Source organism: Eubalaena glacialis, chromosome 3 (assembly GCF_028564815.1).
Source record: "Eubalaena glacialis isolate mEubGla1 chromosome 3, mEubGla1.1.hap2.+ XY, whole genome shotgun sequence".
Classification (NCBI taxonomy): Eukaryota; Metazoa; Chordata; class Mammalia; order Artiodactyla; family Balaenidae; genus Eubalaena; species Eubalaena glacialis.
Genome location: NC_083718.1, coordinates 149,074,045 through 149,129,454, shown reverse-complemented (window position 1 = coordinate 149,129,454; position 55,410 = coordinate 149,074,045). Strand labels below are relative to the sequence as shown.

Below are 55,410 nucleotides of genomic sequence, written 5' to 3'. Positions count from 1 at the left end.
AAGCTAGAGACTTTCGGGGCCTGGCAGGGGCCCGGGCTGCAGTGCAGGATGGAGAGGGTGACTGGACCTGTGGGAGATCGAGGAAGGAGAATTTTCAGAATCTGGTGGTTGACAGGAGGGAGAGCGAGCCGTCAGGATGGTGCCCAGGTTTCTGGGCCAATGGTGTCCCCCACTGAGTGTCCCTCAGGACCAGGAGCAGGTTTGGGGAGGGGTGAGTTCAGTCTGGACGTGGTGAACTTGAGGGGCTTGTCTGCCATGCTAGTGGAGACCGCCCCCAGGTGCTGGCTGCACGCGGGAGGGATCTGAGATGGAAACAGATTTGGGATTCATCTGTGCTCAGCAGAGGGATCTGAGGTGGAAACAGATTTGGGATTCATCTGTGCTCAGGTGTGAGCTGAGATTCCCTGGGTGAGTGTGCAGAGCAGGAAGAGACGTAAGCCTGAGGGGCACCTACATTTAAGCTCCTGCTGGGGATGAGGAACCCATGAAGTCGACCACACAATCATCTTCCAATAAATGTCGGCCAAGGCTATCAGGATTCTGGGCCTGAGAGAGTAGGAAATGGGGTGGTCATTTTGCATAACCTTGTCCATTGCCAAGAATGTTCACGAGCATTGCCTCGTTTGAATCTCACAGTAGCCATATGGAATTAAGGGGAAGGCAGGCTGGCTTCATTGCCCACGTTCTCCAGATGAGGACAGGGCTCAAAGACGGTGGGTGTTGTCCAATGTCACGCCAGGAAGCAATAGAAGTGTGGGTCCCAAAGGCCTCCCAACTCCCATGCTTGAGCCCTTTCCACCTAGAGACACTGCCGTTTTCATTGGCCAGCACCCTGGTCTCAGTGGCCTTGATAAATAACAGCCACCTATTCTGGGTCTGGGTGGTCTTGAAGCACAACAGAGTCTGATAGGCTCAGTTATTGGCCAAGGCCCCCAAGTAGTCTCGAGTTGGAAGGGTCAAAGAGCACTTCCCTTCTCTGAACCTTCCCTACCATCACCTGTAAAATGAGTTCTTAGAGGATTTATAGAAATCAAATTTTAAAAAGGAAGCAAAAAGACTTTGTAGGCTCTGTAGTCAAGAAGGGAAAATAAATGAAGAGAATAAAAGGGAATCCTTAGGGAGCGGGCTAGAGGAGGAAGTGTGGAAAAGGAGGTTTGGATTTAGAGGAAAGGGAGCATTTGGACCAGGTGTCCTGCTGGGTGTGGGTGAGGTAGAAAGGAAAAGACACAGTCCCGGCCCTGGAAGGCTCCACGTGTCATCCTTAGCCCTGTTGTCTGTCTCATCCTCATGTCAAATAATGAGCAAGCCTGCCAGCTCTGCTTCTGGGCTTCAGATCTCTTTTCTCCCCTGGGCTCTCACCAGCATTCTCCTTGTCAATCTCTTAATCCAGACTCCCCCATCAATCCTTCACCTGGCAACCCAGGCCTTCCTAAGACAAATTTGCCCGTAGGTCTGTCAGTGGCTCACTGTCCTCTGCAGGATAAAGGGCTACAGGGCAGTCAGGCCCTCTGGCCCCCACCCACCTTGCTGGCCTTCCTCTTAACTCTTGCGGTAGCCAGCATGCAGGCTGTTGCCCACCCACATGTCTCCGCACATGGGCTCCCACTGCCTAAAATGCCCAACTTCCCTTCAGCCCCCATCCATCTGCAGAGATAGTCCTCATCTCTGCTCCCAGGTCTGTGTCACCTCCTCTGTGCAACCTCCCTGAACCCCCCAGGATACACCCACTCCTCTGTGCCTCCACTGCGCAGGCTTGTGACCAGCCGGGGTTTAGATTGGTCTGCCACCTGCCTGTCTTTCCTTCTAGACTAGGCTGTGAGCTGCCAAGACTGTAGCACCCGATGCAGGGCCCAGCAGCCATTTGCTGGGTAACCCAGGGGTTGCAGGAAGGCTTACCTGGCCCGGAGGCCTTGTTCCCATCTCAGCTGTGGGGACTGAGGGTAGAGGTGGTTAACCTCAGAAACAGAGTCTGAGCACATCACTCCTTTCCTCAGAACTCTCCAGAAGGTCCCACTGCACGCTGAGGAAAACCCAAACGCTCAGACTCACAGCCCATTATCCCTCCCACTTACCTTCTACTCACACTCCTTGCTGCACCCCCGGGCCCGGCCCTCTCTGTTCCCTCCATGGGGAATGCTCTTGAGCAGACAACCCCTGGCCTCTTCCTTTGCTTGAATGCCTGCCCACCCTGTTTAAAATTTTTCTTCCATAGTCCTTGCTACCACCTGACAAACTCTCACATCTTATTTGTTTATTGTCTGTCTCTCTCCTCTACCTTATCAACTCCTAGAGGGCAGGGATTTTACCTGCTTTGCCTAGCGCTGTATACCCAGCGACTAGAACAGGCCTGGAACACGGAAGGAGCTTAGGAAGTATGTGTTGACTGAATGGTTGAATAAATGAATGAATGAAGTGATAGTGGGGTATCGTGGGGCCCTGGGCTTATCCACGACCCCAAAAGTACTCCGGAGAGCGCGGCGGGGCCGGGCCTTCCCAGGGGAGGAGTGGAGTCGGGTCGGCCACGCCCCCAGAAAGGCGGAACCGGAGGCACAAGGGCCGGCGCAGCCCGGAAGATTGAGGGAAGGGCACCTACGCCGCCGGAAGTTGTCGAGCGATTCTCGGTGCCTGGACCGTGGCAGGAGAGCCAGGGAGCTGACATGGAGCGGCCGGAGCCGGATGCGGCCTCTGACGACGCCATGGACTCGTTCCTGGAAAAGTTCCAGACCCAACCTTACCGCGGCGGGTTCCAAGAGGACCAGTGGGAGGAGGTGGGCGGCCCCGGGGTCTCCGCAAGTGTGTGTGTGTGTGTGTGGCGGGGGGGGGGGGGGGGCGTCGTCCGAACTCCTGGGGCCTCCATGGCGCCGAGGCGCCTCCCTCACCTCCGAGCCCTGCCGCTGTCAGCGGAAAGGTGGTTTCTACTTGAGTGTTAAAAATCGGCCCCGAAGTTTTGAGGGTCTTCTTAAGCTGCCAGTACGTTTAGGTGCCCAGGTTTTGGAGTCAGAAACCTGTGACTCCACCACTTACTGGCTGTAATACTGGGTCAGTTATTTCACCTATCTGAGCCCGTCCCCTCATTTGTAAAATTCCTCTAACACCAATCTCGTGGGATTGTGGCGAAGCTGAAGTGAGAGGGTGGGTAAAGTGCCAGGAACATACGAGCGCTCAACTGTTGGTGATTACTACCACTCTTATAAGAATGTGAGAACTGAAGGATCTTTAGGGATTATTCTACACTCTGTTTTACAGATGGGAAACTGGGGCCTGGATAGGGAGAGAGAAAGGCAATCATGACGATTTGCAAATTATGATGAGTAAGAAAACTTTGATGTAGAGACATGGAATTGAATGTACCCAGTAGAAAATCCTATTCATGTAGTTCATTCTTCTCTTAACAACCTCCAGGAATTTGAAAAGATCCCCCTATTTATGAAGAAAGCGCCATCAGAAATTGATCCCCAGGAGAATCCTGACTTGGCTTGCCTGCAGTCAATTATTTTTGATGAAGAGCGATCTCCAGAAGGTATCTTCAGTGACTCTTAACATTTGTTTTGCTCCTCCATTGAATTGAGATGAAGTGTGAGTCAGAAAGCTTCTGATGGATAACAAGAAGTAGTTAGCCCCAGCTAACTTGTCAATATTTATTCCAAATATACTTCTTTGGATACCTACTAAATGCTAAGCATTGGGGATACAGGAATGAATGAGACTGCCCTCAAAGGTTACATTCCAGTGGATAGCCAAACTGGCCTAAAGAATCAGGACAAACCTGTGTGATAAGTGCCAACGTGTAACTATAGGTGCTGTTGGAATACTAAAGGTGGGGGAGGTAGGAGTGGGCTTTCACTGGGTGGGAAATTTGAACTGAATTGTAACAATTTTGTAGGCTTTTGCTAAGTTGAGGAGGGTAATTTGCATTTCAGGGACTCAAACAACATGTGCAAAAACAGAAGTGTAATTTCCCCCCATTTTTTCTGTACTTAAAAAAAAAGTCCTCTCAGACTTCCCTGGTGGCATAGTGGTTAAGAATCCGCCTGCCAATGCAGGGGACATGGGTTCAAGCCCTGGTCCGGGAAGATCCCACATGCCACAGAGCAACTAAGCCCGTGTGCCACAACTACTGAGCCTGCGCTCTAGAGCCCGTGAGCCACAACTACTTAGCCCATGTGCTACAAGTACTGAAGCCTGTGCATCTAGAGCCCGTGCTCCGCAACAAGAGAAGCCACCGCAATGAGAGGCCCGCGCACCGCAATGAAGAGTAGCCCCTGCTCACTGCAACTAGAGAAAGCCCGCGTGCAGCAACGAAGACCCAACGCAGCCATAAATAAATAAATAAATAAATAAGCAAAATAATATTTGAAAAAAAGAGTTCTCTCTTCAAGAGCTAGGATAAGTATACTTTTTTCCTTTATGCTTTTTTTTTTTTTTTGTAAGCACTTAATAATCTACCTTGTAAGATATTTGGAATTGATTGTAGTTAAGTATGTGTGACTTTATTTCTCCATGGTGATACCCAGTTTTATAGCGTTCATTTTTGAGTTTTCTTTCCCTATTGGTTTCTTGTTTTTGTTTGTCATATATTACATTATTGCATGATTTAGAATTACTTTTAATGAGCCCTTTAAAAAATAGGAAATAGTGATCATTTTTTCTCTTTTTTGCAGAACAGGCCAGGACCTTTAAAGACGAGGGCAATGATTACTTTAAAGAAAAAGACTATAAGAAAGCTGTGATTTCGTACACTGAAGGATTAAAGAAGAAATGTGCAGACCCTGATTTGAATGCTATTCTTTATTCCAACCGGGCAGCAGCACAGTACTATCTGGGTAATTTATTCCATTATTTAGTACTTTCTAAAAAATTAACTTATGATAAAAACAACTATATGATGGCTAGTGGAGGGTTTGAGAGTGTTGGAGGAAGAGGAGCTGCTTATCCCAGAAGCCTAGGATAGCTTACTCTAACTGAACTCTGCTTTTCTAGATAGACTTGGTGAAAAGGGAAACCAGGTAGGTTGTATAATTCTTACTGTCTGAACCAAATGAGCAACATCAAATACCTTAATACATGAGTTGGTATGATCTGGAATTTTTGAGCCCAAATGCTTCTACTCTCTCTCTCAAAAAAAAAAGTTTTTTTCTGGCCTCTTCTCAAGGATGCTAGAAGAGTTAAGGCAATAGAGTTCTTTGTGTGAGAGAAACTGTATTAATACAAGGGAGAATTTCTCAAAGAGTATTCTGTGGGACCTTTGAAGTAAAACATTCTTGGGGCAAGTAAATTTGGACAGTGCTGCTTCATGGGAGATTTGCAGTGCACATTAGTAGGTTAATGCTGAGAAAACCTACAGCAAAGAACCTTACCCTGTGATTCTCAGATTTTATAAGCCCCCTTTTCAAGTAACACTTATTAACATGCAGGACTGTTCTGCAGACATGACTTTGGGAAACACTGATTAATTTTTGGGTGGCATTATTGTTGGTGACTATAGTCTTGGTCTTATTAGACCCATGTTTCTTATCACAGAGTTTTAGAGAGGACCTGGGAATGACCTCAGCCTTTTCTGAGGGGCTGGTAGACAATAAGCCTTGCAGTCTAGCTGGGATAAGTCTGTTGGGACTCGTCACCATTGGAGCAGAGTTTCTTTCTAATCATAGGCCACTCCAGCTGTTTTCTCCTTTAGAACTTTAGAGATTATTTGAGCCAACCAGCCCCCTCATTTTACATAGGCCCAGAGAGGGGCCCCTTTGGTTAGTGCCAGAACCTTGACTAGAAACCCACTCTTCTAACTTGTGGAGGAATACGTTTTCTTCATTCAGCAAACTGAGTTCTTGTTCTGTGCTAGGCACTGGCATCATAGAAGTGAGTAAGACCTGACCTTTCCCTAAAGGAGTTTAATTCATTTACCTATTCAGTCAGTAAATAGAAAGCATTTACTGTGTGCTAGGCACTGCACTGTGAATAAGAGCTACATAGTTCCTTTCCTTGGGGAACTAAAGAATGTCATGTATAGGGCTAATAAGACCAAAAACACCTTGAAAGAAAAAAACCACATGTAATGTGATACCAGAGGAGCAAATGCGTAATACTCAGAGACGTTCCTTAAATGATGTCACTGGTATGGCTTACAGAGCGCTTTCACATTTTTTTATCCCTCTTGATCTCATAGCAGCTATGTAAGATAAATGAGGTTAACAGCTTTATCCCTAGTTAGCAGAGTAAGAAACTGTAGTAAAATGTAGTAATAAATGTAGTAAAATGAATGGTCTAAGGGTACACAGTGCTAGCGTTAGGATGTGGAATCAAGTTTGATTCAGAATACACTAAATGGAAGACCCCTTTACCCACGCTTCCGGAGGTACCTGGTGCTGTTGATTCTTTAGTCCTGAGTACTTTGTAGGTCCTACAGTATAGCTTGGTAGCTTTGAGTTTTCCCTCTGCTGCCTTAGAAGTCAGTTTTCTCAAGCCTAATTAGGCATTTAACCTGTGTCTCTTTGTTCTCCAGCTTTAAAATGTGTTCTCCGTTGTTCTCATTCTTGTTGTCTCTGGATTTATGGCTTTTTTGTGGCAGAGGGGAAGTGGTAGGGGTTGAACTGCATGTGTTCAGTCTACTGCCTTTAACCAGAGGTTTTTGGATTTCTCTTATATGTATTTTTTTCCATAGTTAGGATCATGCTGTTCTTCCAATTTTGTATTCAGTTCTTTTCACTTAATTTTATAACATAAAGAATTTCACCTGTTGTTAAATTATTTGTGAATACTATTTTAATAGCTACATGAAGTTGCATCATATCGACATACCAGTGTTTACACTATTTGCTTTACTATTCTGCTGTTGTTGAGTATATAGCTGCTTTTAGGTTTTTTTAAGTAATGCAAAAATGAATAAAGTTAGTGATAAAGTTTTTCCAATAATTCTGATTATTCTTTAGTATTTGGCAAACTATGACTCACAGGCCACATCTGGATCCCTGACCTCCTGTGAGCTAAAAATGTTTTTTACATTTTTAAAGGATTGTAAAACAAAGAAGAATGTATAACAGACCATATGTAGCCTGTAAAGTCTGAAATATTTACAATATGGCCCTTTAGAGAAAAATTTTGCTGACCCCCGGGCTAGAGTTTTAGAAGTGAAATTAATAGGTAAATACCAAGCTGTTAAGTAATACTTACAGTATTAACTAGAAAGTGAAAGTCTATCTCATGCCTCCTAGTTTGGATAACCAGTGTGTATGATTGCACACCTTTTTAAAATGCATTTACAAATATATATGTGTGTGTACCTGTGTCTGTATATTTAGATTGGTTTGTTTTATAAAGATGGGCTTCTATACACATTGACCCACCACTTAAAATAATATAGCACAGACATCGTATCATGCTTTTACATGCAGAACTGTCTTACTCTTTTTAATAGCTGTATAGTATTTAGTAGTATGGATTTACCATAGTTTATTTCATCATTACTAAATTGAGGATATTTAGGTTATCTCCAGCTTTTCATAATTAAAAGTAATGCAGCAGTTAACATGCTTTTACATTTATCCTTGTACATTTTTGCAAGCATTTTTTTTGTTTTTTTTTTGCAAGCATTTTTTTTTTTAACATCTTTATTGTTTTGCAAGCATTTTTAAGGATCAGTTCTTAGAAGAGTATTGTTGGGTCAAAGTGTATGTACAAAGTGCATGCCAATTTGCTCTCTAATTTACTCTTAGAGTGTCCTTTTTCCATATCTTCACCAATATTGGATATTATCTGTTTTTAGTTTTTACCAATTTCATGTTAATTTTAATTTCTCTAATCGTTAGTGTTGTTGAGTATCTCTCCATATGCTTACTAGCCATTTATAGTTGTTCGGTGGGTTGCCTGATGCTGTAAACATTTCTAAGGTGCTTGATGAGCACAACTATTTTTTTTTCCTATTGGGTTGGCCAAAAAGTTCGTTCGGGTTTTTCTGTAAGATGTTATGGAAAAACCCGAACGAACCTTTTGGCCAACCCAATATAAACAGTTGCTCTGATTTTTATTTCTCCAAGATTGTCCAAGAGTGTTTTTGTTTCTACACACAAAATTTTGGAAGTAATCTGATCTCAAAACATGTTTTCTCTTTTACTAAATGGTGTTTTGTTAGGCAATTTTCGTTCTGCTCTCAATGATGTGACAGCTGCCAGAAAGCTAAAACCCTGCCACCTGAAAGCAATAGTAAGAGGTAAGTCTTGTAGAGCTGCAATATGATTGTCATCACGGAAAAGCTGGCATGCACTGCACCAGAAGTATTTTAAGCTTTGATATGAAGGTGCTAAGATACTAATGAAGTCACCTTATTTTTGCCATCTTGATATTAAGTCCTTGTCAAGAGCAACATGCCATTTTTAAAAGAATTCCCCAGAGAATAATCCAACCCTCTGTGTTTTAAGAATTTGTAGAGAAATTGAAACTCCTCATTTTAAATTAATAAAGAATAAAATTAATTAAAATAAAGCAGTTCTAAAAGCCACATTCTAATTTTTTTTCCAAATTAGCTGATTGAAAGGCAAGATCTTCAAATGCCATGTTAATGTTAGTTAAAAGATAAGTTATGGGACTTTTGCTGCTAACTCTAATGCTGAGATGTTCCCAGATTATTTTTTCTCTTGTAGTCTGACCTTTATGTGTAATAATAGTGCTTTTATTACTTTTATACTTCACCTTTTCTTTGAGAAGCTCAAAGGTGATTTGTAAACTTTAATTTATTCATTACATATTAATCTCTGTATCCTCATTGACCAACTTAAAATGCTTTATCAAAGTTATTGCTTAAGTAATCATGGTTGGGGGTTTAAGTAGATCTAGGTCCTTCAGCTGTAGGGAAAGGAGGTACTAAACAAAGATGGGCAAGTAAATTGAGTATAGTCCTGTGGAATTTGCCACAGGCTGGAAGTCTGTACTTTGATTGAATTGTCACTTTTACCTTACCATGTGACCTTGGCGAGACACCCACTCTGAGTATCAGTATGCCCATCTCTGGAGGATGAGGTTGGATTCTATTAACATTTAAGCCCTTACAGTTCTGATATTTTTAAATTCTGTGGAAAGCCCAAAGGCTAACTGGAGAAGAAACGTTAAAGGAGAGGCAGCTTAAACTGGTAGCCATCAAGAACAATTTTAGGAGAGACCTAATGTCTTTGGTCTTGCCATTGCTTTTGTGAATGACTGAGACAAATTCTGCTTTCTCTCTCCATTTAAAGAAAGTCATCTGAGATGAGCTTTATTCTTCTCATTTATAGATGAGGAACCTGAAGCTCAGGGATGCTCAGTCCTTTGTCTGATGTTTAGTTGGTAAATGACAGCCAGATTTCCAGTCCAGATCTGTCTGATTCCAAAGACTGTGTTCTTTGCCACTAAGCTGTAGCCTTCCCTACTTTAAGAGTCCTTGATACCAGAAAGGCTTACAGGAGTTTTGAGCTGAATGGGCCCTAGAAATCTTTCTGATCTAAGATACAAGAAATAGTCTTCCTTGTCTGGGGAATGTACTACAAGGGTCTTTATCATCCATTTTCCCTTCAGGGTGCTGGCTGGTGGCTGGTTAAGGTTGGGGGTCCCGTTCAAGGATGGCTTTTCCCATGCCTGTTGTCCACAGATACTAAGGGTGCTGGGTTCTACAGGTGCCTTATGCCATCTGGAACTGAAAAACTATGTCGAGGCTGTGAACTGGTGCGATGAGGGGCTGCAGATAGATGCCACAGAGAAGAAGCTTCTGGAAATGAGGGCTAAAGCAGACAAGTTGAAGGTTGGTGGCAAAATCAGCCAATTGGCATTTGTTAATTAGCATTAATTAATTAATTAGCATTTCCCAGATTGTATCTTGGGTCATTGTAAACTTTTTCTTCTTTAAAACAAAACCCAGGGAATTCCCTGGCGGTCCAGTGGTTAGGACTCGGCGCCGAGGGCCCAGGTACAATCCCTGGTCAGGAACTAAGATCCTGCAAGCCATGTGTGGGATCAGCCAAAACAACAACAACAACAACAAACAAAACCCAAAATCAGTCACTACCCTTGGCACCCTGGAGGATACAGATAAGTAAACAAGCAAGTAAATAAATAATTATAACGTGATAGAGGCAAGGAAGAATAAAATTTATGACTATTATGATTTGAATAAATAGATTAGTGCCATAGTCTAGTCTGCACACTGACTATAGCTATTGAAAGAGAGGAGGGGAAAGGACAGTTAAACATTTAAGCAAAATCTTAAGCTTCTGTAATACTGTGTAACTACCAGCATTAAGACACCTATAACTTGCTCATGAAATGCTACATTTCTGGCACATAACAGCAACAGAGATGATAAAATTAACAGTAGTAACAGACTGCCAACACTACCAAAAAAAAATCCAACATTTAGATAGCACTGTATGTATGTATGTTCCAAGTGCTATTTAAAAATTTTTACTTATATGAATCCATCTTAACCACACACAGTCCTATAAGAGAGGCACTATTCTAATTCACCTTCCACTAGTGAGGTAGCTAAAGCAGAGAGATCAGGAAGTTGCCCAAGTCACACAACTGGTGAAGCTGGGCTTCAAAGTCAGGCTGTTTGGCTCCAGAGTCCACATTCTTAGGCCTGTGCATTATTGCCTCACAAGTCTGTTCAGTACAAATCCAGACTTGAGTTCTCTTGATTCCTGGTCTAGGTTCACTGCTTATACTATGGAATGGGAATTTTCAGTGCCAAGGGAGCCTAGAGCTGGCCTTGAATAGGGATAAGTTTTAGTCAGAGGTCATTTTGGTCATATCTACAAAAGTAGATATGTGTGGACCCACATGGCTCAATAACAGAATTCTGAGCCTAGGCAACTAGGTGTGGGCCAGAATTTCTAAAAGTGGTATACACAAGAGAGAAGATCTAGAGGGCTACTGTGGAAGGCCATCGCTGAGCTTATCTGCAGAAAAACCTTTGTTCGACCTAAATGAAAGCTTTTAGGTCCTGCAGCATAATTAAAGGGCGATTTCAGGGCCCAAAAGCCTGACATTAGGTATAGGTGACATTGCTTGCAGAGTATCAGGATTATACCCTTTTATCTGAGTATAAATTGATTCTGGATTCCCATGTGCTTGGTATATGTGAGCAATAGACCCATATGGTTATGTTAAGATCAAACAAAATAGACTTCAAGGCAATGATTGTTACCAGAGATAAAGCAAGGCATTTTTTTTTTAATGATGAAAGGGTCAGTTTATCAAGCATATTTAACAATTCTAAATGTGTATGTACCTAATAATAGAACTTCAAAATGTATGAAGCAAAAATTGACAACTCAAAGAAGGAAGAGACAAATGTATAAATAGGTAGAAATGTCAACATCCCTCTCTCAGAGTAACTGATAGACTTAAGTAGATAAATCAGAAAAGAGAAGTGATGTCAGCAAAAATAGCCAACTAAAGACCTGGAAAAATTTTCTCCATAAAGTCAGTGGAAAATGGACAAAAATGGTCAATCAACTTTTTCATAACTCTGAAATGAACGGAAGCCTTGCAGCAATCTGGGTAGTGTTTGTTCAGGAAAAATGGCTGAACCTCCATAAGAACAGCAAGCTTTGTGGCATTTTAATCCCATCTGCTCCCTCCCTAGTTCCATAGTAGCCTTAAAAGCCAACAGCCCACAATCATGGTGAAAATGAGCAGCCTGGCAGCCACCAGAGGAGGCAGAACAGGATTAGAGCTCCTTCAAAGCCCCATTCCCAGAGGATTGTCATTATTTGACCATCTAGAAGATCCGACTTACAAGTTGTTTTTATTTGACACATCTTGAAGCTATCCCAGTAGGAAAAGCTTTTTCACAGAGTGTTGATGTAGGAGGCATTTGTTAAAAACAATTTGAGGCAGTTATTTAAGATTGCATCTGCCTGAGGCAGTGGAAAACCCCTGAGGCAAATAATAGGCTTACCAGAAAACTTAAAAGGAAAAGCTGGGGAATGAGATTCTGTAGGGGCTTTGAAAAGCTCCAACATATTCCTGGGAATCTAGAAGGTCACGTATGTGCTCTTGCTATGCATGTGCTCAGGAAAGATCTAAGAATGTCCTAAGCTCTCACCTCTGGCTGATTTGGAAGCTTTGTGCCAGCAGGAACTGAAGGCTAAGGCTGAATTGTTAACTGCTGGGGTAATTGTTGAAGCCTTGTCCAGACATGCCTGCAGAGCCCCTTGGCAAAGACTGGGAGACTTTTTGGCTTCAGGCGTTTAGGGAAATCTGTCCAGCCATTATCTCACCACTAAGCTAACTGGAGACTTTAGTAGTTACATATAACAGAGAATACAGGCTTTACAGAATTAGTTCAGAAGAGTCACTAAACAAACAATAGCGACAGCAACAACAAACACTGGGGAGGGGAGAGAGAGAATATGATTTCCAGAGTTGCCACATTATATTATGTTAAATGTCCAGTTTTCAACAAAAAATTACAAGACATGCAAAGGATCAAAGTGTGGTCCATATCCAGGAAAAGAAATCAACAGAAACTGTCCCTAAGGAAGCCCAGACATGAGACTTAAAAGATAGAAAACTTTCAACCAGCTATTTAAAATATGTTCTAAGAACTGTTGCCTGAAAAAAAATGCACAACCTAGAAGTTGAGAATAAAGTTTTATTCAGCAGACTTACTGAGGACTTAAGCCTGGGATACAACCTCTCAGAGAGCTCTGAAGGACTGTTCTGAACAGGTAGGGGAGAAGCAAAGATATAGGAGTTTTTGGGAAAAAAAAAACCCCATGTGATCGAACATCAAAAGACTACTGCTAATTAAAGAAACAGACATTTCAAGTTAATGAATTTAGTGCTTTTCTATATGGGAAGATGGGCTTATTGAAATTATTCCTTTGATATACACGTTAACTATAGGACCAGTATTCTGTTTTTTTCCATGCTGAGCATCCCTTAGGATGCACTGTCAGGGTGGCTGCAGTGGCTGATGGCTTGATGGCCACAAAATTCTTTGTTTACTGAAATGGCAGGTTACATTCTTTGTCCACAGTGCCTCCTCTTGATCATAAATTCGACCAATGTTTGGGAGGCATTTCATGACCAATTTTTTCCCACTGTGCTAGGAAGGCTCATTCCTAGATCAGGCAAAGAGTCTGTTGGTAGGCTACTCAATGTGCTAATTTTGGATCAGGTCCTGTTGATAATCTTAAATTCTCTGGATCGCCTGTCTTACTAGTCTGTTACCCAGGAAATGTTTTCCCTTGTTGCTTCTTCCCATATCTAGAGTTGCACTATTACAATTATTCTGTGTAGAGTTGTATATATGATCAACTGCCTCAAGATGTTTAACCATCATTAATTTTGTTGGAGGCCTGGTTATACATTGGGTAATGCAAGAGACAACAATCTTATAAAACAGGATATAAGTAATATAGCTAGTAAATTAATAAAGTTGTAGTGCAGCAAAGAGAGGCACAGGGTATAAATAATTTGAAAACAACAAGAGAGAACAAGTTAAAATAAAGGTTAGTATAGCTAGTTGCAATATTGTCATAGTAAGCCATCAGGTCCACAGGGGAGCCAGCTGGAGAAGCCAAATGCAGGAGGGATCAGGTAGAGAGAAAAAAATGTTTCATCTTTGTTTACAAAGGTATACTTTCTCAACTTGTTGTAGGTCATGGTTGCCATAAGAGGAAAGCTCTTCTGGAAAGCCAAGATTAAAAGCCAGTATATTTCAGAAAAAGTCATAAAATTATAAATCATATTTATCAGTTCATTCAGTCCCATGTAATTAAGTCCTGTTGATCTAGATGGAGGCATTGGGTTTTCCATTAGAATTTTGTAATTTTTTTTTTTTAAAATAAATGTATTTATTTTATTTTATTTATTTTTGGCTGCATTGGGTCTTCGTTGCTGCGCACAGGCTTTCTCTAGCTGCAGTGAGCGGGGGCTACTCTTTGCTGTGGTGCACGGGCTACTCTTCGCTGTGGTGCGCGGGCTTCTCATTGTGGTGGCTTCTCTTGTTGTGGAGCATGGGCTTTAGGTGCGCAGGCTTCAGTAGTTGTGGCTCGCGGGCTCTAGAGCGCAGGCTCAGTAGCTGTGGGCTTAGTGGCTCCACAGCATGTGAGATCTTCCCAGACCAGGGCTCGAACCCGTGTCCCCTGCGTTGGCAGGCAGATTCTTAACCACTGTGCCACTAGGGAAGCCCCTTTTGTAATTTCTTACCCATTTCAGTGGTGTGATCTAAAAGTTATCAGAAATTAATATTTTTCAAAGTCCTTCTTGTGAATCTTCTTGAAGGTTTTCATTTTATAAAAGCATCAAAGTAGAATAATGATTATCTGTAAATGACAAAAGACTTAAAATGGCATGGTTAAAGATCTGATTACAATGTAATTGACAAGAAACTTGGTTATTTCTGTGACATACAACATTTTAAGATAATAATTAGAATTATGACTGATAACATACCAGGACATAATCAGATTTTTAGGAATTCCATATAAAATTTGGAATATCTATATTAACATTTACCCACACAGCATAATCTAAGAAGGTTTATCTCCAATCACTTGACAATGTTTTTCAAGTAATTTAACATACCAAATAAACCAATTTGTTTAATATTCCTCTGAGATGCCTCAGGGTTCCTTTGAAGCTTCCCAGATTAGCTGGAGGTCAAAAGAACTTCAGTTAGGATTTGATATTTGGGAAGTGTGTCAAGAATATCAAAAAGGTTTCAAAAGGTTTGACTTGGTCAAATAGGATCATAGGTCATTGTGAAACAATACTTATTCACTTAACCAAAGTGACAAAAAGATTTCAAAAACAGGGACTTCCCTGGTGGTGCAGTGGTTAAGAATCTGCCTGCCAATGTACGGGACACGGGTTCGATCCCTGGTCCAGGAAGATCCCACATACCGCGGAGCAACTAAGCCCATGTGCCACAACTACTGAGCTTGCAAGCCACAACTACTGAGGCTGAGCGCCACAACTACTGAAGCCTGCGTGCCCTAGAGCCCACATGCCGCAACTACTGAAGCCCGCGTGCTCTAGGACCCATGTGCCGCAACTGCTGAGCCCATGTGCTGCAACTAATGAAGCCCGTGCACCTAGAGCCTGTGCTCCACAACAAGAGAAGCCACCACAGTGAGAAGTCCGCACACCGCAACCAAGAGTAGCCCTGCTCGCTGCAACTAGAGAAAGCCTGCGTGCAGCAACGAAGACCCAATGCAGACAAAAATTTAAAAATAAGTAAATAAATAAAAGATTTCAAAAGCAAATACACATCACCTAAAGGCAAAGAAACCCATATTATCTGTTATCAAAAACAGTATTCCAAGAAAAATTTTTTCTCTTTATAGAGAGAGGAACCAAATCTAGTCCTGCACCAACCTACTTTTAATAACAAAATCCATTTACCTCATTAATTTAATCCCAGCCTGACCATGTGCAAAACTCCTTTTTCAGGGCTCCCTTTCTACAAACCTTCCACAACTTTCTGTATCCATATTAGTTTGTTCCTTATTTTTCCATCTAGAAACAACCAGCTCTAGGACAAAAATCACTTGTCCCCCTTAAAATGTATTTCCATTCCTCATACCTTCTTTTGCTGAAAACACATATCGTACTTTACTTGCATACTGAAACATTTCCCTTATTGTTTTTAGTGGCTTTAATTACATATTACAGTTTTAACCTTTAAAAATCTTAATCTCTAGCAAAAATTGACAAGCAGCAAGTAATTGTGAACTGTTTGTCATACTAGCATTTCCTGATTGGCAAATTGAGGAATATTCTAGAACCTCTGGAAACATATATCTTCTCATAGCATAATTTCTTTCCTCAATGTGGTACAAGACATGTGTCTAATAAACCCAAACATCTTTAGTTTCCCTCTTGTAAGGAGACAAAAGTAGGTAAATTTAGACCTGTTTAGCAATTAATGTTCCAGTATTTTATTTGAAATGACTTGGATAGTCAATGAATTCTCATCATTTAATTTAACTTAGCAAAACTCAAGTTACCAAAAATCAGGAGAAACTAGTTTATATAGACATACCCAAAACATAATTATTCCTAAGAGTTCACCTGTAAACTCTTGTCTCATTTACCTTTACTTTATAACTTATGAAGATATCATCATACTGTGGATGAAGAATGTCACCTGCTATTATCAGTAAACAGAGGATGTTGCAGCCATCAAGCCATCAGCCACTGCAGCTGCCCCTGACTGTGCACCCTGAGAGGATTCAGGATGGAGGAAAAAACAGGATACTGGCCCTAGATAGTTAAGATATAACATATATATCAAAGGAATGATTTCAGTGAGCCCAGACTCTTGCATCTTCCCATACATAGAAAAGTGTTAAATTCATTAACTTGAGATGTCTGTTTTTATTTAACAGTAATCTTTCGATGTTCCAACTGCCTGGTTTTATGTAGAAACTATATATCCTGGCTCCTCCCTTACCTCTTCAGAGCAGTTCCTAGAGCTGTCTGCCTCCCAGGCTTAAGTCCTCAGCAAGGACTTAAGAGGCTGCCTCCCAGGCTTAAGTCCTCAGCAAGTCCTCCAAATAAAACATAATTCTCAACTTTCAGGTTGTGTATTTTTTTCGGTCAACAATACCAAGTTAATTTTTCTTGCTGATGAACTCTGCAACAAATAACATGAACTTAGTTAACCTAGGTACAGTAAAAGTAAGGTATGTCTATATTGATTAAACCAACAAGCTTAAGCTAGCTCTATTACCAGATACAATTTAATATTGGATATTTCCTAGGTCATGTGAACCTGAAACTCATTCTGGCCAGTTTCCATTATATTTAGAAAAATTTAATTTGTAAGTGCTTACTTTTAAGTCAGTTAAATGGACCTCTTTTATAAACTTAATTTTGATAATATTTTCCAGAGGTAGAGACATCTTGGATATATAATGTACACACAGACATATAAACAGATAAAACTAGAGATCTCATAGCTTTAACATGTAGTTATGAATCAGGTATTATAATATAAACTTACTAACTTATAAATAGCAGTTGGAATAAGTTAAATTTATTTGCTCAGATGACTAAGGCTTATACTGTTTGTGGAAAGGACTTAAGGTTTATATTTGTCCTTGATAAATCCCTTGAGGAGGCTATAAGTTAGATTTTGAGTGAGGGAGCCTTTCCAGCAGTTTGAGTTTAAAAGAGCCTTTTTGGGGCTTCCCTGGTGGCGCAGTGGTTGAGAGTCTGCCTGCCAATGCAAGGGACACGGGTTCGAGCCCTGATCTGGGAAGATCCCACATGCCGCGGAGCGGATGGGCCCGTGAGCCACAATTATTGAGCCTGTGCGTCTGGAGCCTGTGCTCCGCAACAAGAGAGGCCGCGATAGTGAGAGGCCCGTGCACCGCGATGAGGAGTGGCCCCCGCTTGCCGCGACTAGGGAGGGCCCTCGCGCAGAAACGAAGACCCAACACAGCCATAAATAAATAAATAAATAAATAAAATTAAAAAAAAAAAACCTAGCATATATATTTTTAAAAAAAAAAAGCCTTTTTGTCTCCTTTGGTTTCAGGTTTTACCTGATTGAGCTAACTAGGCTCAGTCTCAGGTCTTTGTGGGCTGTATTTACATTTTTGATTTGTAGAGGTTTGCAACACAAAGGCAGTTGCTTTAAGTTCTCTAAAGAACTGGTCTGCTGCCTAAATGATATTAAAAGATTGATTTGCCCAACTATATTTTCTTTAATTTGCATTTTTATATCAGTGAGAAAATTTCCAACTATCTGAAAATTAAGAGTTCTATGTTCTAGAACTTTAGGGTTCAATTTATCACGCCTTCAAAAGTTTGCACAAGGCATTCAACCAAGGCTCTCTTTCTGAGTGTGTAGGGTAAACCCAGAGCAAAAAATCTCTATTATTATTTTTATTGACCCCTGAATATTAACTCCCAGCTTTTATTTCATATAGTATGGGCTCAGGTAACCTTGTTGGTTTCTTTTAGTATGTTTAATATTGTCTGAGGGGCAGATTTATATGCGCTGTCTTATAATAGCAGGCAGGGGAAGCATTCACCAGTGAGACATAATGTCTATCCTACAATATAATTAGGCAAAAGGGATATAACCATCTTACATAAAGCCCATTTAAATATACCAATTTATATGAACTTTCATCTCTATTTTGTCAACTTTTTAAAAAAAATTTATTTAATTTAATTATTTTTGGCTGCATTGGGTCTTCGTTGCTGTGCGCGGGTTTTCTCTAGTTGCAGCAAGCGGGGACTACTTTTCTTTGTGGTGCGCTGGCTTCTCATTGCGGTGTCTTCTCTTGTTGCAGAGCACGGGCTCTAGGCATGCGGGCTTCAGTAGTTGTGGCTCTCGGGCACAGGCTCAGTAGTTGTGGCGCATGGGCTTAGTTGCTCCACGGCATGTGGAATCTTTCTGGACCAGGGCTCGAACCTTTGTCCTCTGCATTGGCAGGCAGATTCTTAAGCACTTTGCCACCAGGGAAACCCTATTCTGTCATCTTTTATACCTTTAACTAGTTTCCATCAGGATCCGATCGACAAGCCTTGGTCTTAACAACAGTCCTAGAAGCTTTCTTTTCTTTTTATCCCTCAACCATTTTATCTATTTTTGTATAAAAGGCTCTGGGGTCCCCAGTGAGAGATTGAGCCAAGGCACTCAGGCCTTTTTGTCAATCTTTTAACTTGATTAATTGGCCTAACTGTTGCCCCAAGTAATTGTTGGTCAGTTATCTCAGTGTAGTTTTTTTCCAGCCTTTTAAATATATATATATATATGTACACACACACACACACACATACATACACACATACACACACACACACACACACACACACACACACACACATAACACATAGTTTTTAAACTGGGGTAAATAGAGCAAACTTGTTTGGGGCCCTTTAATGTTGGGGACCAATAGAGGGTCCCTTTGGCCCATCCAACCTTAGGTAGTGTTGTATCAGAACCTTTTTAATCCTATTAATGTTCATTTTATTTATCCCATTTCTTAATAACCATCTAAAGATTTCTTTATGTATTTGGGATGAGACCCTTTAAAATTTCCACCTTGTTGGGCAGAAGTCTCTAGACTTCCTTTCAGTTTTTTTCTTAATTCCCTGTTAACCTAATTAACATTAATTATCCTAATGTTTTTATTGGCATCTGTAAGACCCATTGAGGGGAAGCAGAGACCACAAATAAGGCTTCCCGAACTGTTTTTTTGTTTGTTTGTTTTAAACTAAGGAGTTCTGGGAATTCCCTGGCTATCCAATGGTTAGGACTCCACGCTTTCACTGCCTAGGGCGCGGGTGCGAAGTAAGATCCTGCAAGCCATGCGGCCAAAATTAAATAAGTTAATTAAATAAACTAAGGAGTTCTTAGGTTAACCATTTTACATATGTATATTTTCCACCTTCTAATTTGGCTTTATCATAGGTACCAATAAAATAGCTGTTTATAATGAGAGCTCTCTAAAAAATATACCAATTTAGAATTTTCTCCAATTTAAAAGATCCATTGTCTGGCCATTAACTAGATACATCCTAATAGTGACTCAAACCAATAAGATGCAAGAGGCGTCCCCACAGGAGAGTGCGAAGGATGCTGCCTATACAAGATCTAGAAAGTGTACTCCCAAAAATAGCGTAAGAAAGTAAAGGCCTTTGTTGTACAGGCTGATGCAACTAAGGTTAAGATGACAAAAGCCCCTGAGAATTGACACAGTCAGACAAAAGACTGCTCAGAATCCCAGTCTGTTCGATTGGTTGTGAAATGTACACCATGTGTACCTTCCAGATGGCAGAGAACAGGCTCCTAAAACACACACACACACCCACCCACCCACCCACCCACCACATTGAAGAAGATCAGGTAGAACGTTTTCATCTCAAAGGCACAGGGAGAGAAATGCAAGTTCCCTCTAGAAGGGCTTTTGTTTCTTTAAGGTCAGAATTCTGCAAAGATGTTTTATCAAGTTGTCTTTCTCTAACTTAACTGTGAACACAATAAAAGAACCTCATCTTGGCCATTTTCAGGGTGAGATTTCCTTTAATTACCAGTTAAGTAAGTACAAGTTTTGTATGTACATAAACCTGGCTGGGGTGTTAGTTGGAGGCTGGCTTTCTGATGCCCCTCATTTAGAAAAGATATTAGGCCAGCCTCTCACCGAATCACACAGTCCAGATCACTCAGTATCTCTTGACTGAGCAACTCGCAGTGTCTTCCAACCAGGATGTACTTTTTCCTGTTATCTTTCAACTGGGCTCCCCCAGTATCTTTCAGCTGGGGAGCCAGATACTGGTTATACACAACCGAATAAAACTCACAACCCATAATTGGGAGATCTGAGAACCAAAAGAGACTCACCCAAATTTGTTTGGACTCTGAGGCAGACGGGCACAAGAGGCCTCTGCTGGTACCAAGACTCCGGCTCCTTGTAGAGGTCAGGTGAAGGAGAGAAGTCTGCCCTGAGTCCCTTTGTGGTCACCAAAACTGTCAACTGAAAAAAAAATGCACAATCTAGAAGTTGAGAATTAGGTTTTATTCAGCAGAGTTACTGAGGACTTAAGCCGGGATACAGACTCTCGTATAGCTCTGAGGGACTGTTCCACATGTAGTGGAACGTCAAAAGATTACTGCTAATTAAAGAAACACACATTTCAAGTTAAAGAATTTAGCACTTTTCTATGTATGGGAAGATGTAAGAGTCTGGGCTCATTGAAATTATTCCTTTGATTTGCACCATAAATATCTAGGGCCAGTATTCTCTTTTTTCCATCCTGAATTCCCTCAGGGTGCACTCTCAGGGGTGGCTACAGTGGCTGATGGCTTTATGACTACAACATCTTTTGTTTACTGAAATGGCAGTTGACATTCTTTGTCCACAAAACGAAAGGAAACAATGTCTAAAGAACTTCAAAAAATACATGGGAACACTCACCCACCAAATAGGGAATATCGTTAAAGAAAAATTAACAACTGAAATGAGAAATTCACTAAGGGGTTCAAGAATAGAACTTTGAAGATAGGTCAATTGTGATTACTCAGTCTGAGGAATAGAAAGAAAAAAGAACAAAGAAAGATGAAGAGAGACTGAGAGACTTATGGGATGCCATCAAGCATATCATCATAGGCATAATGAGAGTCCCAGGATAGAGAGAGAAAGGGGCAAAAGAATATTTGAAGAAGTAACAGCCGAAAACTTCCCAGATTTGATGGAAAATAGTAAGCTACTCTCCCAAGAAGCTTAACAAACACCAAGTAGGATATACTTAAAGAAATCTGTATACAGACACATCATAATCAAACTGTTAAAAGTCAAAGACAAATAAGAGAATCTTAAAAGCATCAAAAGAGAAGTGACTCTTCATATATAAGAGATCTGCAATAAAATTAATAGCTGATTTCTCATCAGAAACCATGTTAGCCAAAGGGCAGTGGGATGACATGAAAAGTGCTGAAAGAAAAAGACTGTCAACCAAGAATTCTATATCCAGCAAACTTATCCTTCAAAAATGATGGAGAGGAAGAAGTAAAACTCTATTTGTAAATGATATGAGCTTATATATAGAAAATCCTAAAGAATCCACTAAACTATTGGAACTAGTAAATTAGTTCACCAAGCTGGTAGGAGATGTCAGAATACACCGATCAGCTGTATTCTGTACACTTTTAATGAACATTCCAAATGTGGAATTAAGAAAATTCCATTTACAATAGCATCAAAAAGAATAAAATATTTAGGAATAAATTTAACAGAAGTAGCATAAAATTGATACTTTGAAAATACAAAGCATTGTTGAAAGCAATTAAACCTAAATAAATGGGAAGACATCCCATATTCATGGATCAGATCTTTTTTTAAAAAAAATTTTATTATTTTATTTTTGGCTGCGTTAGGTCTTAGTTGCAGCACGCAGGATCTTTGTTGGGATTGTCACTGCAGCACGCGGGATCCTCTGCTACGGTGCATGGGCTCCTTGTGGTGCGTGGGCTTCTCTCTAGTTGTGGCGTGTGGGCTCTCTAGTTGTGGCCTGTGTGCTCAGTAGTTGCAGCATGCAGGCTTAGTTGCCCCACGGCATGTGGGAACTTAGTTCTCCGACCAGGGATCAAACCCACATCCCCTTCATTGGAAGGCGGATTCTTAACCACTGGACCACCAGGGAAGTCCCTCATGGATCAGATCTTAATATTGTTAAGATGACAGTACTCCCTAAATTGGTGTACAAATTCAATGTAATCTTCATCAAAATTTCAATTAGTTTATTTGAAGAATATTGACAAGCTGATTGTAATATTCACATGGAAATTCAAGGGACCCAGAATAGCCAGAACAATCCTGAATAACAAAAATGAAGTTAGAGAACTCAAAATTCCCAATTTCAAATCTTACTATAAAGCTATAGTAATAAAGACATTGTGGTACTGGTGTAAGGATAGACATATAGATCAATATAATAGAATTGAGAGCTCAGAAATAAACCCTCACATTTATATACAGATGATTTGAGACAAGGGTACCTAGACCATTTAATGGGGAAGGAATAGTCTTTTCAACAAATGATTCTGGGACAACTGGATATCCACGTGCAAAAGAATGAACTTGGACCCTACCTCATATACACACACAAACACACACACACACACACACACACATTACCTCGAAATGGTTCAAAGAACTAAAACTGTAAAACTCTCAGAGGAAAACATCAGCATAAATCTTCATGACCTTGGGTCAGGCAATGGTTTCTTAGATACGACACAACGCATAAGCAACAAAAGGAAAAATAGGTAAACTGGACTTCATCAAAGGTTAAAAACTTCTTCAAAAGACACCATTGAGAAAGTGAAAAGACAACCCACAGAATGGGAGATAATATTTGTATCATATATCTGTAAGAGACTTTTATCTAGAATATATAACGGACTCTTAACATGTCAATAATTAAAAAGACAACCCAGTTATTAAAGTGGCCAAAGGATCTGAATACATGTCACTCCAATATAATACAAAATGGCCGACAAACACATGAAAGATGCTCAACATCATTAGTCATTAAGGAAATGTAAATCAAAACCACAGTGAGATACTATTTCATACCCACTAGGATGGCTCTAATTTTTTTTTTAAAGGAAGATAACAAATGATGAAGATGTGGAGAAATTGAAACCCTCATAAGTTGCTGGTGGGAATGTAAAATGGTACAGCCACTATGGAAAACAGTTTGACAGTTCCTAAAAAAATTAACCATAAAATTACCATATGACCCAGCACTTCCACTCCTAGGTATATACCCAAAAGGATTGAAACCAAATATTCAAACAAATACTTGTACATGAATGTACATAGCAACAATATTCATAGTGGCCAAAACATGGAAACAATCTAAATGTCCATCATGGTAGTTAGATGGTAGATAAAAAGGAATAAAGTACTGTAAAAAGGAATGAAGTACTGATACATGCTACAGTGTAGACGAACCTCAAAAATACCATGCTGAGGGAAAGAAGGCAGATAAAAAACATATTGTATGATTCCATGTATATGAAACATCCAAAATACATAAATCTGTAGAGAGAGAAAGCACATTAGTGGTTGCCAGGGTTTGGGGGAAGGGGGAAATGTTGAGTGACTGCTTAATGAGCTTGAGATTTCTTTTTAGGGTGTTGAAAAGTCTTGGAACTAGATAGAGGTGATGGTCGCACAATAAAGTGAATGTACTAAATGCCACTGAATTGTATACTTCAAAATGGTTAATTTTATGTCATGTGAATTTCACCTCAATTTAAAAAAATTTTTTTAAATATATACTAACCATGAAATAAAAATTTATTGATAAATAGGACTTGGTCAAAACTGAAAATTTTCTATTCTATAAAAGACATCAATAAGAAGATTAAAAGGCAAGCCATGGAATGGGAGAAAACATTTGTATTACATACAGTTGATCCTTGAACCACAGGGGTTTGAATTGCGCATGTCCACTTATATGCGGATATTTTTCAATAGTAAATAGCACAGAACTACGTGGGTGGTTCATGGTTGGTTGAACCTGAGGATGTGGAGAAATAGCAGATACAAAGGGCTGACTATGAGTTATACATGGATTAACCTCAGTGTTGTTCAAGGGTCAACTGTATATCTAACAAAGGATTTGTATGCAGAATACATAAAGAAATCTATTCAATATGAAAATTTTTTTTAATTTTGCAAAAGAAACAGACACTTCTCAAAAGATTTACAGTAGCACATAAAAATTTACATAGTATCGTTAGTCATGTGGGGGGAGAATGCAACTTAAACATCAGTGCGATCGCAGTTCACAAGATTGACAATACCTAATATTGGCAGAGATGTGAAGGAGATGGAACTCTCATAAATTGTTAGTGGGATATAAACCACTTTGGAAATCAGTTTGTCAGTTTTATATACCTATCCTATGCCTCAGCAATTTTACTCCTAGGTATTTAGCTAAGAGAAATGAAAACATGTTCATAATAAGACTTGTATAAGAATGTTGGTAGCCTATTTTATTCATAACAATCCAGAAACAGCCCTTGTGTCCATCAACAGGAGAATAGATAAGCAAAGTGTGGTATATTCAAACAATGGAATATGACTTGGTAATGAAAAGAAACCTATCAGTGATGGGATGGGAGGGTGATGGACTGCAAAGAGGTATGAGGGAACTTTCTAGAATGTTCTTTATCTTGATTGGAGTGTTGGGTACTCAGGGTATACATTTGTCAAAACTCATCTAACTATACACTTAAATTCTCAACAGAGTTGACTTTTTTTTACGTATATAAAGGGGCAGCAAACTTCATAGTTCAGGACTCCTCTCACCTAGGGGTTATGTGGGCTTTATGCGGGCTGCAAGACCCCAAACTTCAGGTGGGACAGCAGGGAAATCACATCCTCCCACTTGCATCTGTAAGTCAGAGAAAAAACAACATGGGACAGAATACAAATCATCCTTAATCATCCATCTTAATCATTCTCTAACGTGGACCAGACACTGTGGTCCAGTGTAGCTCAACTGTGAAGGCAGAATTGGACATAGTTCTAGTGGTATCCATGGGTTTGATTACTCTTGGTAGTATAATCAAACTTCCTAACAGCAGAAAGGATTTTTGCAGCTCTTGGCAGACTGGATTGGAGAAGGATGGCCAAGAATTATCAGCCGTTGTCTCCTGAAAGGGTATACTTTGTTCATAAGAAAAAGAAGATCTGTGTTAGCCCTTGTGGGGCTCTTGCGGGGAGGATAAGGGATGGTTGGTGCTATATTTTAGAGCAGGGCTCAGCAAACTGACCCACAGGCCAAATCTAGCCTTTGTTGTGTTTTTGTACATTCTATGAACCAAGAATGTTTTTCATATTTTTAGAGGGTTATAAACAACAAAGCAACAAACAAAGCCAGATAATATTCGACAGAGACCATACATGGTCTGCAAAGCCTAAAATATTTACTGTCTGGCCGTTTACAGAAAAAGTTGGCCCCTATTAATCACGATCCTGAGGGTAGGTAGGAGTAGGATCACCTGGTTTTGGGTAGATTAGCAGGAAAAGGAAATCTAAATTATATTTCTGCCAAATGAAGTAGACCGTTGGTATTTTTCTCTCATGGACTGTAATTGTGCAAAAGGCAGAGCCTCTGATAAGTTCTTGGCCTGGGTTTTTCCAGTGTGTTTTCCTAAACCCCAGCCATAACAGAGAGGTTTAAATGCCCCATTGGCCCTGATGTCAGTCCCTCTACCAAGAATGCCCTCTGTCTTTCATCTGGTTTCTGTCTAAACCCACCTCCTTGATGGGGCAGAATCAGTCACTCCCTTCTCTGTGTTTCATAGCACTCAGTTCATACTACCAGGCTAACACGTAGACCTTTTTACATGTCTGTCCCCCTCAGTGGACTATGAGCTCCTTGGGTAGATTTTAACATTTTTGCTGCCACTGGTCCTGGCACCCAGACATGTGCTGCTTAAGTGTTTATTGAACTGAATCCAGCCACTGGTATCCCTTGATAAACAGGAGCCTGGGTTGAATAGAGACCAGAGATAGCTATTTAGGATCAGACTGGGGTAACAAGCGGAGGCAAGTTCTCTAGAGCTGATGCATCTGAATTTCATTTTCAGCGAACTGAACAGAGGGATATAAGGAAAGCAAAGTTGAAAGAAAAGAAGGAGCAGAATCAGAATGAGGCCTTACTCCAGGCCATCGTGGTGAGTTCTCAAACGTTAGGCCCTTCTGGTCTTGTGAAATCCACTAATCCTGAAGCCTACTGGGAACCTTTCTGGGAATGCTTTACCTGAATGAGTTGTACATTTTCTTTCTGCTTTTCGTGAAGCAGTGTGACAAGTCAGACCTTCTGAGTTCAGTCAGCTCTCTCACTTGTATGCATGTGTTGGTTTCAGGTAACATATACTGAATTTAGTAGCTTTCGGTTAAGCATTATGTAATCTTCACAGTAGCCTTCTGGCGTAGGTCTTCTTGCTTCTGTTTTTGCTAGATGAGCACATAGTCTCCGGGAGATGAAGAAACCTCACACAGCTAATATGTGTCAGAGCCAGGTCCTTGCTCTCAGCCTCTGTGTTATACTGCATCCTGAGAAAGTGAATTTTTAGGATGTAGCTCTTCTAACTATAACAACAACACAAAATTCTATCTCCCCTTCCCTCTCTTTACTGCATTTTAAATGAATGTAGTCTGATCTTGCTTTCACAAGTCACTTTGAGCCTTGGCTACTCAGGGGAGGTAATACTGGCTATGAGATTGTGGGGTAGGTTCTTGGTTTCATTCTTTGCCGAGTTAAATTATGTGCCTATTTAAATTACTTGTTGACTTTGAGAACATCACAGTTCTAAGATGCACTCCACTAGTCCCTCCGCACAACAAGGAATCTGTTAACACATTAACAGATTAAACAGAAGGGAATACTCCAGAGGGATTTGGTCATTTTCTAAAATGTAGACTATTGGAATGCCTAGACATTTGCATACAGACCTTATTTTGGTTCTCTCCTTTAACTCTGCATCTCAGACTTCAGTGTACTTAAGAATTAATCTCAAGAGTAATATACACAAAACCGTATATACTACATTTTAGTGGTTTAAAGCAGGGGTCAGCAAGCTGCAGCCAGTGGCTTACAGCCCTGCCTGTTTGTGTATGTCTTACCAATGGCTGTTTTCACACTACAGTGGCAGGGTTGAGTATTATCAACAGAGACCATTTGGCCCGCAAAACCTAAAATATTTCTTATCCGACCCTTTAAGGGAAAGTTTGCCAACCCCTGATTTAGGAGATACCATCAAGGTAATTTTGATTACATGTCATTTTCCCCTTGTGTGCTAGCCTTAGGAGCCTCCACACAACATACATAAGAGGTGACTGTACTATTCAGACCTTTGATTTATCCTTATTTCTATGAGACAATCAAGATTAAGTCAATGTGTGCATTATTTTTATTATCCCATGTCCTAGCTAAATGGAAACGTTTGCCATGTTCGTACATGCCACTCTCTGCATCTTTTCTGTACCTTTGCACATGCTGTTCCTTGGCTGTTACTTGGGGTAGAATGCCCTTCCCACTCCCCCCGCCACCCAACTTTTCTGCTTTTCAAAGTCATTGTTCAAGGCCTAGCATCCCCCAGTCCCCTCCAGCCCCCAGGCTGAATTAATTATTCATGGTCTACAGTTCCACAGCTTTACTTCTCACCTTATGTTGTACTTATTACCATGTCTAGCTCATGTCTGTGACAGAGTCTAGCATGTGGTAGATGCCCAGTAAAGGTGAGTTAAACAAGTCTCAGGGATAATGAAGACGAATCATGTGTAGAGCTGGCTCTCAGGGAGCTCGCAGTGTTATGGTTTCCTTGTTTTAGTGAAATGAGTTTGCATCCTTCCACACATAAGGTGTGTGTTTTCTTTTTTTAACCCAGGCTAGGAACATCAGGCTAGTGTCTGAAGCTGCTGGCGAGGATGAAGATTCAGCCTCAGAAGGTCTCGGTGAGCTCATCCTGAGTGGGCTCACTTCTGAGAACCTCTACGGAGCCAGGCTGAGTGTAGATGATGGGGGAAGACTGAGCTGGCCTGTGCTCTTTCTGTACCCAGAGTATGCCCAGTCGGACTTCATCTCTGCTTTTCACGAGGACTCCAGGTACTTCCTTCCCCGGGAGACCTCTGCTACGCTTGCATGCTCTTCCCTGCTGTCTCTGCAGCACGGACAGGTGGATTTTTGGTTGAGGAGGGAAGAGAATAGTTTTAGAGGGTTTTACACCGTCTGGTTGCTATAACCTCTCTATTCCATAGCTGATTTCTCCTTTTACTAAGTAGCTTTGCAGTGACAGACCACAGTACAGTGTTTGTCAAGCTCTGGTACTTGTCTCGTGAGAGATGAAATCTTTGGAGGTAGTAACTGCATAGAACTGAGGGGTATATTTATTAGAAAACATATAACTAGCGATTTTAACATGTGATTTCATAGGGTTAATGCTTAGAATGTGGCTGAATATAAGAATGTTGTCAATCCTGAGTCAGTTTAAAGAGAATTACTATGTCATAATAGGACAAGTGATACACACATTTTGGGCACTGCTGTCAAAATGGATTAAGCCTGCATTTCATGATTTATACATTCTTGATATCTCTGTGAATTGGTTTCCAGGGCATGGGATGTAGGAAAACAGATTATGAGTTATTGATACCCAGAAAGTACATATTATATCTCCTTAGGTTTATTGATCATCTAATGGTGATGTTTGGTGAAACGCCCTCTTGGGATTTAGAGCAAAAATACTGCCCTGATAATTTAGAGGTAAGAGAAGTTTTATTTTGTTCCTCTATGGGAATTGGGGTGGGGAGGAACAGGGGGTGCAGTGAGGTTTCACTGCCTTTTTAAAAAAAATTGTGGTAAAATATAAAAAACATAAAATTTACCATTTTAACCATTTTAAGTGCACAGTTCAGTAGTGTTAAGTACATTCACGTTGTTGTACAACCATCACCACCATCTGTCTCCGTTTTCATCATCCTAAACTGAAACTCCATGCCCATTAATCAGTAACTACCTATTTTCCCTTCCCCTCAGCCCATAGCATCCACCCTGCTACTTTCTGTCTCTGAATTTATCTCTCATATAAGTGGAATCGTACAATATTTGTCCTTTTGTATGTGGCTTATTTCACTTGGTGTAATGTCTTTTAAGATTCATCATGTTGTAGCATGGGCCAGAATCTTATTCTTTTTTAAGGCTGAATAACATTCCGTTGTTGCAACTTGAAAAAAAAAAATCACAACTTTACAGAACAAAGAATTTGTCTTCTAACTATTTGAGAGTAAGATGCCAACTGATGCCCCATCACTCCTGAATACTTAAGTGTCTATTTCCTGCAAAAAGGACATTTTCTTTCATGATTCCAATCAGTCATCAAAATCAGGAAATTATCTTTGATACACTCTTGCCAGCTAATCCTCAGACTCCATCAGTTTTCACAAATTTTCCCCCAGTAATGTTGTGGTTTTTTTTTTGGCACACAGTACCAATTAAAAAAAAATTTCTTTTAATTGAAGTATAGTTGATTTACAGTATTGTGTTAGTTTCAGGTGTACAGCAGTGATTCAATTATATTTTTTCAGATTCTTTTCCATTATAGGTTATTATAAGATATTGACTATAGTTCCCTGTGCTGTACAGTAAATCTTTGTTGCTTATCTATTTTATGTGTAGTAGTCTGTATCTGTTAATCCCATACTCCTAATTTATCCTCCACACCCCCCACTTTGGTAACCGTAAGATTGTTTTCTGTGTCTGTGAGTCTCTTTCTATTTTGTATGTAGATTTATTGGTATTATTTTAGATTCCACACATAATGATATCATATAATATTTGTCTTTGTCTGACTTACTTCATTAAGTATAATATTCTCTAGGTCCATCCATATTGCTGCAAAAGGCAAGATTTTATTCTTTTTAATGGCTGAGTAATATTCCATTGTATATATATATACCGCATCTTCTTAAGCCAGTCGTCTGTTAATGGGCACTTGGGTTGTTTCCATTCTTGGCTATTATAAATAGTGCTGCTGTGAACATTGGTGTGCATGTATCTTTTCGAGTTAGAGTTTTCTCTGAACATATGCCCAGGAGTGGGATTGTTGGATCATATAGTAACTCTATTTTTAGTTTTTTAAGGAACCTCCATACTGTTTTCCATAGTGGCTGCACCAATTTACATTCCCACCAACAGTGTAGAAGGGTTCCCTTTTCTCCACACCCTTTCCAGCATTTATTATTTGTAGACTTTTTAATGATGGCCATTCTGACTGATGTGTGGTGATACCTCATTGTGGTTTTTGATTTGCATTTCTTTAATACTTAACGATGTTGAGCATCTTTTCATGTCCCCGTTGGCCAATCTGTACGTCTTCTTTGGAGAAATGTCTATTTGGGTCTTCTGCCTATTTTTGATTGGGTTTGATACTGAGTTGTATGAGCTGTTTGTATATTTTGGATATTAACCCTTTGTCAGTTGCATCATTTGCAAATATTTTCTCCTATTCTGTAGGTTGTCTTTTCATTTTGTTGATGGTTTCCTTTGCTGTGCAAAAGCTTTTAAGTTTGATTAGGTCCCATTTGTTTTTTTTTGATTTTATATTTTGGCCTTGGGAGACTTAAGAAAATATTGCTACGATTTGTGTCAGAGAATGTTTTGCCTGTGTTCTCTTCTAGGAGTTTTATGGTGTCATGTTTTATATTTAGATCTGAAAACCATTTTGGGTTTATTTTTGTATATGATGTGAGGGACTGTTCTAATTTCATTGATTTACATGTAGCTGTCCAGCTTTCCTCAACACTATTTGCTGAAGAAACTGTCTTCTCCATTGTATATTCTTGCATCCTTTGTCATAGATTAATTGACTGTAGGTGTGTGGGTTTATTTGTGGGCTCTCTATTCTGTTCCATTAAGCTTTATGTCTGTTTTTGTGCCAGTACAGTGCTGTTTTTTATTTTGTTTTGTTTTATTTTTGGCTGCGTTGGGTCTTCATTGCTGCACACAGGCTTTCTCTAGTTGTGTTGAGCGGGGGCTACTCTTCCTTGCAGTGCGTGGGCTTCTCATTGCAGTGGCTTCTCTTGTTGTGGAGCATGGGCTCTAGGTGCACAGTCTTCAGTAGTTGTGGCATGCAGGCTCAGTAGTTGTGGCTCACAGGCTCTAGAGCTCAGGCTCAGTAGTTGTGGTGCACGGGCTTAGTTGCTCCGCGGCATGTGGGATCTTCCCGGACCAGGGCTTGAACCCGTGTCCCCTGCATTGGCAGGCAGATTCTTAACCACTGTGCTGCCAGGGAAGTCCCTGGTTCTTGCTTTTTTTAATCCAATCTGCCACTCTATGTCTCTTGATTAGAGCATTTAGTCCATTGACATTTAAAGTAATTAATGCTAGGTATGTACTTATTACCATTTTAAACCTTGTTTTCCAGTTGTTTTTGTAGTTCTTTGTTCGTTTCTTCTTTTTGTCTTTCCTTTTGTGGTTTGATGATTTTGTTGTAGTATGCTCGAGTTCCTTTATTTTTTGATTTTTGTGAATCTGTTTTATGTTTTTGATTTTTGGTTACCATGGAATTCAAGGATGTTGACCCATAGCTATATCTACATCTACTTGCCTTTATTTTATTTATTTATTTTTTTGCCACGCTGCATGGCTTGCATGATTTAGTTCCCCAACCAGGGATTGAACCCAGGTCCCAGCAGTGAAAGCTCCAAGTCCTAACCACTGGACCTCCAGGGAATTCCCAGTATCTACTTGCTTTAAACTGATGGTCATACAAGTTCAAACACATTGTAAAAAAAAAATCTACATTTTTATACTCCCCCCCACACACATTTTCTGATTTTTATGTCCTATTTTTTGTGCATCTTCATGCTTATCCTTTTGCTATTAATTGTAGTTATAATTGCTTTTACAAAATTTTTTGATTATTTTTTAATCTGTGTACTGGCTTATTCAAGGATCTTCAATCCTTTTATATATTTACCTTTTCTGTTGTGATCTTTCCTTTCCAATAGATTCTTGCTTCTTTTCTATTACAGTTAGAGAAGACCCTTCCATACTGAAGACCCTTAGTATTGCTGAATTCTTTTAGTTTTTGCTTGTCTGAGAAATTCTTTATCCTTCCTTCTATTATACATGATAATCTTGCTGGGTAGGGCATCCTATGTTGCAGATTTTTCCCTTTTGGGACTTTGAATATATTATGCCAGTCCCTCTGGACTGCAGCGTTTTTGTAGACAAATCAGCTGATAGCCTTATGGGGGTTCTCTTTTAACTGACTCTTTGTTTTTCTCTTTCTGACTTTGGATCTTCTCTTCAACTTTTGCCATTTTAATTATGATATGTTTTGTTGTGGATCTGTTAGGGTTCATCTTGTTTGGGACTCTCTGTGCTTCCTGTACCTGGATATCTATTTTCTTCTTTAGGTTTGGGAAGTTTTCAGCCATAATTTCTTCAAATACATTTTTGATCCTCTTTTCTCTCTCTCCTCCTTCTGGAACTCCTATTATGTGTAGGTTGGCACACTTTATATTAGCCCATAGATCTCATATGTTGCTTTCATTTTTTTTTTTTTCTTGTTTGTCTTTCTGTCTGCTGTTCTGATTGGATGGTTTCCATTATTCTGTCTTCCAGATCACTTATTTGTTCTTCTGTGACATTTAGTCTGCTCTCCATTACTTCTAGATCGGTTTTTATCTCAGCAATTGAATTGTCTAATTTTGATTGGTTCATCTTTATAGTTTCTAGTTCCTTTTTACAGTGATCTGCATTTCTATCGATAATCTTTCTTAATTCCTTTAGCATTTTTATTACTTCCTTTTTGAACTTGGGGTCTTATAGACTGGTGAGGTCTGTTTAATTATTTGTTCTTTCAGGGGATTTCTCCTGTTCTTTTAATTGGGAGTAGTTCCTCTGGTTTTTCATTTTACTTAACTTTCACTGTTTCTATGAATTTAGGAAAACAGTTATCTGTTGTGGTCTTAAAAGGGCATTTTTATGTAGGAGTGTCCCTGTGTAGACTGTGTGCCCAATATTTTTGGTGTGAGGGCTGGTTTTGGTATGGATGCCTGCCATGTCTTTCATCAGAGTGTGCTGGCTGTTATCCCCTTGATAGGGAGTGTGATTGGTGTTGCAGTGTCCAGAGCCTGCGTTGGATGTGAGGCGGGGCCTCCTCTTTGCTCCATGGCCTATCAGGGGCAGGGTCTGCTCCTCCGTTGTTGGAGTAGAAGCCATGAGGGTCAGGTTCAATCAGGCTTTGTTGCCCTTGAGTGTGTGCCCTGCCCCAAAGGAGGTGGTTGCTGAAGCAGGTGAGGCCCGTGTACTCACGGAGGACTTGGGCACTACCTGTGTAAGCATCCATGATTCACTCAGAAGCAGCCCAAGGTCGCGTCCCTTTCTCCATTTTGTTCGTCCCAGATCTAGTGCAAGGCTGTGGTGTGGGGTAGGCTGGAGTGGCGGTCGGGGCATTGTGGTTGCAGGAACTGAGGTGGCCGTGCTGCCACCTGGGACCTGGGGTTGCCTCTGTGGCAGAGCTCTCCCAGCACCTGGCCACTCCAGATCTGACGCTAAGGTGCAGTGTGGAGTGGGCAGAGCTAGGGTGCTCCCACCGGGAAACCATCACTGCATACTCCCAGCCAGGGCCTGCCTGACTGCCCAAGATTCAGCGCCTAGCCACTGTGTGTTCTTGTGGCACTGCCGGGTGTGCGCACTGATAGTGTCTGCCGCAGCTAGACTCGCTACTGCTGTTCGGGTGCTGACAGTGGGTTTTGCAGCTACCCCCAAATCACATCTCAGGCCCTCCAGGCTGTCTCTGTGCAGCTAGATTGAGTCCTCTCCCAGGATCTGCCTGCCTGAGATTCAGTGCTTAGCCGCTGTGTGTTCTTGTGGTGCCGCTTGGTGCGTGCACTGACGGTGTCTGCTCGGTTTGGCCCGCCACCCTGGTGCGTACACTGACAGTGGTCTCCATGGTTGTGCTCAGATCACACCCCAAGCACCCTGGTCTGTCTCTGCGCAGCTAGACCGAATCTTTGCCGTGATCTCACACCAGGCTGTGGTGTGGAGTGAGTGTGGCTGAGGCACTGGCCCCTTTGGATTGGGAAGTGCAGCGAGGCGGCAGCCTCCAGTGCAGGTCTCTCTCCACCCTGATTGTTAGCAAGCCAGCACACGCGCAGTCCTCTTGAGTAGAGTCTAGGCTTCTCCAGCCCCTCTCTCTGTGTCAGCAGATTTCCCAGCAGTCAAGGGGGCTCCCCAGGGTGAGGATCCATCCATGTGGACCTTCTCTTCCTTACAGAGCACCCCTAGGGGTGCCAGTCCCAACCTGATGCTTTTTTCTTCTCTGTCCTATCTAATCACATGGAGATCTTTCTTGCAGCTTTGATTGTATAGGAGATCTTCTGCCAGTTTCCAGTTAGTTTTCTGTGAGAATTGTTCCACATGTAGATGTAGTTTTGATGTTTGTAGGGGGAGGTGAGCTCCACGTCCTCCTATTCCACCATCTTGATCCCCCTCCGCCTATCCCCAGTGGTGTTCTTTATAGCAAAAGGAATCCCACATTGTATTGTATCTAGTGCTCATGTCCCCTTAGTCTCCTTCAGCCTATGGAAGATTTTCTCAGTCTTCCGTCAACTTTCTTGATCTTACCACTTTTGAAGATTACAAACCAGTTATTTTGTGGAAAGTCCATCAGTGTGTTTCCTTGTGACCATGACCTGGATTATGTATATTTGACTGGAATATCACAGAAGCAATGCTGTATTCTTGTTGCATCCCATCAGGTGCACATAATTTCAAATGTCCCATTACTGATGATGTTCACCTTAGTCTCCTGATTGAGGTAGGGGTTTGCCAAGCTTCTCTGCTGTAAAGTTACTCTTTTCCCCTTTATAATTAGTATTTTATAGGGAGGTACTTTGAAATGATACAAATATCTTATTCATCAAACCATCAACATAATCATTTATATCAGTGGATTTATGGTTTCTTACTTTATTCATTGAGTTATAATCTATTACTGTGGTTATGTTATGCTCAGATTGTCGCAGATTTGGTCAGTGGGAATGCCTTCACAAATTTGCTTCTGTGTCCTTTTGACTTGTCTCCATTTTTAGAGCACTTCTTGCTTTCTGTCACAAGATGTTCAAGGCTCAAATTGTGCTTTCCTTGCCTTAGCTCTAGAATCAGCCATTTTTCCCAAGGAGGCCCTGGCTCTTTTTGGTGGAAAATGATATTTAGAAGTCAAGTAGTGGGTATATTCGTAAGTACAGGGGTGAGGGGCGGAGAATGCTCACTGCTCCAGTGCTGTGTGTGTGTGTGTATGAGCTCTCACTGGTGTCTCCAGTTCTTATCCAACACCATTTCTTTCTATATTTTTAACAGTAGCTTCTATTATTCTTAATATATTTATTTGTTTGATCAATCCCCCTGTATCTAATCCCCCTCCTGTCACCACCAGTGTCCCCTCTCCCTTGGGGAACCTTCCTCACCTCACTTGGATTCCTGACTCCCCCCATCAGGCTGCTGCCCCAGCACAGTGCCCTCCTCATCCTACATGCACTCTGTCACCCCACGCTGCTTAACCACCCTGCATGAATCTCTTCCTCACCCTGTGTGGGTCTCACTCCCCTCAGCAGGCCACCCCCTGCCATGAGTGGCTGCCCTTCTCACCCTGCTTAGCTGGCCAGTCCACAACAAGGATGCCTATCTCCACTGGCTGGTCTCTGATACCCCTCACCCCCCAGCATCCCTCCTATGCAGATGTCTTCCTCAACCTACTTGGGCTTTGACACCTGCACAGGGCTGTCCCCTGTGTGGACATCTCTCTTCCCCTGCTCTGGGCCACTAGTGCTTTCTTTTCCCACACCTAATGGCTGTTGGACTGAATTGTTAGGGAAGGGAAGGCTCATAGGCCTGGGCTTTCAGTCTTGGCTCCTCTGTTAACTAGCTGGGTTTAGTCGGTAAGTTATTTCCCCTCTGTGAGCCTTGGTTCTGTCTTTGGAAAATGGAGCCAGTAATACGTTTCTTAGTGTCGTGGGAGAGGACTGAGTGCTTTATACTCCACGACTCTATAAGGGAGGCATTCAGCTAATGACAGTTGCATGTCTTTAACGTTTCCCCAGACTTGGCCTCAACATGCCTAGTGCTGCTGAAGCCCTTTATTTGTATCTGACTCCTGCTCCTCTGTTCATCCTGCAGGTCTACTTTGAGGATGACGACAGGTCAGAACTATACCGGGTGCCTCCCAAGAGCACCCTGCTGCAGGTGCTGCAGCACCCCAGGTGAGTCACCTTCACGGGGCTGAGTAGACCAAGAAGGATGCTCAGGCACCATCCCAGGGATACGGCCAGGTTCTCGTTCCACCACTGAGTGTTTGCCTTGTACTCCCCTCCCTTCTGCCCTGGATACAAAACTGTGTGAGACAGCGACCACAGAGACTGTCCTGGGCCATCGGCCAAACAGGTTGCAGTGTGATGACTCAGCCCATTGCACTGCAGCCATGATGTCCTCAGGGAGAGGTCAATGGGCCTGGTTGAGAAAGAAGAAGCTGCCTGGCTTTTGTACCAAACACAACTGGGATGGCCCTCCTGTTCCTAATTGTGCCTGTGTCCCCTGATATTGTCATATGGAAAGAGCATTGGCTCTTGAAGTCAGACACCATCATTTAGTGGCTCTTTGGCTCTGAGCACATACTGCCTCCCTGGGGCTGTTTCCTCATCTCTAAAATGGGGATAATAACTGTTGCCTACATATTTCTCAGGTATTTGAGAGAGTAGGAGTCACAGAGCTCTGATGAACTAAGGGGCAGTCTTGCTGTGAGAGGGCACCTTTGTTAGTCGTAGTGGCAGCCAGTTGGATTTGGCAGTTGTCTCTTTCTTCAGCTTCGGGGTGTTCCTGGACTATAAGGGAATGCCCTCAGTAACTTTGTAAGGTGACCCTTGGGCTACTTTTCCCTAAGCTTTGAGCGAAGCAAATGTCTTGCATCTACGCTAAAAGAGCTAGGACAACGAGGGTGGTTGGGCGTGGTAGGAAATGAGGCTGGAGGACCAGGTTAGGGCCGTGCGCAACAGCCTTGAATGCCCTAAGGCGCATGAACTCTATCCTGATGGTGGTGTATGGAGCCCCAGGGGATGTTCAGGTAAAATTTACCAAGTAATGTACAGAGCTTGTGTACTCTTCAGTGGTGAAGCCTGAAGTAGAGGGTGGATTGGAGAGAAGTGTAGGAGGCACGTTGGGATGGGAGTTGGTGATGTGCTGACTGACTTGGTGTGGGTGTCCAGCTGGCCTTATGCTTCTGCTTCGGCCTGGCAGGCAGGAGGTGAAGGTTTCTTCAGATATGATCCATGACTTCTCTTGGCAGCACTTTTTTCTGGCCCTAAGTCTGCCTTCTAGTTTATAGACAAATTTTTAGCTGTTCATTTTCTCAGTTGTTAGCAGATTACCCAGAATTCTTTAAAGGCCCAAGGTCTACTCTACCCTGTCTTCCAGAAAATGGGGGAGAAATCTAAACAGAAAGCAGACTGATTTGTGGAGGAAAACCAGTTTCATGCTTCTCAGAAAGTGTAAATGCATTGGAAATGATTATTTTTTAAATGACTAACACAGGCGGAAGGCTTAGCACAGGTGACTGGCAACTTCAGACCCTGAACTGGGTGCTGGGCCAAGCTACAGGCTCCTCTGTCCGTACCCAAGACCATGGGGTGCTGCTAACACCCCTGGACCCGGGAGGCCAAGGCCTTGCCTAGCCTGCCCACTCCATTGCTTCATGCCCAACAGCTGCAAACGCTCTAGTGACCCGCACCTCCTGGCTTTTGCTCCCCCATGCCCCATCTCTACCCCTTTTTCAGTTAACGCAAGCTGAGACATGGCAGCTTCCCGGAAGCCTTTCCTGATTCCCCTTTCCCATAGAGGGAATCACGTCCCTTGGGCTAACACCATACCTCACAGATGCTTCTATAGTTGTGCCTTGCTGTCATTATTTATCTCCCTCCCCCCAGAGAGGGATGGTGATTTTTGTTTGTTGTTTAATGAGTGTTTTCAGCAAGGGGCCTGGCTTACCCTGGGCACTCACTGTTGAATGAAGGAATGAAAGCGTGTTCTTGTTTTATTTCACGTTTAGCCATAGACATACATGATGCTATAGGACGGGCCCAAAGGTTCTTGCTAGGTTCTAAGGGAGAGAGGGTCATGCTAATTTGCAGACTTATAAACAACCACAGATAAATATGCTGAACTTGCATTTTAATGTTGACTCATATCTAAAGGTTCACCTTGACTTGTTGGGAAGGTCCATGGATGATTAAGATTGCAATTCAATTAACCCCTCTCTTTTATTGTGTTCACTGCAGGTACTTTGTAAAAGCCCTGACACCAGCATTTTTGGTCTGTGTAGGATCCTCTGCTTTTTGCAGGAATTATCTCCGGGGGAGAAAGGTGCGCCAGGTAAAGTGACCGGGCCATGCTGTGAGAGCCAGGCCCCTTGGACCTCCTCCCCCCTCCTCCTCCTCAGCCTGGGGTCTAGCACACTTGAATCAGCAGGACCTACTCCTAGAATCCAGCACTTTATTTCTGTCACCCTGGGGACAGGCCTTCCCTGCATCGTGGTTGGGGAGGAGCTGCTGACTTCCTGAACTGCAGCCTCTCTGGTCAGAGTGCTGAGCTCCAGCTGGTCTTCACTCACCTCTCTTGATACAAAACTCCGTGCCTTGGTCATGACATCCTTGGACTCACTGTGAGCTGTGTTAACCACCAGCCTCCATCTCTGACCTGAGGAACTCACTGGTCTGTGGATGCTGACTCACAATCCAGTGACGTGGTTCTGAACCTTTGTGGAGTCAGAGGCCTTAGAGAAGCTACGGCTCACACTGCAGACATACACAAACCATGCGTGTAATTGTAAGGTATCAGAGCTGAGAGACTCGGGCCTCCCGTGACTTCATGAGCACAGACAGCTGCTCTGTGGGGATGCTGTAGATCCCTTGGGGTGAGATGGGGCCAGGAAAGCCAGGTCCTGTTTCTGCATCTATAAAGACCTACAAACTGGGGTCCTCCAGAACCCCTAAAATGTTTGTCACTTTTCCTGATCTTTGCAGTATGGAGAACTGTGACATACTTGGACAGTATGTCAGTTTTCACATTTCAGAATTTTATGCCTTTTAAACTGGGAAATCTTTTTGTATGTTGAGTCACTGTCAATACGTTGTATTTTTGTCTGCAGCTATTTGCTTCCTCCTTCCTAGAGGATTTTATATACCCTTACCTTGGGTTGCCCACCCCGTCCCCCAGGGAAGAGTGTACTTCCCTGCTCGTGATGCAAAGGGATGTGAGTGGACATGTCCAGACTGAGCTTACAGAGCATCGTGTGGTAGGCTTTTGCTCTTTTCTCTCTGCCGTGGGAACATATTTCCCAGAGAGGGGCTGTTCCTTTAGCCTGGGTGTCAGATGCTAAGACACATGGAGCAGAGCTGAAGCAGCTGGCCTGCAGCCATTGACTGTAACATGAATGAGAAATAAATGTTTGTTGTAGTAATAAGCACTGAGATTTGGGGGTTGTTTGTTACTATAGCAAAGCTAACTAATACATCATTAAACTGAAACCAGCTGCTCTACTTAAGATCGACTAATTTGGGGTTTTGTGCTGTGCCTGCCTTCGTCTTTGAAGGGCATTTTGCTGTGGAATATTTACAAAGGACCAGGCAGCTTTCTTCCAGGTGCAGGTCCCTTCCTGTGGCTTGTGGCCAGAGAGCCGAAGTCCAGCCTCCATCCTAAGCCTGGCTTAGGCCACACTGAGGCCGTCCTCTCTCACTTTCCAGCTGGACTCCATGCTTTGTGTAAGAGGCTAACATTCAGCTAGCAGCAACCCCAGCAGGCATTGCAGGGTTCCCTGCAGGAGCCACCACACTCTCATGGGGCAGAGCAGGTTCCAGGGTGCCACCTTACCCACCTGTGACACAGACTGGTTACCGTGTCCCCTTATGGACACTGAGGCTGGGGTGAGATGCCAGATGAGAGCAAATTGTACGGTCAAAAGTATGCGCACCTTGAGAACGATCCTTATGTGACCATCATCCCTGTCACCCAGCCCTTTCACAAGACTCCTGGCAGTCAAGTCGTCAGTCGTTTCTGCTCCACCTTCTCTTCAGTCCCTGCCCCCGCTCCAGCTGGGGTGGGACACAGGCAGAAAGGGGAGAGAAGGGACTTAGGATGGTGGGCTGTGAGACCAGAGGTAGGATCCCGGTGCTGCTGACTCGCTGTGACTGTGAGTGAGGGACGGCCACGTGGAGAATGGTCCCTGTTCCCCCCTCATAGGCATGTCTGAGGCCCTGCTGTGCAGCTACCGTGTGCAAAGTGCTCAGTGCAGTGCCTGGCGCATAATTACGAATAACCAACTCTTACCTCAATGAACTATACGCAGGGGCACATCCATGCACACCCGTAGCACTTAGACCAGTGATTCTCAACCAGAGGCAGCTTTGCAGCCTGGGGGGACATTTGCCAGTATCTAGAGACATTTTTGGTTGTCACAACTTGGTGGAATGCTAGTGGGTGGAGGCCAGGGACGCTGCTAAACATCCTACGGTGCACAGGACAGCCCTCACAGCAAAGATAGCTGGCCCAGATTGTCACTAGTGCTGAATTAGAGAAAGGCTGCACTAAACCTTCCAGAAGGTAAGCTCTCAGTGGGCAGGGGCCAGGTGAGGGGCTGGTCTGACTGCCCAGGCCTGACATACAGTGGGAACTCAGTGTGTGCCGATGAGTGGATGGAAGAATGAAGGAACTAATGAATGAAAAAAAATTAGCCAGAGTCCTGTCCCAAGGCCCCACTTGCATACACACAGCACTAGTAAAGGCATTCCCAAGCTCACACCCAATGTGGCTGCCTTACACCTCTTCCAGGAAGGCTACTGGCCTCCCAGTCCATGGCTCTGCCTCCTCTGACTTCTGCCATCCTCTAAGGGTCGCCAGGCGAGTGAAACCGGTTCGGACTTAGGAGTGACCTGCAGAAGTTAGGATGAGAACCTGGCTGGGGTGAGGAGCAGGGGGCCCCGTGAGCCCCACCTGCCTGGCATGTGTGCCCACACCCCCTTCCAGAGCACAAGGCCTCACCCAGCCTTGCCCCACTGCAGTGGCTATGATGGTGGGCAGCGCAGCCCAGCTGAGCACAGCCAGGAGTGTGGGGGAAGGGCCCTAGCACTCCCCTTCCTCAGGGGCGGAGCCTGCGGGGTTGGGGACAGGTGGCCCTCATGTGAAGCGGATGCGTGCAGTGGGACCTGTGGGCCTGGCCTTCACCTGGTGCCTCCCCGGCCACCTGCTCATGCCTGGGATTCCAGCAGAGCCTAATCAGAGCTCCCCACAAGTTCTTAACCCCTCGCCACCTCATTTTACAGATGAGGAAACTTAGGCCCAGAGGAGGGACAGGGAACCAGCATCCTTGGCTTCCCTGACTTGAGGCAGAGCCTTTCCCACCATCCCAGGGCCCCTCCTTCCCACAAGACTAGAGTGTGGCCCTTCCCAGGGCCAGGGGTCAGGGGTGGAGGTGAGACCCCCCCACACCCTGTCTGGTTACCTCTGTGGATTTAGGGTGGTAGCTGGAGAACTGGGTGGAGGAACAAAGCCCTCTTAAGCCAACCCCTGATGAAACACACTGCTGGCAGTTGCACAAGGGCAGGCAGAGAGATGATGGCCATCAACACGGAGTGCAAGCAGTGTGCAAACCATGTACCTGAATTCCCTCATCCTAACAGCCATGCTCTCAGGTCTGTGATCCCAATTTTATGAATAAGGAGATGGGGGCACGCAGTCTCAGCAGTGAGTGTCAGAGCCAGGATCTGAACCCCAGCATCTCACTCCAGAGCCCACCTGCTTTCTTTCCCACGTTCCCTTCATTCCATTTGCTTTACAAACATTAAATGGGCACCAACCAAGGGCAGGGCATCAGACAGCCTCTGCCTTCAGGGTCATGCTGTTGAGTGGGTGTCATAAACCTAACCCTGGGCTGAGAACTGCTCCAGTGAAGAGAAATGCAGCCACGACAAGCAAGTCTGTCCATGCCCCTGCTCCCTGTTCCCCCATCAACACTCTTGGTGTGGCATTCAAGGCCCTTCAGGGTCTGACCCTTTACCTCTGCAGCTCCCTCTGTCTCCAGCCTCCTTAGCCCAGCCATCCTGGCCTCGGTTCAGCTATAGGGCAGGAGGGTGCACTGGCTAGAGTATCAGCTCTGGAACCACGCTGCCTGCCTTCTAATTCCAGCCCCATGACCCACTAGCTGAGTGGCCTCGGGCACCGGTCCTCCGTTTCCTCATCTGCAAAATGAGGATAACAGCATCTATCTCATGCAGATGCTGTGAGAATTAAATGAATTAATCTATGTGTAGCACATGGAACACAGCTTGCCTCATACCAAGTGTTTGTTTAATCTATGGAACTTAACTTTTTATTCTCCAATCTTGCCATGCTCTTAGCTTTGGACTTTTGCACATTGTTTCCTCTATCTGGAAGACTCTTTCTTCCACTTCTTCCCCTCCCTCCATTCCCACTGTTCCCCCCTTTACTATTTAACACCTAGTCTTCCATTAGGCCCAGGTGCCTCTTCCAGGAAGCCCTCCTGGCTTCTTATCACACATCCCATGATACCTGCACCATCCCTACACTTACACTACACAGTAATTGTCTGATTACTGGATGGTTGCTCCCACTTCTCTGGAAACTGAGTCAAGGACCCTGAACTGTGCATCGTGTACTCCCAGGACCTAGCACAGCACCTGCTCAGCACACAGCAGGTGCACAACAAATAATTACTGACTGATGACACAGGCAGGAGTGATGAATTCTGCACAGATGCAGTGCGGGGAGCCACCACACATGACGGATGTGGGCCGTTCAGTTGAAGAAGGGATTGGTGGGGTTGGGAGAGGTGGGAGGGTCTTCAAGCAAAGGCAAGGAGCCTTGAAAGGGCATATTCCAGGGGTAGCGTGCGGGCTGGCTGGGCTTGGTAGTAACGGCTGCCATCTATTGGGCACTTAGGATATGCCAGACAGCGTCCTAGAGTGCTTCATATGGATGGGCTCAATCCTTGCAACACCTCTGGGAGGCCAGGATCTCAGCAACATTTTACTGAGAAGAAAAGTGGCACAGAGGATAAGCAGCTTACAGAGCCAGCTAGTGAAGAGTGGGCCAGAACTTGAATTCAGGACTCCCCTAAGCCCCTCAGGAGATACTAACAGTAGCAAGACTGGGCCTCTGCCTCCAGGAGTTGGCAACAAACCCAGAGGCCCTTGCCTGCTCACTCCAAGGTCATGGTAAAGTCTTGGCGCTCACTGTGACCTGCAATGTCCCCGACGTGTCTACCTGGGTAGAAGAATCCAGCCTGCAGAAACCCCTGCCAGCACCCAACATCCTGCCCATGGCACTTACGTCAGACCACGCGCTTTCTGGGTGAGTTGGGCAACAAGTTCTGTCCTTGTACATGGGGTGTCCTCACCGGTAAGTGCCTCCACCTCACTCTCCCGGCCCTACACGGTTTTAACCACAAGCTTATGAGCAGCCTTGAGAGCTGCTGGCTTAATAGGAGTGGACACCATCCCCGCACGGAGGAGGGGCCTGAACGTGGGAGCCTAAAGTTGCCACCCCATTGTGGTGGCCCACGTGCACTGCCCACCCACCTACTGAGCACAGAGGACTAACTGACCTTCCATAAGGGCACCTGCCACTTCCCAAGCACCTGCTGTGAGCAGGCACTGCTCTCCCCGTTCTACCGATGAGGAAGCACAGGGGTATGAGAAGTATCTTGCACAAGGTCACATAGCTACTAAGTGGCCCAGGCAGTCTGACACCAGAGTCTCTAGTCTGGGTCACTATGATGTAAGTCATTATTTTAAATTAAGTGAAGTACCTTGACTTTTTTTCCCCAAAGTTCACAGTAACATCATAAAAATCTTTATTTTCCCATTTTCCACATTATAGAAAACTTTAAAAAATCCTCTTCCTAACCCTAAAACAAAGCCGTGTGTGCCCTTGATGCGTAACAATTCTAAAATGCATTCTGGCGTCTAGGTGTAGAAATGGACAGTGGGAACTCTGTGAAGAGGCCTGGCGCTCAAGTAGTTAAGGAAATGACAATTTCGAGATTTCCGCAAAGCTCCTTTATTGATAGCCCAGCAGGTGTTTCTTCCATTAAAACACCGAATATTAATGGAGCCCTTGATTTACATTCTAAACTTGATTTACACGACGGTTTTGTTATGCACCAGCCTTTGTCCTCAAGTATTATTTCTGCTAAACATTTCTCAGCCAGTTGCTTCTCCATCTCCCCAAGGAATAAGCAATGATAATACAGCCTGTACCTGTTATTTTGCCAGCAACCCCATTTCATCAATTTATGGCAAGAGGTAACATTGGCAAGTTCAGAAAGGAGAGAGGAAGGTACACGGTTTGAAAATGTCTGTCTTTCCTCTAAGGAGATGGAACCATTCTGCAGGCGTTACTTAATTCTTGCTCGTGGCACTCCCCAGGAAGGTTGTGAAGCAACATATCAAAAAACAAAACCCAGGTCTCGAGATAATGTTAACAGCAGAACCTGAGCTCCCAATGGGGGTATTTCCTAAGTCATCCCATGTAAGGGAAGCATTTCCTGAGAGCACTCTAAGGGTTAAGCTTTTCATATAAGTCAGCTCAGCCAACCCTTAGACAACCCAGGGAGGTAGGTACCATTATCATGAGCGCATCTTACAGATGAAGAATCTGAGATACACAGATGCACAAAGGACAAGTTATTTGTCTAAGATCACATCCCTGCTGAGTGGTGGATTTAGGCCTGTCTATTCAAGGTTCTGATCTTTCCACCAAATTATACTGCCCCTGGCTACAGGACACTGGCTAAGTAATCAGGACACCTGGGTTTCAGTTCAGCTTGACCTTGAGCAAATCACTGTGCTCCTTGTATGTGTCTCCCTTGGAAAATAGAGCATGGGTACCTGTTTCAGACCTACAGCACTTCTGTATCTCAAAGGCTGACTCAGCCAGACATCACTCCCTGCAACAAGATGGACCCAAGGTAGCCTACCTAAGGGGACGTAGCACCTGGCCTGCAATCAGGCGGTTTGCCAGTAAGATGGGTTGTGGCAGGTTAATTCCCACTGCAGGCCTGTCTCCCATCTGTGAAACGAGGGCTGGACAGGCACGCTCCAAGTTCTCCCATTCTGAAGGTCCATGATTCTACATCACCCTCAAATCGTTCTGTGTCATACACATTTATGAGCGCTTTAAATTAATTGGTTCCCTATTCCCTGAGTCTGATTTTTCTTAATGAGGAGGCAAATGCATATTTATTTATTTATTTTTGGTCGCACCCTGCAGCATGTGGGATCTTAGTTCCCCGAGGGATTGAACCCGTGCCCCCTGCAGTGGAAGGGTGGAGTCTTAACCACTGGACCACCAGGAAAGTCTGAATCTGATTTTTAAAAGTGCTTATTCTTACATTAGGCTAGCCTTCCATAAATAAGTAGGCTTATGGAGCACAAATTTAAAATTAAAAATATATATTTAAAGCACCCATTTGCACAAATTCTAATTTCTCTACTTCAGGCTAACTTGATCAGACAGACATAAATAATCTTTTACTTATTGGAATCATTTTGCCCAGGCAGAGGCCATGCGGTATAGTGGGACAGGCACAGGTTTTGGTCAGTACTCAGATTCTAGCTCTGATACGTAATAGCTGTGCATCCTTGATTAAGTTGCTTAAATGGAGTTTCAGGTTTCCTCATCTGTAAAATGAGGATTTCACAGCACCTACCCTGCACAGTTTTAAGGTCTGAACACGGCATATAAAAGGGCCTCACAGCACAGTGGCACATGCAGGCCCTCAACAAATGAATGACCAGACCACTGAAAGCAGAGAGCGCACATCAATCTGACAACGCACGACCGAAATGACTCAAATACTCAACCTTGCAATGTAGCCTCAGAAGGCACTCCATCGACTTTACGAATTAGAATCATCTGGGGGAGTTTTAAAACTGCCGATGCCCAGGCCACACCCCAGAACAGAACCTCGGGGTGGGACGCAGGGGATTCCACTGTGCAGCCAAGGGTAAGATTCCTGCCTTACAATCCAGCCTTTCTGGGTTTGCTCTCAGAATCCCTGTCACCGGGCCTGAATGCTGGCCCAGAGCCCAGCGGCAGGCCTGGGAGTCATTAGGAAACCTGATGGTGTGTGCTGGGGGTGAGGTTACTCTGGCAGGAACAGTGGTCACAAGCTGCTGGGAAGCTGTTTGGCAGGTAGAACAACAGGCCGAGACAAGAACTTCAGTGCACTAGGCATCAGCCTAGGACCCCAGCCTCAGGGAGCTGACCATCAACAACAGGCTGACCGCCATACAGTGAGCTGTGCCCGCCAAGTGAAAAAGAAAGGCGTCGGTGCTGAGCAGGCGAGCATAGGGGGAGCCAAAAACAGAACCACTGCCAGGAGCTGCCGAGCATGTTTCGGGAGGTGGTGGCTTTGAGCTTGGCCCTGAGAGATTCTTGATAGGTTTGGACAAGCCATGACCCTGGGGGCCGAGGATGGAGAACCTGATTCTGCTCCTGGAAGCAGAAGCAATGAAAGCTCAAGCCCGCTGCCAGCTCTCCCCAGGGCTCAGGCAGAGACCTTCTCTTAATATTCACCGCTGTCGTGCGTGGCGCTAGGATGCAACTCTGCACGCAGGACGAACTCACCATGGCACTTGAAGCCTGCTGCCCCTCACACTTGTGGGAAGAAATGATTTAACACACATTTTCCCAGCCACCCAATTTTCTTTGAGTGGAGAAAGAGTAGAAAAAGGAAAGTTTCCAGGCAGGAAGCCGCTGCACTGTTAACATGGCAGGTGTTAGCACTGTTTCCAATTAACATGCAAGGCTCATCCCAACAGTTTGACTTTATTCAATCAATATAACATGATCTCAGTGCTAAGCCACCTCAAGAGGAAGGGCCAGGTCTCTGGAGGTGGTTTGGGGGCCCTTAGCTAATTGTATTAACCTTCTGGGTAGCTTAGACGATGGAGGATCAGAGGAACAGATCAGATCTGATCTGCCTGTCATGAACCTCTCGGGGAACCAGCCAGTCACAGCTGTAAGGACCTTACAGATCTAGTTCCATTTTCTCACATCACAGATGGGGAAACTGAGGCCCCAGCAGGGGAGGGGTCGTGTCCAAGTCACCAGTGAGTCACTGGCAGTCAGGTGTCCTGATTCTTCTCCCCAGACCATCAGGCCAACTTCTCAATGGAGGAAGACAGGTGGGCTGCCTCTCTGGACCGAATGCAGCAAGAGGCCCGTGGTTGGACTGCTGGAGCTGGAAGGGCCTCGGCCACTGGGAAGGCCTCATCCTACACATGGGAAACTCCTCTGAGAGAAGGGAAGTGACTCTCCTGAGGGCCAAGATGACAACTTGGCTCCTTCTAGCCACTACCTCCGAATAGAATATAAAAGGAATGATATGTGGCAGCAGGGCCAGCCAGACAAAGGGATCAAGATAATGACTTTAAATACAAATAGTCCGAACAGATGACTGGATAACAATTGGTTTTCCTAACATGGTCTCACCTTCCATGAGCTGCCCTCTTTCTGGGGAGACCAGCTCTGGAAAGCAGTATAAGAAAGGCAGCGTTAGAATGAACACCGAGACTGTGAGATGCAGTGGGAGGGGTCCAGGGGGCGTTTAGACAACCTGCACTTGGCTCAGTAATTCCAGGACTCCCTCTCTGGTGAGGAAGACCACCTCTCCGGTGTTCTGGCACCAAACCTCAAAATGTGCAGGGTCATCCAGGGCCCTCTTGCCCGCGATGATCACAAAGGGGTAGCCGAACTTGTTGGCGTCTTTCAGTCTGTTTCCAATGGTCAGATGGGTCCTGTCATCCAGGAGGACCTCCCCTTGGAGCTGCGGCACCGCCTCTGTGATGTGGTCATACAGGTGCTCTGTGAGCTCTGCGGCCGCCTCCTCCTTACTGCCCTTCTTGGGGGAAATGAGGCAGACTTGGTAAGGGGCCAGGAGGCTGGGCCAGCGGATGCAGTCTTCTGTAGCGAGAGCTTCAATGACAGCGGCCAAGATCCGCGTCACACCCAAGCCATAGCACCCCATTTCAGCCAGGGATGGCTTGCCGTGGACATTGGTGAACTGGGCACTGAAAATGGAGGAGTACTTGGTGCCCAGGTAAAACGTGTGCCCAACCTCGATGCCTTTGGTTTTGGTCAGTGGCCCCTGGCATGCAGGGCAGTTTGTCTGTGACAAGTCCAGAGTCTCCATGTTGGCCGAAAAGCCGCAGCTGGGACAGACTGCAAGCCGGTCCTCTCCGACGTCCACCGGCAGCTGGAACTCGTGAGACATCGTGCCCCCGATGCTGCCCACGTCTGCCTGGACCTTGACGCACCGCAGCCCCAGCCTGTCAAAGAGGCTGCTGTAGGCATCACACACCAGGCTGTAGGTCTGCCGGGCGGCCTCAGGGGAGGAGTCAAAGGTGTACATGTCCTTCATGTAGAACTCTCGGCCTCGGAGAAGACCAAAGCGGGGCCTGGGCTCATCCCGAAACTTCCTCGTCACCTGGTACAGCAGGAGCGGGAGCTGCTTGTAGGACAGTGTCTGCTGGGAGGCAATCAGGGCTGTAATGGCTTCCTCGTGAGTTGGTCCTAAGCAGTACTCCTTGCCGTGTCTGTCTCTAAGTTTTAGCAGCTCCTTGCCCATCGAGTCCCACCGGCTGGTGGCTCGCCAGAGCTCTGCTGGGCTGAGGCTGGGCATGTTGACCTTCTGTCCCCCGATGGCCTGCATCTCCTGGTCTATCACCCGCATAAGCTTCTCCATGGCACGGACGGTATAAGGCAGGAGGTGGTAACAGCCGGAGCTTGCCGGGTGAATCAGGCCCACCTGCAGCATCAGCCGCTGGCTCTTACAGGTCAGCTCGCCAGATCTGCCCTCTAGAGAGAGCACCTGGTCTTCCCGAAGGTTCTGGGGCTGGAACATGCGGGACAGCACCAAGCGCTTCCCTCTCCCTGGGGCACAGTGGTGAAACCTGTGAGGAACATACCCCGAGAGCTGGTGACTGCAGGTGGCCAAGGCAGGCAGCGCTCTGCATCTTGTCAGCAGCCCTTCCATCACACCCCGGCGTAAGGAGGCACTTGCGCCTGAAGAAAAACGAGCCGAGCAGAAATAGGTGTTAACTGTGATCCAGCACCCTGCAGTAGTCAGCGCAGGCTGGTCTCCAACAAACTTCTACGACCACCACCGATCTTGCGGATGCAAATCCTTTCTTTTCTAATATCCTAGCAGATCAAAGTACTATTGTACTTCTCTCACCATTTACTGCTGTTTAAAAAAAAAATCAATATTTTCCCGTTTATGGGACTTCCCTCGTGGCGCAGTGGTTAAGAATCCGCCTGCCAATACAGGGGACACAGGTTCGAGCCCTGGTCCGGGAAGATCCCACATGCCGCGGAGCAACTAAGCCTGTGCGCCACAACTACTGAGCCTGCGCTCTAGAGCCCACGAGCCACAACTACTGAAGCCCATGCGCTCTAGGGCCTGTGTGCCGCAACTACTGAGCCCACGTGTTGCAACTACTGAAGCTCGTGCGCCTAGAGCCTGTCCTCCACAACAAGAGAAGCCACTGCAATGAGAAGCCAGTGCACCACAACAAATACTAGCCCCCGCTCGCCGCAACTAGAGAAAGCCCACATGCAGCAACGAAGATCCAACGCAGTCAAAAATTAAAAAAAAAAAATTAAATTAAAAAAATATATATATATATATTTTCCCGTTTATAAAAATACAACAGCATACTGTGGAGACACCAATGCGTGGTGACAGCATTGGCTCTGGAATCAGGCAGCTTGGATCCCAGTCCGGCTTCCCAATAACTGCACCCTGTGTAGCTTGGGACATGTGACTCAACTCCTCTGTGCTCAGTTTCTTCATCTGTAAAATGAAGGGACCCATCATATAGGTTTATTGTGGGAATTTAGAGAAAAGTTATAAGAAGTTATTAGAGGGCTTCCCTGGTGGCGCAGTGGTTGAGAATCTGCCTGCCAATGCAGGGGACACGGGTTTGAGCCCTGGTCTGGGAAGATCCCACATGCCGCGAAGCAGTTGGGCCCGTGAGCCACAACTACTGAGCCTGCGCGTCTGGAGTCTGTGCTCCGCAACAAGAGGCCGCGACAGTGAGAGGCCCGCGCACCGCGATGAAGAGCGGCCCCCGCTTGCCACAACTAGAGAAAACCCTCGCACAGAAACGAAGACCCAACACACCCAAAAAATAAATAAATAAATAAATTTAAAGTACGTGCCGAAAAAAAAAAAAAAGAAGTTATTAGAACAGTATCTGGTATATTCTATGAACTGAATCTAAGTTTGCTAAGAAAAACAGAAACAAAAAAGAAAGGAAATCAACTATAATCTCTCAGCCCAGAGACAACCACTACTGACGATCCCTTGTCTCTTTTGCGAGCCCTGTCTTTGCCCACAAGCCCCCACCCCACCCATGCCTTCAATGTCCTTAATGTCTCTTCCCCCCTCACAGCACACAGTCCCTGGTCAGGCCACATGGTCATGGCTCCGAGTCAACATCTCCATTCTGTATGTTGTGCCTCTTAAGCTTCACATCTACCCATCCCACTGCCTCCTAGAGAACACACTGCATGAGTACTTCACACTCAGCACCCCACAGGGAGCTCAGCATCTTCCCCCTAAGCCTGCTCCCCGTCCAGCACTGCCTGTCACTCTGAATGGTAGTGCAAGCCACCCTTTGTCCAAAACAGAAACGCAGGTTCATCCACTCTGAGCTCCCTCTGTGCCCCACCTTCACCAACCCCTCTGTCCCTGTGATTCCTACTGCTTCACTTGCTTTTGATTCTGTGCCTTCTCTCCACCTCCACAGCCTCCACCCAGGTCCAGGCCACCATCATCTCTCACCTGGGCTACTGCAACAGCCTCTTCACTTGGGCTCCCAGCTTCCAGGCCCACCCGCCTCCAATCCATTCTCCACGCTGTAGCCACAGGGGATACTTCCAAAACACATACAGCAACAGCTTTTCTTGCTTAAAATCCTCCAACAGCTTCCTGCTACCCTTAGAATCAGGTATAAGCTTCTGACCTTCACAGTGCACACGGCCCCACGTGAGCTAGCTGCTGGTCCCCTCTGGCCTCCTCTCACCAGTGCCCTCTCTGTGCTCCAGCTTCAGCACACTCATTATTAAAACACAGTTCCCTTTGCGTAGAATGCTTCTCCCCCCTTTGCATACCAACTTCTACTCATCCTCCAGGCCTTAGGAGTGCCACCCTGTCTTCTAGGATGCCTTCCTTGACCCACTCCCCATACCCCAAAGGCCAGCTTCTCCTGCAGCAGCCCCTGATCCCCTATCAAACACCAATCGCTCTTTGGAGTTACTGCTCCTTCAGCTGCCGGTCTTCCCCCAGGCAATCAGCTCTGTGGAGGAAAGGACCAGATCTAACTCGCTCACCACTCAGCACAGAGCAGGGGCTTACTAGACAATTGTCTAATGAATGAGCACGTAGGTTTCTGTATGATTTTAGAAAATATTCACACATTCCTAAGGGCAGTACAACATTTCATTGACTAGATCAAAAACGATTCTCCAGAGAGTTGTTAATTTTCTCTGTTGTATGTAATCTACAACAGAAGGCTTTCTTTTCTTTTGTTATATATTTGGGAGAGATCTTCAGTAATGGAATTACTGAGTCAAAGGGTATAAACTCTTTCAAGGTTCTTGATTTATGTTGCCAAATTTAGTGAGCACCCCTAATCTTCAGCAAATCCCATGGGACAAAGCTCTTCTGCAGTATGCTGAGAACAGGTTACTAATTCCCCTCAGCTCTGGGAAGCTCAAATCCCCCCAGGTGGTTCCCTCCAGCTTTCAGCAGCCTGAGTCCTCCAGCTGGTCTCCTCCAACCTCAGGCAGCTTCATCCATTTCCCCTGGGCACTGTACAAATATTATCATTTCCTATGTGGCCTATGACCTGAAAACGGCTGGGAGGCACGGCCACAGAGCCCTAGTGTGACTGCGTGGAAAAGTGCAGGCCTGGAGGCAGGGCACACGTGGTTGACACCTGGAGCCATCACTTAAGGTCCCACCTCAGGCCCATGGCCCAAGCCAGAAACTCCTTCACCCCTGACTCCTCCTCAAGCAACTGAGTCTGTCTCCAAGATTTCTCTCAAGTCCACCCCCTCCTTTCTTTCCCCTACTTTCTCAGCTTGGGTTGAGAAGGCCCTCAGTACAGCTTGCTACATTACGGTAGCCCAGTGGTTCTGAAATTTAAGCAAGCATCAGAATCACCTGGAGGGCTTGTTAAAACACTGATGGTGGGGCCTCATCCCCTGAGTTTCTGATTCAATAAGTCTGGGGTGTGGGCAGAGAACCTGTATTTCGAACAACTTCCCAGTCACAACGACCCGAGGCAGACAAGGAAGGAAGTCCTGCGATTTCACAACGGAGGAAACAGACTAGGAGACGAGTATTATTCAAGAGTTTGTGATGGTGACCCCGCCCCAATCCAAGGACGAGATGCACGTGGGAAAACGGACACCACGGTCCTCGGTCTCCGCGCCCAGAACCGAGCCCTCTCTTCATTCCGCAGCCCCTCCCTCAGCCCGTCCCTCAGCCCCCAGTCCTCACTGTCACCCACGATCACCAACCGTAGTCCCAGCGAACGCCAGCCCCGCAGGGACCACCGCGCCGGGCCACCGCGCCTGCGCCAGGGACGTGCCTGCACCAAGCCCCGCCTCTTGTCCTTCCCGCCAATCACAAAGCCGCGCTCACGTGGACTGGCCCCACCCCACTCTAGACGCCAGTGAATTGCTTGCCGGAAACTTAGGCAAGGAGAGAGAATGGGCTCATAGGTTGGCCTACGCAGCAATAAGTAAATCACCGTCCCGGAAGTGCCCTCTAGGATTGAGGGAGGTGTAACTCTATGATCAAGGCCGCGGGCCTAGGTTTTGAGTCTAGTGTTCCCGCCCACTGCCAGGGCCCGCCCCACTCTCTGAATAGGAGAACCGCCGGCTATAGTGTAACCATGACAACAGTAGGCCATGCGGTTTCGAATCTACCCTATGATTTTACAGGCTATCAATTTAAATAAATTAAAAATTTTTAAACAACTGGAATAAGACACCTTTATTTAATCTTTAAGACACTAAATCAAACTTTCACAAAATATTTTTTGAGCAGCTACCACGTACCAACGGCTTGTAGAAGCTGGGAATAGTGAACAAAATAGACAAAGTTCCCGGCATTCAGTATACCTTACATTCTAGTCAATAAACCAATACAATGAAATTTAAGGGAAGGCCAAAGAACTCAAGATAAGTGGTATTTTAATGCAATTAAATTTTTAAAAAAATACAAAAACTGACATCATGAACAAGTTATCAAAATTTTATATAACGACAGGATCCGTTAGTCAGATGGTGTTAAATGCTATGGAGAAAAATTAATTAGGGAAGGGAAAGGGTTGAAGGTCGAGTGGTTGCCATTTAAAATAGAAGGATCAGGGAAAGCCTGGTGGAGAAGGTGACATTTTAGCAAAGACCTGAAGGAGTTGATAGAAGCTTGCAGATATCTGGGGGAAGTACGTTTCAGACACAGGGAAGAAGTGCAAATGTCCTGAGTGAGAGCTGCATATCATATAACTCTACCTAACCGATAACAGCTATAGTTTATTCAGCACCTAAAATCTACCAGACCCAGTGCAAGACACTGGTGATTCTGTAATTGGCCCCAAGAAGCTCTCAGCCTGCCAGGATCTGCCAGGAAAAACACTGTGTGATCAGTGGTGTAATGGGGGCTGAGAACAGTCCTGTGGGAGCACAGGGAAGGAGGGCTTCCCTGAGGAGGTGAGCTTCAAGCTGAGCCTGAAGGATGAGTGGGGTTTAGCAGCACAAGAATGGCAGTGGGAGTGGAGTGAAATGTCCAGGACAACTCACAGGCACAGAATCAGGAAATAATGAGCTGGTGTGAGGGAAACATAGGGTGTGGTAGGGTTTACAACTTTATTTCCCACAGCTCCCAACACAGTGCCTGATACACAAACCAAACCAGTGGTTCTCAACTTTGACTGAACTGGGAATCACCCTGTGCCCCCAGTCCCAGCCCCACGATGCTGGTACTTTATAGTCCACAGTGATCCTAACGTGAAGCCTGGGCTAGATCTGCTGACCTAGAGGAAGGGCATCAGACAACCCGGTGCCAGGTGGGGGAATGGTAGACATATGTCATCATCCCAGTCTTACAACTGAGGAAAATACAGCTTGGTGAGTTCCACAACTGGCATTTGCTCACCAGCTAGAAGGCCAGGAAGACCTGGGCTGGACCTGAGCTCTTTTGCTCTAAGAGCATCACAGCCTCTGCAGCCCAGCACTGTGCTCGGGGCTTTCCCAAGGAATGAAGTCCCAAAGGTTTTACTGGGGCAACAGTCCCCATGCTTCTCTGGGGGCAGAAGTTGAATAATCTCCAGTATATTTCAGAATCCAAAGTAGCCTTATATTTCTTCCTGCTGCTCGTGTACTTTATTACATCCTTTCCAATCCTGGAAAAGCCAGGCATCCATCCTCTGCACCCTGAGGTGTTAATTATTTCTCAATTAGCAGTTCCCGGCTGTAGAGCATAGTGGTGTGGAGAGGCCTAATGACTCGCCGTGTTTACGTCCCCACATCTTCAGAGCACTTTACCAATGGTAACTAATTAATGCTCATGACCCTCTTGGGAGGCAGGCCAGAACTGCTGCCTTTTACCGGGAGTTTACAGGAGGCTCTGCAGCCGGGAGCTGCAGGGTCCACTCCAGCCAGCCCTGGTCAGAGTAGATTTGCTCCCCATTGAGAAAGTCCAGGGTGGTGGAGACCAGAATATAGCCCTTTCTCTGCTAGCAACTTCCTGGGTGACGTTTCAATCAATTAATTGATCCGTCATTAATTGGGTGCCTTGATTTAGAGAGTTCATTCATGGTTAAAACCTCACAAGTTCCCTAAAACAGAAAAAAAGAAAAAGAAAAAGAAAAATTCATTCATTCATTCGTTGTCATTTACAACAAAGCAAAAGCAAAGGACCGCACACTTGCCTTGGTGCCCCACAGCCCTGGGGACTCACCATGCTGTTAGTGGTTTCCACCGGCTGCTGGCCAGACTGGGAGTCCCCTGGGGGCAGGCACAGCCCTGAGCACAGGGCCTGGCCCAGTCAGGCTCAGCAAAAGGTTTTGCTTTTTTCTTGTTTTAATATATCAATCAATAAATGAATGGATGGTTTGTCTCTCTCTCAGATCGGAGCTCCTCCAAGGACAGGTTGAGTCGTCCCTGCATACCGAACCCATGGCCTGGCGCAGAGAGGCTCCAAGTGTGTGCTGAATGAACAACAAAGGCCGCGTTCACGGTGAA

The 55,410-nt window shown here is 44.5% G+C and overlaps 2 protein-coding genes across 5 annotated transcripts; one reads left to right on the top strand and one right to left on the bottom strand.

Moving 5' to 3' along the window:
* The first annotated feature begins 2,632 nt into the window (after positions 1-2,632).
* TTC4 (tetratricopeptide repeat domain 4) lies at positions 2,633-39,535 on the top strand. 2 transcript variants are annotated; one of them, XM_061186543.1, is made up of 10 exons: positions 2,633-2,768; positions 3,403-3,520; positions 4,662-4,823; positions 8,126-8,203; positions 9,639-9,763; positions 26,102-26,188; positions 27,905-28,122; positions 28,698-28,779; positions 36,202-36,284; positions 38,352-39,535. In XM_061186543.1, exons 1-10 carry the CDS (start codon positions 2,658-2,660, stop codon positions 38,452-38,454), a joined length of 1,167 nt encoding a protein of 388 aa, XP_061042526.1. In that variant the 5' UTR covers positions 2,633-2,657; the 3' UTR covers positions 38,455-39,535. The 2 variants fall into 2 exon arrangements, with proteins under 2 accessions (XP_061042526.1, XP_061042527.1); XM_061186544.1 differs by lacking the exon at positions 2,633-2,768 and having other exon boundaries at positions 3,424-3,520; positions 4,667-4,823.
* A 7,948-nt stretch (positions 39,536-47,483) lies between these two features.
* PARS2 (prolyl-tRNA synthetase 2, mitochondrial) lies at positions 47,484-52,765 on the bottom strand. 3 transcript variants are annotated; one of them, XM_061186540.1, is made up of 2 exons: positions 52,681-52,765; positions 47,484-49,155 (listed from the first exon to the last, which is right to left on the bottom strand). In XM_061186540.1, the coding sequence occupies exon 2, from the start codon at positions 49,124-49,126 to the stop codon at positions 47,699-47,701; it is 1,428 nt and encodes a 475-aa protein (XP_061042523.1). In that variant the 5' UTR covers positions 49,127-49,155; positions 52,681-52,765; the 3' UTR covers positions 47,484-47,698. The 3 variants fall into 3 exon arrangements, with proteins under 3 accessions (XP_061042523.1, XP_061042525.1, XP_061042524.1); XM_061186542.1 differs by having other exon boundaries at positions 47,484-49,043; positions 52,681-52,691; XM_061186541.1 differs by lacking the exon at positions 52,681-52,765 and adding an exon at positions 49,811-49,824 and having other exon boundaries at positions 47,484-49,043.
* Positions 52,766-55,410: the final 2,645 nt, after the last annotated feature.

What these genes read in the sequence shown, in the direction of transcription:
- PARS2 (XM_061186540.1), bottom strand. Translation starts at nt 49,126, where the DNA reads ATGGAAGGGCTGCTGACAAGATGCAGAGCGCTGCCTGCCTTGGCCACC.
- TTC4 (XM_061186543.1), top strand. Translation starts at nt 2,658, where the DNA reads ATGGAGCGGCCGGAGCCGGATGCGGCCTCTGACGACGCCATGGACTCG. An exon ending in AGCAGCACAGTACTATCTGG is followed by an intron (nt 4,824 to 8,125) that starts GTAATTTATTCC and finishes GTGTTTTGTTAG; the next exon opens with GCAATTTTCGTTCTGCTCTC. An exon ending in CTAAAGCAGACAAGTTGAAG is followed by an intron (nt 9,764 to 26,101) that starts GTTGGTGGCAAA and finishes TTTCATTTTCAG; the next exon opens with CGAACTGAACAGAGGGATAT.